The following is a 72089-nucleotide window of genomic DNA, read 5'->3' on the forward strand; positions in this document are numbered from 1 at the left end:
CCAGTGGTCCTGCTTCAATGGCATGCAGACAAGCTGGGTTCTACCTAAGCAGACTAAACACAGCCATATTTGTTCTTGACACTTAATTTACTAGGTGCATCATACAATGCTAATGTAATTCTAGTCAGATCAATCTACATCTGTTAAAGAGAAATGGTGAAATGTGCTCTGTGAATATGACAGGAAAACATGGTGAGGATTAATGAAAAAGAAATTGAATTATTTTGTTGATTTGGAGGTACTTTTAATTGAAAAAAAAAATTAGCATTGAATATATGATGATCATATGCACTACTGACCAGCAAGTTTTCTTACATGACTGATATGGTGATCTTGGGGATGAAAGCAGAGGGACAGCCATTCATACAGCTTCAGGGAATGGTGGGTGATAAGTATTGAATGATTACTTCTAATCTAGTTTTTGTTGAAGTCCAGCAGGCTTCAGAAGAAAATCCCACAACAAAATATTGGGTTTAGAACAGAGTTCTGTCATCTCTCCTTTCTTTCTTGACATTGTGTAGAAAGTATTTGAGTTTCAGCAGGTAGGAAACCCACACTTGTATTCTCCAGATGCAGCATTTATCTAAAGGCTGGTGGGTGATAGAGAAAACTGGTTTGCACAGAGTGTGGGTTGACCCTGGCAGGATTCCAGGTACCCATCAAAGCTGCTCTATCACTGCCTTCCACAAGAGGGCAAGGGGGAGAAAATATGACAAAAGATTCATAGGTTGAGGTAAGAACAGGGAGAGAACACTCATTGGTTCCTGTCACAGGCAAAACAGACTTGACTCGGGGAAATTAACTGAATTTATTACCAATTAAAATCAGAGCACGAAAATGAGAAATAAGACAAATCTTGAAAACTCACAGGTTGTTTCTGTCACCGCTGAGGGAGAGGAGTCCTTCCCTGGCTCTAGTGTGGAGTTCATCCCAGAGAAGACAGTCTTCCATGAACTTCTCCAGTGGGAGTCCTTCCCACGGGAAGCAGTTCTTCATGAACTGCTTCAATGTGTCTCCCTTTCCACAGGGTGCAGTCCTTCAAGGACAGGCAATGTGAGTTTCCCACATCCCATCAGCAAACCTGCTCCAGCGTGGGCTCCTCTCTCTGCAGATCACAGGTCCCTGCCAGGACTCTACTCCAGTGTGGGTGTCCCATGGGGTCACAGCCTCCTCTCAGGCATCCACCTGTTCTGGTGTGGGTCTTCTCTATGGGCTGCCGGTGGGTCTGTGCGTCTTTGTGGTCCTCCATGAAAGGGCACAGCTGCTACGCCAGGGTCTTTGCCATGGGCAACAGGGGAATCTCATTTCTGGCACCTGGAGCACCTCTGCCACCTCCTTCTCCACTGAACTTGGTGTCTGCAGAGGTGTTCTTCTCACATATGCTCAATCTTAGTGCAATTACATCTGTGCAATAATATTTTTTTCCTTATTAAATATATTATCACAGAGGTGTTACTACCGTCTCCGATGGGCTCGAGCCTGGACAGCAGCAGGTCCATCCTGGAGCTGGCTGGCATTGGCTCTGTCAGACATGGGAGAAGTTTCTAGAAACTTCTCACAGAAGCCGCCTCTAGTCTCTCCTGCTACCAAAACCCGGCCACGCAAATCAGATACACACGTATACCTATGCTGAGAATATCTCCAAAGCTTTTTCTATTTCAGCTAAAATAAACTGAGACTTCTATCTTTTTGGTACTTTGAAAAGGACAAGGGATGAATGAACCCAGTGCCAAAGTCCCATCTGGAAATGGAAGGTAATACTGATCTTATCTGGCTGCTTTTCTGTCTATTGTTAATATAAATGAGCTCAAAGACCAAGTGTTATGGTAAAGAAGCATTTAGATATCCTAGCTCTGATCTTCAAGACTATTTGGATTCCAGTTTACTGAGATTTTTCCAGCTTAAAAGTATAAATGATTTCATAAAAGCCTGTCAGTAAGTGAACCTTTTAAAACACACCTTTTTCTCTGTAGTGCCTATGTTTTTTAGTTCAAATTCAATAGAGCATCTCTGTGAAAAATGTGGCATCATTGTGCAGCATGTCACCAAAGAACAGGATATTTTATGATTTGTTAAATTGCCTGGCTAGGAGCTCAAATCCTGGTAGCTTTAAATAATTTTAATAAGATAAACTTTCTTTAAAATAACTCTTAAAATCAGGATGAATTTTTTAGCTCATTCTGTTATCTGAGGTAACTGCAGAATAGTTCAATTGAATCAAATTTAAAAAAACCCCAACTTTTCATTTTAACTGCACTGTCATTGTGGATTGTGAGAGTCTGAAGTCATATAAACCAGCAGAGCTAAAGAACAAACAAAAATGCTTTTGGTTCTTTTAAATGATAGGAAAAATTGTGACTTTGAGTAAGTTTTCTTAACAGCTATTCTTCAGACCTTGTTCTACTTGAAGATAATGGAGTATAAAATAATCTCCCATCGAGGACTGACCACATGAAACGGCAACAGATGAAAGTGACAGTTTTTAAAACCACTGAAGCACAGGTAGTAATGCAATTTGAGGACTGACATCGACAAATCACTTGAGGAAAAAGCAAAAGCAAGTTTAAGTTATTGCGTAATGGAAATTTGGAATAAAGAAGCTTGAGCGTTTCCTTTCAGTAAAAAAAATGGGACTACTTTAAAATGTATTTTTTTTTACCGCCCTGAGAAAAAAGCACTGACATGCTTGAGCCATGGAATAAATATGAATGTTGAGAAGTCAAGTGATGGTCCATAGTGTGCATTTTTGGAAATGGTGTCTTATAGTCTTTCTTCTCCCTGTGCTGTGGAACCACTAAGCTAAGGTTCCTATCTGCACCTTGTTCTTACCTCAGCTATATTTGAATTGCATTTGGATTTTAGCATCTTTCAGCCCTTTTAAACTTATCTTTCATCAAGAGATCTCAAAACTGATAGAAAATTTATTTCAAAGTAAATCTCTGAATTTTTTACATATATCACTGTAAAAAGATAGTTATTTCAGCTAAGCTAAAAAAACCCCAACCCCCAAAAAACTTATTCCTCATTCTAGAGTAAAGCAAACTCCCTTCTCCCACTCCATTTTAAACTACTTCATCATTATTGAGAAATATTATTAATTATATTCTTCCATGAGCTTCTTTTCCACCTGAAATCAAGCTTATGAATTCCTTACAGAAGCATAACTCGATATTAACACTATTTCTCGGGTAATTTCTAAGCTTCCTTTAGACTGTGGTACAGAATTCTGGACTAGAAATTGTATTTTTTGTTTAATAGATTTTGATACACTTTTTGCTCATGAATTCATCAAATTGATTTTTTAACCCATCTCAGCTGTTAACATGCACAATATTCTAAACCGTGCTACAATTTTAACTGCATGTTATGAAAATATATATATTTTTTGCTTTAAACTAATACCTGACTGTTACATTTGATGACCCTTTATTCATTCATTGTGGAAAATGGTGAATTCTTTAAACGAGTAAGTTTTTCTACTTTTTTCTCCATCTCATTAATTATTAAATAAAACTGTTTTGTCACCCACAAAATTTTCACATTGTAAAGCTTATAGTTGATTGATTTTGTCCTTGTGCAGAAGTTTAAAACCTTTGCTTACATTGTAGTTTTTCTTTATGTTTTTCCCTATTATACTCTGCCAGTTATCATCTTCAGAAAATAAAATGCTCAAGTTTGAAATATTTACCCAGTAGCCAAATTATGTTTTCTGCTTCTCCTTTTTTTTTCATCTCCTCTTCTAATAATTCTTGGTGGTTTTTTTCGATCAATGATGAACACTGAAATTTTGAAGAACCTATTCACCATATTTACTTCAGCTTTATTTTTGTCTAGATACAGTTACGTTTGTTTCACTCTGTGTATTATTTCACATTGAATTTTGTAGGATCATAGAATGCTAGAGGTTGGAAGGAACCCCAGAATTACCCAGTTTCACCCCCTTTACATGGGCAGGGACACTTTCCACCAGATCTGCTCAAACCCCATCCAACCTTGAACATCTCCAGGGATGAGGCAGCCACACCTCCTCTGGGCAACCTGTTACACTGCCTCACTGGACTCAATCCATCAGCTAGTCTTAGTCTTTTGTGAAATTCTCATGCAGCTCTTTTGAGACAGATTAAATTTTTCTATATCTGTAACATCAACAAACCTTGTAATTTCACTGTTCTCCCTGTTCACTGTATTATATTGAAATGCATTGAAGAGTACGAGTCCCCACACAAACCTCTGAACAACATTTACTTTCTCTGACCATGAGACAAAGTTTAGTAGTTATTTACATAGTTTATTAGTTAATTACATAGAAGTTAGCTAGTAAAATACATAGATAATTGAAACTTCCACGGTTTAATAAAGCTCATTTAAAAATCTTGACTAGCCATAATATTGCTGATCTATTGGTTTTTATTCTTTCAGTTTGTTTTAATCTCTGTTCTATACTTGGAAATATTTTCTCAAACTCATTTCTTTAAAAAGATCTGGCACAAGAACTTCCTAAGTCCCTCTATATAATAAACACAAGAACTTTCATCATGATAAACTGATATGTTTTGTGACATGTAGTATTTTATTTTCCCCTGACATATAGTAATGAATTTCTCATTGTCTGTTTGGTTTTAACTTCCAGCACTCTGCACTAATTTTATATAGAAGGTTCTAATGCATAACTTAATTTATGTTGGTTTGGAACTGGAGTGTTTTGAGCTAAAAATTGGTTTCAAGGCCATTTCCAAGAGGCACGTACTACCTAATATGATGACAATGTTACATATACTGAACTCTCTTCTCTCTGACCTCAGAACACTAACGTATTTTCATATGGGCAGCTAAATAACTTTCAGCTGGTAATGATTTTCAGCCATTAGTGACCTGGACTGAATCTGAACTTGTGACCTACATGTGTACACTGGATTCTTAATCATAACTGTGAAGTCCCTCAGATCAAGTCCTTCTCTCTTTCATTTTGCCATTCTTTTTTTTTAAAAGAGGATATTCTGCTTCCCTATTCTATGGTTACAATTCCATAGACCTAAGTCACAGTCTTATATGAGATATAATTTTAAAATTATTTTTTCTTACTTTTTCTGAGAATAGGCTATATCAGGAATCAAATAATAATAGAGGTCATGACTGAGGATGGGGCTGAATAATACTGAGCACTTACATAGCACTTTACATCCTCAAAGAGCTGCACAAACACTAAATAAAACTAATATATCTCATTAAGAAATCTGTTCACGTGTGTTCTGACGAGACAAACAAGCATGCAAAAATGCATGACAAATTACTTAAATATTTCTCTTTTGCAAAGGGAATTGTGCCTGAAATGTGGTTCATCTTTTCGCAATATAATATTTTTTTCTTTTTCATTAGTAGTGTAGAGTGAATAGACATCATTTAAGGTGTCTCTTCAGGGTGGGTGAATGTGTTTTGTAAAAAAATAACTTTGGATTTTATGACAAATTTTCTGCATGGCATTATTATTATGTGAATTAGCAAAGGAAACTTCAGCTTTAGCATTTAGCAGCGTGTGGTAAAGAATTTTAATTTCCTTATTTTAAAGGTTAAGTGTTCCTTCAAGCCTACTTGTTACCATTTCCAAACAGAATAAATAGGGAACTTCCTCTAAGAAAGCTATGAGTTCATTTTATAAATATTTTAATGGAAATATGTTGCTTTCACATTCTTATCCCTAAGTGAGCAGTCAAGAATTAATATAAACAACTTATTTTTATAAAAAAATGGAGATTTTTCAATTCTAAGCATTTTTTTAAAATTGAATGAAGCATTTGAGCAAACCTTGGGCATATATAATTCACTGGTCAAAATGTATGTGAGGATTGCTGAGGAATTTTTTACAACTAAATTATTTATTAGAGGTCCACACTCACCAGCTCTCTGAGACTGACGTAATGGTACTACTCATATACAATACAAAGCAAAAGGCAATATGTATATCCATGAGAAATTGAAGTAATCTTCAGAAATCAATGTTCTTATTCTTTTTATGTGATATTCCCTTCCTCTGGTGGGTAGGGCCACTCAGACTTTTGAGAAGTCAAGTTTATTTTGATAGATAAAATATTGTTGGGTGACATACTGCTATTAAAATTATGATAGAAGAGTGAGATCAATTTTTTTGCTAGTCTACTTCTCTGGATAATCATAGGCTCTCAATAAAGTTCGATGACTTGGGCAGAAGGACCATTGGAGCCCTTTCCCTAGCAGATTACCCTTGCTGAGCTTCCAAGCCTTCCCATCCATTCAGCCATTATACTTAAAAGTCCCTTTGTGCGTACTTGACCCCTTGCTTTCTCATCCAGGTCCTGTAATTTCCTTACTGGCAAAATACTTTGAAGTCTTTCTTCCTTCCTACTTTTACACTATTTCTTCCTAGAAGGTAACAGCTGTCTGCATAAACAGAATGGAAACACAGCCTTTGTATGCAGCTGGAAATACATAAGAAAGCAAAACACTACTTAGATCCTGGACATTTTGGACCACACGTCTTGGTATTGACAGTCACCCCTCACTCCACCCATTCTACTGCACAGTTTGTTACAAAACATTTCAGGTATTGTTGTGTGGAAGTGTGCCTTTGCACAGCGATGTTGGCTCATAGTGCAGAAGGAAACCCAGAGCACTATCTTCACTTGATCACACAGGTGAATATTTCTAGGACTTTGCTAAACACTGAGAATGCTAAAATACCCTGCAATGACTGTCCTTATTTCCCTCATCAAAAGCAGGCAAGTGAACATACAAATACAACATAATCCAAAAGAATTAATAAATAGAAGAGCTCAATCCAGCCAACGACTTATTCTGGTGAGCGATTTTTATTCCTTACCAGCTTGGAAATATCTTTGAGAAATACTTACCTGTTTAAAAATTGAACTGGCTGCACAAAGAGAATACAGAATACAGGTTCCATAGGTTTAGGTTTGTATTATATTTACACATTTTATGCAAAAATATGTACTCTTTATCCATAATTTAGGGAATGGGGTACAAAAAAACCCCACAATAACCCATTTTAAATATATTTTGCAATAAATTCCTTTCTTTAGTAACTTTTTAAGCTGAATTTTGGGTTTCTATTGTTTTATTATGCTTATGTTTCTCATATATGAGCACATGATTGCAGCAGCTATGTGTGACAACCCAGAGCTTTAATTTTCTATTAAAAATATAGACTACTCATCTTTTCAGTTTTTATACAATAGAGCTTTGGAAAACAGGCTTGAGATCTCAGATGACAGCTGAAGGGAAAACTTATGGGGTATGATCACACATAAAGGTTCAAACAATCTTCCTTTTGAACATAAGTGCTGTACTATGCAAGTAGGAGATGCTTTATAAATATGCCCTTTTATTTTTCAGTTCTAAACTATAATCTATGAATTGAAGGACAATTCATTTCAGGGGAAGTTAAAAATTCACTTATAGCAGTCACAACCTCATTGGAACAAAACAAATCTTAGCAGATAAGAAATCAAATAACTCAGTATGAAATAACAAATCCAAATCAGGGAGTGACACTCAGATCAAGAATAATATAGAAGTAAAACATTTCAGAAGCAGAACAGGTAACAGGTGAACAAATATAGTCTCAGGAAAGCTGCCAAGCATTGAAAAGGGAAATAAAAATTGACTAAATTTGAAGTAATTACAGAATTCAGGTTTTTTTTCAAATGAAAATTAATGTTGAAACTACCGGAAATAGTCCAAGTAAGAGTAGTAGGACTGTAAGGTAAAACTTGTAAAAGACTTCTTCTAGCAGTGCAATAAAGAGAAATCCATAACTTGTGTTCAGAAACTTCACACCAAACATAACTTCTTTACTGATCAGAATATGACTGTTTGAAAATAAAGGCAAATTTTGTTCCAGCACAGCTTTTTACTCTCTAAATTTCAACTTCATAAGCCCTCTGTTTTATCTGTCCTTATTGAACTTTCTAGTTCTCAGTAATTTTTCTAAGGCTGTATTTACTTATCTGATGCTTGTTTATTGACATGTTCGTTTGTGTTCTTAATCTTTTTCTTGTCACCTCTTAGTTTAATTTATTATTTCATAATTATTTTTCTGATTAACTATAGAATAGAATCACTGAGTGTTTTGGGTTGGAAGAGACATTAAAGATCATCTAGTTCTAACCTCCCTGCCATGGGCAGGGGCACCTTTCCTTGGACCAGGTTTCTCAGACCCTCATCCAACCTGGCCTTGAGCAATTAGAGGGATGGAGCATTCACAATTTCCCTGAGCAACCTGTTCCTGTGCCTCGCCACCTCCACAGTTAAGAATTTATTCCTAATATCTAATCCTAACCTACCCCTGTTCAACTTAAGGCCATTTCCCTTTGCTGTATCACTACAGGCTCTTGTAAAAAAATCCCTCTCCAGCTCTCTTGTAAACCCCTTTAGGTACCGGAAGGCTGCTCTAAGGTGTCCCCAGAGCCTTCTCTTCTCCAGGATGAACAGCTCCAGCTCTTTCTGCCTGTCTTCATAGGAGAACTGTTCCAGACCTCTGATCATCTTTGTGGCCTCCTCTGGACTCTGGACTCGCTCCAACAGTTCCATGTCCTCCTTATGCTGGGGGCCCCAGAGCTGGATGCAGCAGTCTAGGTGGAGTCTCACAAAAGCAAAGTAGAGGGACAGAATCACCTTCCTCGTCCTGTCGGCCATGATGCTTTTGGTGCAACCCAGGATATGGTTGGCTTTCTGCACTGCAAGCTCACATTGTCGGGTCATAAATTTCTCATCAATCAACACCCCCAAGTCCTTCTCCTCTGGGCTGCCTTTAATCTGTTCTCCACCCAGCCGGTGTTTGTGTTAAGGATTTCCCTGATCCACATGCAGGATCTTACACTTTGCCATGTTGAACTTCAAGAGGTTCACATGGCAAGGTCCATCTGGATGGAATCCTTTGCCTCCAGTATGTCCACCACATCACACAGTTTGGTGTCATGGACAAACTTGCTGAGGGTGCATGGAATCCCACTGTCCGTATCACTGAGGAAGATGTTAAACAAGATTACTTGTCTGGAAGTATAGCGTACCACATTCTGCTCTTTCTGGGCTGGATATTCAGTTTTCCCCCTCATTTTACAAGAGGGAGAACTGCACTGCTGAAAAATCTTGTCGGCATGACCATGAAGGATGTTTATGGCCTTCAGGTCAATCACTCATTAAAGCATTTCAGCTATTGAAGTGAGATTTTTGTTGGCACATATAAGACACCCAGTAGTTTATGCAAGAATCATTAGGCTTACTTACTGCATCATGTGAGGTTTAATGAATTGCTCTGTGCAGGACTTGTGCGATATCCAGGAACTTTGTGTACTGTAAGTAGAGTGATGTGTATTTCATATATATCACTCCTTATATAGAGATCAAAGGGTGGTATTCAACATTTATTTTTAGCGGGTATTAGGACAACTAAAGACTGATTAAAACTTTGTAAAAGTGCTTTCAGAGTCTCCTGTCTAAGAACAATACACCAAGAACAATGATGAAAAATTCTGTTTAAAAATATATTTTTTATTTTAATAACTTGTAATTGCTTCAGACAGTACTATATGTGACAGCGTCTTTAGAAACATATCTAAATTTGTGTTTGTGTTCTGAGGAGAAAAAGTAGACAAAATTATTTAATTGTGGATTAGCTTATATATGATGCAATCTTTTTTCCCACTGAATTCATTTTGTGGCAAGAAATTTCATTACATATGTCAGAATAATTTAAGTAAGGTCAGTCAGTCCTGAATCAGAACAGTTAAGAAACTTTTTTAAAATCTACCCACATAAAGTTCTTGAATTCGGGTAGGTGCATCACCAAAAGCATTGCATGAGATCTCAGACAAAATCTGGGAATGCCCTAGATTCTGATTCAGGTGCTGTGCGATGGGTTTGTGAGTTCAGATGTTCCAATATTAATTGAAATTTAATAACTTCTTCATAGTCAATCCATCTTCAAGCCATATAATTCTATTAGTCAATTCCTATAGTTTCCTTATATGTCCTTTAGACAAAAAGCAGATGTCTTTCAATCATTTCCAACTACAAATGAACCTTGATGACAAAACCCAACCTTAAAACAAAATAAACGCCACCACTCCTCAAAAAGAAAAACATTTAGAACACCTGCCACATGTATATTGTTGTTCTGTGGTTCTCCTAACCTTTAAATTAATATGACTCTTTTTAATTTTTGTAATACCATATATTTAGGAAGCTGAGATCTGTGGTGTTTTATAGGATTTTTTTTTGTGAGCTAGATTAAAATACAATTGGTTTGTCTTGACTCTCACACTATAGAACTATAAGACTTTCAAAAATGTAGTGCTCAAGCAGAATTATTATGCACTTCAGGAAATGGCTTGTCTCTTCTGAATTTCATAATATGAGAGGTATCTTGCTCTCTTTATATACAACTCCCCTTGGAATAGATGCTAATTTAATATTTTCCTGATATTCCCTTGCAACAGGTTCAGATAAGAGTAGATGTGATATGCAGTAACTAAATATTACTTTGCCCCTAAAGCAGTGCCTGTCATAAGAATACTTTTTACAAACATTCATTAAGTTCCTGGAACATAAAGATATTATAATAATTTTACCAGAAAGAGGAAAGAAGGTCAAACGGCAGTTCTTCTACTTCTGATGTTGTTCCCCATGTATATGTTCCCCTCCTGTTTCATTCTTCATATTTTTTTTAATTTATATTTTTTATTTTTTTCAGAGTAAGCATTGTTAATTAATATAATTTTGATCATATAAATGGTCCTATGATTTTCCTCTGGATTTGCTTAACTCTGAAGTCTCAGAACCTCAAAGTACTTGAAGAGCACTGTATATCCAGCTGGCCATTAGTGCTACTGAAAGCTATTTGCCAGCACATTTCTTTGGGATGTTTGGCCTTCTTATGTATTTTATTCTAGTTCTTTATTTTGTTCCATAATGCCTTGTACAAATCCCAGGATAGAATAAATTACTAAATCAGAAGCTGGGATATACTCATAACTGGGAGTATGTATTAGGAGAACTGCAGATAGAGATTAAAGTTTCTGTGAGATAAGTCTTCAGAAAGAGCTTCTCAAAACTGTGGATTAGCTAATATATAAGGGATATAAAGCATGATATTTCTTTGCTATGTCACTTCATGAGAGTTATATCTTTCCTATCAATAGTGAAATTTTTTCTGGGATCTGAATCAATGACTTACCCTGAAAAAATATTATACTAATAATTGAAAATTTCAATTACAAATACTCTTTTAATCCAAGGCCATATTAAAAGCAGACTGATATGCTGCCCATTGCCCAGTCATGCAGATTTCCCAGATAGTACTGGAAAATTCCATCTCTTTGAAAGACGTGATGTTCTACTCACATAAGAGAAACATATTTTCTTTTTGAAGGAAATAAATAACCTTTTCTTTTATAGAAGATGTTTTTCACACCTTCAATCAAGCAGTAGATATCCTCCAAATTAAAAAAAAAAACGTGTGTGCTTATGAAAGCATCGTGAATGTCCTCCACCTTTGCACTTTTATACCAGGAACAGAGATACAAGTGCCTGTCTGCTGATATAGAAACACAGAAGGAATGGTAGTCTTCAGGTAAGGGATGTCATCCAGAAGGATCTTGCCAGCCTGTAGAAGTGGGCCAGTATGAACCTCATAAAGTGCAACAAGGCCAAGTGGAAAGTCCTGGATATGAGCAGGAAATGTGAACTTGCATCTTAGAAAGGCAGTCACAACTTGGGCTCACCAAAATAATTGTGGCCAGCAGCAGATCAAGGGAGGTGATTTTTCCTCTCCACTCCACTCTCATGAGACTCCACGTAGAGTACTGTGCCCCACTCTGGACTCACCAGTACAAGCAAGACATAAGCCTCTTAGAGCAGGTCCAGAGGAAGGTCACAAAAATGGTCAGAAGGAGGGAACACATCTCCTGTGAAGAAGGGCTGAGGTTGCTGGGGCTGTTCAGCCTGGAGAGGAGAAGGTCCTGGGGAAACCATATTGAGGCCTTCCAACATACAAAAGAGTCTTGTAAGAAGGGTGGAGAGAGACTTTTTTTACCAAGGCCTGTAGCGACAAGACAAGGAGCAAAGGTTTTAAACTGGTAGAGGGATGAGTTAGATTGAACATAAGGAGGAAATATTGCATGATGACACTGAGAAGTTGTGGCTGTCACATCACTGCAACTGTTGAGGGTCGAATGGGGCTTTTAGCAGCCTGACCTAGTGACCTGTGTGGCTGTCCATGGCAAGGGACTTGGAGTAGATCTTTAAGGGTTTCTTCCAACCCAAAAATTTTAATGGTTCTATAAAAACGTGAGCAAATAAGTGAAAAGCAGATGTGGGAATCATGAAGTGAAACACAGTACACTCAAAACAGCAGGAGTTTCAGAAAATTTGAACACAGTGCTTCAAATGCATGTGCAAATGAAATTCCAATTAAGTGCATGCACATATGAGGATTTGGGTAGGAAATATCTTATACTATGTACTTTTGTAGGACAGTACCTAGCATGGTTAGGTCATGGTACAGACTTGAGTCTTTCAGCACTGAATGAACCTTGTTTACCGGAGTATCAGAGAAATGCCAGAACCTGTGGCTATGATGAAAGAATATTCCACCTGATAAGGAACATATGCACTGAGACCAAGGTACTGGTTCTGAAAAACAACTCTTTCCAGTAGTAGACAGGGAAATGATGATGTTTTTGTTGTTTCAGATTTTTTCCTCTATGGCTTTGTGTCTGCTTGGGGCCAGCTGAGTCTAAAGGCTCATCCAGCTGAACCAGATGGAGATATCATAAATCCAGTCTAAGGAACTACTGATCAAGGTTTTCAGGACACCCACTTGATCCTGAGATGCCTAAAGTCCACATGATTTTGACTAGAGTATTTAAATATTTATTAAGGGGAGTTGTTCATGTTTGTGTGTAGGGTTGGGGGTAGTGGTGTTATTTGTTGGTTTGTTTACTTTTAATTTAGATCTATTAGTCAAAGCCTGGCTCAGGACTGAGAATTTGTGAGTGTTTTCCAGCTCACTCTTTTTCTGTTTAAATGCCTCCGAGCCCAACACACAACAGTAGCATAGTAATCGCCAAGTTTTAAAAGGAGCACTGCTTTGGCTAGTTTCAAAATTGCTATTACAGCAAAGGGAGAGGTAGCTCAGTATCCCTTGCAGACCTTTTAAATCAACAGCTTGCATAGTATTACTTATATTACCAGGGATTTCTTCCTTTATGTTGGGTACAAAGACATTGTATACATTCAGCACTATGGAAATTATTTATAAGTGGCATTTTTTCAACAACAAAATTTTTGAAATGCGATACAATATTTTTTTATCTTTTAATTATTCTCCTACCCAAATACTTTCTGTATATTTACTGACTGCTATTTCAAGCAAGATCCACTGACACTCATTTAACTAGAGCTCGCACTGAAAACTATGCCTTTCATAGACACACCATGAAATCACCATTTTACCCTTAAGAGTATCACATTGGGATGCAGACTATTAAGTTTCCACAATCCTAGCGGGTTTTTTTTCAGTGTGACTACCCATCTAAATCAAAATATCAGAATAAAGTCTCAGGGAGTGATCTCAGGATATAGTCCAATGAAAGAACAAGTCAAGAGACCACCTTTTATATTTGAATTCTTTGAACAATTCTTCTGCTGTGAAGCACAACATCTAGAGCTGTCTCATCTCACTCTTAATTAGTAGTATGGAGTGGAGCATCAGTATGATAGCCTGTTATTCTTGTGTCATGAGCACAGTGCACTATCACAGTTCCAATCACATGGATTGACAAATATTCCCTTTTCTAGTGGCAGGTCTAGAAACCAGAAAATTCGTGTGTCTACAAATTAATTCTAAGACAGAATTCAAGCTATAATGCTCTATGTGTCTCTGTGTTTGCAACTCATAAGCTTCTTGTTTGATGTTTTTTGTAAGTCTGTTACAATTGTGATTTGTATGCAGAGTGACAATATTAACAGTTTAAATATTTTGGGGAGATAAAAGGAAGTTGATGAAAATTTTACACCTAGAAGGAATATTCAATATTTTTTCATTGCATCAATGTCAGAAGATTGATAAATCTTCTCTTGGCTCAGCCACTTTACTAAGTTTAAATTTACCTCAGGATATGTAAAGTGTGTAAAACATGCAAAACATATTCTACCCTTGAGAGATACTCTTTTTCTAAAGGAATGAACTGGAAATTACTTCTCTTTACAGTACAGAAAAATTGCAGAGGAAGGTTGATAGAATATACTTGGCTTATTCTGCTGAACTCTAAGCTTGGTATAATTATTAAATCTTTGAAAAATGCAAGATAAAGCATTCATTACTGACTCACATCACCAAAATATAGAGAAAAAGGATACCATTTCTGAAATTGGCCTCATATATCTGGATATTTTTTTTCTTGTGTTCTGGTCAGTGGCTGAATCTACCTGACAAGAGCTGGGGGAACATTGTGGAGGGAAACTAACGACTAGATTTGAGAAATTAATGTGGTTGTTTTAAGTAATTTTATTTTCCCAGTGGGTGCTATTGACTGTGTTTCTATTTTTACTTAATAGATGTGACAATTTGGCAACAAGGTCTACCTCTTCTCTACGTTCTGTAACATTGCTTTGAAAGTCTTTTTGCTCACATTCAATAATTTTAAAAATGCCTGGCTATTCTTGTGCTTTAACAATGTCTTTATTAGTGAATATGATTTCTCATTTGTGAATACAGAGCTTCCTTTTAGTGGCAATAATGCTGATTATTTCTAATTATTAATATACTAAAATGAGATAATTTTTTTCCAATAAAGCTGCTTAAAACTGCTTGTGGCTTTGTTTCCACAAATAATGATTCCTCTAAGGACTTTTCTTGTTCTTGAGTTTGTTTTATTAGAGACTCTTCTACTCCCATGCCATCGCCCAAGCCTTAAACACATATTGTCACAGAAAAAAACCCACAGAAATTCCTAGAGAATGTCCATTATTTTCAAGCCTTGTCCAGAAGAGTAAAAAGTGAGACAAACAAGAAGGAAATGAAAATGTCACCAAAATTTTAGTCTTCCTTCCTCTTATCTGTAGCAGTCAGTTGACAAATACTGCTGAAATAAGAGAGAATGTTACAGAGAATAAAAGTGCCAGAAACTCCTAAGCATGCTATAAAGAGAAGAAAACAAATAAAGCTGGTGAGGAATTTGCTTAAGTTTCATCAGGAAAGTCTGGAAAACAGTCTGCATTGTCTATGACCACACTATTATAAACCTGTGATTGTCTCACACATTATCTACACCAAAGAATGTTTCTATTTCATTCAGAAAATATATATAAGCTCAGAGTAATAAGGCAGGGGTGAATGTCATTGCCTATCAAGTAATTGAAGATTACAGAAAATACTGGTTCTGTGGTATGATTAATGAGAAAGGAAAAAAAGTAGCATGAGCATAGAATTCCAGTTTTCAAGATAATGTCTGGAAATGTAATGTGTTTGTTTGTTAGCTATTTGCAGGAGATACTTTGATTTGTTTCTGCTTTTGGATTTTTAAGATCACGCTTTCTATCACTGTGAATTCCTGCAACCCTTATTGTGATTGCACACAAAAAGTAAAGTATCTGCACTGGATTTATGACCGTGGGCAATAACACGTGCTTTTTTTGTCAGTAATATCTTCAAGAAAAGCAGCATTTTTTTCTATTATCATTATTTAAGGTTGCAGAATTCCTACGGAAGATCAAAGTGAGATTATTATGCAAGCCAGTATTAAAATGGTCCTTTTATTGTACTATTTCCCAGAGTTCATTCAAGAAAGAAGGAAAGGATGGCAGTGAAGGAACATCAATACAGGGATAAGAATATAATTGAACAACTGAGTAATTCAACTTACCTGTACTTAGAGGACCTGTAAACAGAAGTTTATTGCAATGCAGCATATAAGTAAGGAGTTTTTTTATCTTCAGCCTTTCTGAATTATTTGTATACAGATAGCAGCCTACTGAAGGATGCGTTAGAAAAATTTAAAAAAGCAAACTAAAGGGGACAGGGGATGAGAGGAAGAAAAGAAAACACAAGGTCATGGAAGACTTGCCTAGCTGGTATGAGATCAATATAATTTTGTAACTCATTATCCTGACCCCAAAAGATGGTATAAAAATCAACAATGTATTGAAGTAACTACGCTTTCCTCAGCAAGATTTATTAGGCAAAGGAGAAAGAGAAGAAGCTAGATCCTTTATCACCAAAGATATCAAATCCTCATTAATGCTGTGGAAACAAGATAATTTATATTTATTTTCAGTGAGATAGAAAAATCCAATAGATGCATAAACCCAGCAATATATGTTTGCTGTAACATTATGTACAACAGATAATTTTTAGGTTATATTTTCCCCCACCAGATATAATTAAGGCAGATTTAGGCACAGTGGTAGAACACCAATTTAAATTTCTTTCCTTTCTCCTTAATTTGTGCCTGAGTTTTACTCTTTTGTTTCAAAACTAGCTGCATCCAGAAGACCTGTGTTTTTGCAATATCTGTGAAAAGTGAACCACCACTCCAGAAAATAATAAAGGTGGGACAAGAGACAGAAAACCAATCAAAGGATATAGGCTGTAAGAAATATGTATATGTATATGCATATGTATATGTATATGTATATGCATATATAGATATAGATACAGATATAGATATAGATATATATGATAAGGCTGTTAAAAAAAAGTAGATTTAGGTTTATTATGAACAATGATCAGAAATATCATAAGGAAGTAATTACGGAAAAAATCTACTTCACGTATTTTGCAAAAAGATTATCAACATCTCTAAGAAAAACCTTTGCATTTGAAGATCCATGCTATACACATTTATATGGCCTAGTTATTCCTTTCCAGATACATCCAGAATTTACCTAAATTTTTATTCTTATATGAAATATTATTTCTGTATCATTCTTGAAGAAGTGACTCTGGAATAAGACCAGGATATGAGCCAAACACTATCTAAGCTTCCTTCAGTCATATAAAAATTATCTCCACTCATCTTGCCATTCACTTATGCTGTAAGTAGAAAGGAGAGCAGAACAGAAAGGTGATACAGAACATCCCATGAATTACCAGATCTAGATTTTATGAGATCAAGAAGGGGAGCCATTTTTATGATCAAGAAGATTTCAACTGTCTCCCATAAAACTCTATTTTTACCAAGAGGAAACTATGAGCTCAAGAAACAGGATTTTTTTTTCTCAGTTGCTGTAATATACTATTTTCAGCCTCTAAAATACTGAAATCTACAGTAGACCTTTATAAACTGTCTTCTGACATTATTTTCTCCTTTTCTGTAGACAATAGCTATATGTGTGATATAAAGGAAAGGCAAAAGTATTATTTTAGTGACATCGCATATAAAAGATATCTGCATATCTCTCTGTGTGGTCTGCATTTGATTTGAACTCTATGCATTCAGCAGCTGGTTAAAGCATTATGATTTTATGCATAGATCTCCAAAGGAATTCTTGCTAACTTTCAGTCTTGCAGATTTGTCTAATTCATCTTGTTGATTTATCTTACTGGAGAGGAATTTTCTGTTGCATAATTTTGACCTCACTTAACTCAAAGTGTATTTTTTAAGTGTAGACCAAAAAACCCCAGTGCAAGTTTTTCAAATGTACAGAATAATTATGCAAATTTGGAAGGTTTCAAAGACCCAGTACCAAACCCTATATACTCAGAATACTTTATTAGATGAGTCACATTAAACAAATTGTGAGCCACAATTCAAGGTCAAACAATTATATATATTTTTTCCCTGTTATATTTGTGAGTCCTGGTAATAAGAGGGAAGTGGTGGAGTCACCATCCCTGGAAGTGTTCAAAAAATAACTGGACATGGCATTTTTTGATATGGTTTAGTAGTATTAGATGGTCTTGGAGGACCTTTCCAACCTTAATGATTCTATGATTCTACGAACGTACCAATTAATTCACTGATTCACACAATGGCCTTTTCTACTTTATTTAATGGGTATATTTGAGCTCTGCATAACTAATGAAAAGACAGACTAGGATTCTGGCATGTGATGAAGCAGGATTATGTCTAGTCTAAACCCACAATTTTATCAACAATGGACAAAAATTTTGATAAGACTGTTACTTTTAAATCTGAAAGTATTTTTAAATTTACTTTTTAAAAAATATTTTAAAATCAGCTTTTTAGGCTTTTGATTACACCCTGTTGATGTGGTTACACACATTCTGAAAAGTAAGCATGCCAAGAAAATCTCAGATTTGGTATAGGGTGAAAACTCTGACATAAATTGCTGAGTTGTCATGCACCATAGGTGGAAGGGTTGGGGAAAGGAATGGAAAAAATATTTATTGTTTGGTGGCTTTCTCAAACACCAAATTAGCAATGTGTACGCGTGGTTCTATCCTCTCCTTTTCCTGTTGGGTGTTACTTTTCTCTCACCACAAACTGAAACCATCCTGTGTTCTGACCTAAAGCGGCTTGTATGTAAAATTCTTTTGGCTGAGGATCAGGAAAAAAGCAACAATTTTCCTAACCTTTCCACCCAAATATCTTCAGAAAGAGCAAAGAGGTTAACAGATGAAAGCCTTTTAGCACATAGTCATAGTTTAGTTATTGCTGAAGTAGTAAGTATAGGTAACCACAAGAGAAACTTCCTGTGTCTCTGCAAGCATGTGTTTGAGACACTTGAATACTATTTAGCTGTTAAAATAACAAACCACAGGTAATTCTTGTTTCTTTGTAGGTAGATATGATAGGAAAGCTTGGGTTCTAGCAAAAGGTAAATATTAAAGATTCTTTGATTGTAACATAACAAGTAGTCCACCTGGGTATCACATGCCAGCCAATTCCTGAATTTCAGATTAAATGAGCAAATTTTATTTCAAAGTTCCTAAATATTGTGGCAGCATGACTCACAAGCCAGGAGAGGAAACTAAGAACATTTGAATAGGTCTGTTGAATTTCAGTGCAGAGAAGCCCAAAAATTTTGAATTTTCATTTTTCATTACTGAACATCTTTGCCCTAATTCATTATGTATTTATCTATATTCCATTTTGACAGTTCCATTTTCTTTCTAACACTCTAAACCTTTCCACTACCTACTAAGGAAAAGAATGGACCCTGTTATCAGATTTTAATCCAGCATATCTTTAAGAGAAATTGATCCTCAAGTGGTAAGTATTCCTTATATTTTTAAAAGCAGCTTAATAATACTCTTCTGAAAAGCAGAATTTCTATTTTGGTTATAATGTGAGTAGGCACATTTTGAATTATTAGCTTTTCAGTGGAATAGTGTTAGCATTGATTTAAAATACCAATTTATTAGCTGTGGAGAAAATAATGCTGGGGAAATTAATGATGATTCAGGATTTATTTAGCTGGGGTTATAAAAACATAGCAAAAAAATTAATAGTTCTGATTGCTTTTTTGTATTGAAGCTCTCTGTGTGGGTTCTCAGTGGGATTCTGAGCAGTTGTTATGAGCTGCAGTGTTTAAGTGTTGGGATTTTATTAATAGACAAAGTGAACAGTGAAGTTCTCCTGTATGACAAGCAAAAGAATTGGGGTACAGAGAATTTAACTTGCAGGAAGGTAGCCAAGAATTATTCATGCATTATATGGTGCATTTTCCTTATTTGGTAAGAAGAGGAACACTTCCATTAAGTTCACTCTTAGATACAGTGGAATTTTTTAAATAAGAGATATATCGTAGTGAGCAGAAAATGGTTATTGTAACTTATACAAGCAAAGTCCTGTAATTCTTTGTGAGCTTCATTTTGCATTTCTTATTTACCAGACTCATATTTTAAAAAGAATCAATATATCTAAATAATTAAATTAATAGAAAAATAAAATATATGAAAAGTTAATTAAATTGTAATACCTTGAAGAATATACTGTAGTATCTTCTTATTTGAAGATATTAATTCAACATACTGGCATTTCATAGACCATCAGTCAGATCTGAGAAATACTTCCAAATGTAAAATATATTCAGTAAAGCTAGCCAGATTGTTACTGAGGTTCATATTTATCACCAACTGCAGCTTCTTTTCTAGTTAATGAATCATCCACAATCTGATTTTTTTTTTCTGGGAACATGTCAGTTTTTGGTATGCCCAGAATAGTTTCAACAAGAAATGTGGAAGTGTAATAATGTTTTGACTTTTAATGAAGGAGTGTAATATACACAGCTTAGAATGGCTTGTTCTCTTTTATTTTGGAGTGTTTTCTCATACATTTGGCCTGTGTCCTTTAGGGTACAAAATACATTAAATAACATGGACAATAAAATCATATTGAAAAACCTGAAGCTAGGTTTGATACATGAGTTTGACTTCTACTGTTCTCCTTTCAGGTTTGAGCCAATTTTTATGGGATCTTATGACTCTGACACTGATTTCTGAATCTGCATTATCTCAATACAGTGACACTAGTTACTGCTAAAAGTTTAGGTTAAACAGCTTTCAAAATGTGTCTTGTGAGAGATTACAACCACTATAGGCTGCACAATAGACAGTTTCCTCTGACTACTTATCTGTGAGTTCTGCTATCAATTGGTTGCCTTTAAATTATGATCCCCTAAGTTTTGAGCAATGGCAAAAGTGTTCTTTCTTTTTTTTTTTTCTTTCTTTCTTTCTTTTTCTTTCTTTCTTTCTTTCTTTCTTTCTTTCTTTCTTTCTTTCTTTCTTTCTTTCTTTCTTTCTCTCTTTCTTTCTTTCTTTCTTTCTTTCTTTCTTTCTTTCTTTCTTTCATTTCAGAGTAGGGAGAATTTTCTGTGTTTCATTTTTGACATTGCATCACTGTATTTCAAAATGCAATACTGGATTGAAGACCTGATGGCCCCAAGGTTTAATTGAAATCTCCTGAACTCATCTCAAATGACAAGTTGGCCTCTTTGCACAGAAGAATAAAATCAATATTTTAAAAAGAATGTACTGTACTTTATTCTGGAAAGTACATTCTGGAACTTTTTCCAAGTAAAGTTTATAAAAAATTAATGTTAGATAACCTTTTTGAGGAAAGGAGCCCAAGGGTATATGTATTAAACTCTCTTTTCTAAGTGTGTCACTTGACAGGCTGTGCTCTCTAGTTGGCTAAAAGGTGTTTTAATTAGAGAAGAAAAGAAGTTAGAATGGAAAGAAAAGATGTAAGGATGAAAAAGCTGAATGCATTTCATAGTTTATTTTGGGAAGTGTGCCCAGTTCAAGATGAATGCTGTGGTAAATTTAAGTAAGAGTGAGAAAATAGTAGTTTGAAATAGTTTTTGTGTATGAATAAAAATTTAAGCATTGTAGATTTCTTTTATCACACTTATGACCAGCATGTCCCAGTAAGAACTTCCTGTGCATCCTTGGAGAAATATAGGGACGCTAACCAGATCCTGGCAACCGTTCACTAGTGGGGTTCTGTAGAGCTCCACCTTAGGCCCTGTGCTCTTCAACAACTTCAGGTAGGACTTGAGTGCAGGACTTGAAGAGACACTAAACAAGTTTGCTGATGATACAAGATTGGGAGAAGCTGTTGACTCCTTTGAAGACCAACAGGCCTTGCAGAGAGACCTTGATAAATTGGAAGGGCTGGGAAATCACGAATTGTAGAAGCTTAACAAGGGCAAGTGCTGGATTCTGCATCTGGAAATGTACAACCCTGGATGTATGATAGACTTGGGAATGAGATACCGGAAAGCAGTGCTGTGGAAAGGGACCTCAGGATCCTGGTAGACAGAAAATTGAACATGGGCCAATAATGCCCTGGCAGCCAAGAGGGCCACCAGTGTCCTGGGGGGCATTGAGTACTGCATCACCAGCCAGGCAAGGGAGGGGATTGTCCCACTCTGCTCTGCTCTGATGGGGCCTCACGTCGTGTCTTGTGTGTAGTTTTGGGTGTCACAATATAAGAAAGATATAAAGCCATTAGAGTGTGTCCAAAGGAGGACAACAAAGATGGTGAAGGGCCTTGAGGAGAAGCCATACGAGGAGCAGCTGAGGTCACTTGGTCTGTTCAGCTTGGAGAAGAGGAGGCCGAGGGGAGGCCTCACTGCAGGCTACAGCTTCCTTGTGAGGGGGAGAGGAAGGGGACACTGATCTCTTTTCTCTAGTGACCACTGAGAGGAACAGAAGGAATGGCCTGAAGTTGTGTCAGCAGAGGTTTACGTTGAATATCAGGAAAAGATTCTTCACCCAGAGGGAAGAATAGGGTCCCCAAGGAAATGGTCATAACACCATCCTGACAGAGTTCAAGAAGTGTTTGAACAATACTCTCAGACACATGGTGTGATTCTTGTGCCTGTCTTGTGCAAGTCGAGGAGTTGGACACAGTGATCCTTGTGAGCCTTGTGCAACTTGGAATATTCTGTGATTCTGTATAGGGATGCGATCAGGAACACAGCTCACAGTTGGAGCTGAATTTGGTGAGGGATGTGAAGGGGATGTGAGGGATGTGAAGAATAATAAGAAGGGCCAGAAAAAGAAGATTGAAGAAAACTTTCACCCCCAGGTTGGAGCTGGTGGCAACCAACATGGAAAAGGTTGAGGTATTCAACAATTCTTTTTGCCTCAGTTTTCAGTGGTAATATCTCTTTCCACATTTAAAGCTCTGAACTTCAGCAAGCTTATGTCAATCTTTTCATCCATCTATACTCCCAAATCCTTCTTGGCAAGGCTGCTCACAATTCAATGAAATGGAAGTTCATCTTCCATTCAGTACTCATGTCTGGGATTGACCCATTTGAGATGCAGGACTTTCCATCTTGGTCTGGTTGAATTAATGAGGTTCCCACAGACTCACTTCTCAAGCTTGACCAGATCCCTCTGGATGGCATCCTGGCATCCTGTGCTTTCAGGCATGTCAGCTGCATCATTCAACTTTCTGTTATCTGCAGACTTGCTGAGGATGCACTCACTCTCACTGTATGTGTGGTTGAAAAAGACTTTAAGCAGTACTGATTCCAGTCCTGAAGGACACTACTTGTCACTGATCTCCCTTTGGACATTGGGCCTCCACCAAATCCTTTTCAAATACTTTTCTAAATTATTTGAAGCAGACACACTCCTTATGATTAACCTCTGATACGTCTCTGAACTTGCAACTCTCTCCCCTCCACTTTTTTAAAATGCTTTGTGATAGCTGAAGTGCTTACATTGGAAAAATTAAGAAAGAAGGAAAAAAAAACCCAGCCATTTTTGTAGAGATATCTGTAATCTTCAGTCATGTTTTAGATGGTTTGGCAGAAAGACAAGTAGTGTAATTCTGTGCACCTGTACCATTTGCATCTCTTCTGCTGAGTGAAGGGATACAGGATGAGACATGAAAGTCTATTTGGAGTATGACTGACAAAGACTTTACCACTTATCCGATTTAATCTGCTGATTGTTCTTATTACTGACATAACTCTTGGCATAATTTATTCCAGGTTTATATACTATATAAATTAAAAATATCCTGATGACTGACTGTCTTGGGGTGATTTTATGATGTGTATCCCATATCGCTGCTGCCTTATGCCCAGAAATTAATTCTTGTGCCTTTCTATGCCTCTAAACTGAGCCTGAGAAGAGGAAGGAAAAACTGAGCAAAACTTTTTCAAAGCAGTTTGCAGCTTGTTCAAGGTCACACAGAAATGGCGACTTTCCCCAGCTGTGGCGAGGGAGAGAGGAAGCACCTGGCTTGCGTTTTTTTTGTTCTCAGTCAGCTTTTGGCCAGTGGTTCAGTTTCTTTTTCTCTGGAGAGAGACTGAGAGTTGAATTCTTTTTCCTTCCCTGGAATTTTGGATTTTCTCCCTTTTCTGCTGGACTGCTTCAATATCAGAACACATCAGGAGGACTTTCCACCGGGCACAGAGGGCCTGGCCCTGGGCCAAGCCCCAGCTCCGAGGAGACCAAAGGGAGGACTTTGACACTTTCCCAGATTTTTTCTCCACAGTGAGAGATTTTATTATTTAGCATTATTATCCTTTTCCTGTGTGTTTGTTAAATAAATAGTTTTTATCTCTTTCACTTTCCTTCGAGGAAAATTTTTTTTTCCCGAACCTGGTGGGGGGAGGTGTGGTTGTGCCTTCTTTCAGAGGATATATTTCTAAATTTGACCAAACTGGAACACTGACTTAATGAAGTATGGTTTTTAAAAGAATAAAATTTATCTAATTTTAGCTAAACTTGAAATTAAACTTCACTATTACTTAACACATACAGGAAATGTTCCAGTTTTAGCCATTGTATTCAGAAAAATTAGCCATCATTGTTTGTAAAGCTTTACAAAGCTTCAAATTGGTCACCTTATATTAGAAATGTTTTTCGTTGAACTATTGGGCTCAAATGGAATCACTCTAGTACTTCCTCATTAAAAGCAGCCTTCTGTTCATCCAAACTTTTGTGAATAAGGAAGCAGCTTCTTTCACATTTCCCAGACAAGTCTTCCTTAATGTGCATGTCATATTAGTGTATGGCATTTCCTGGATATTTGACTTGTATACGTGAATATAAAAGGAGAAGAGGAAACATCACCACAGAAGAGGATAGGGCTTGGGGTACCATAGGCAAAATGAACTAGAACAGGAACAGAAGAAAATTAAAGGCGAGAGAAAGGAAACAAGAAAGAAAAACAAAAAAATAGTATCTGAGATATGAGAGACTGAAATGGAAGAAAGAGAAGAATTAAATCTAAGCACAAGAGGAGGGAAAGCACACCGCTGTGATGAAAAAGACAATAGCAAATATAACTTGAAAGGCAAGAAAAGAGCCATATACGTCTGGGAAAAGGAAAAACTACATGAAAGAAGATCAGGATTTCGGATTAGTATATTCAATATTTTTTATTCCAATCCCTGTATTTAGTTCTTTGGCAGATTTCCAATAATTGTGTTCACTCGGGAAAAAAAAGAGAATAGCTTTATGATACTTTAAGGAGTTGACTCATTACATTTTATGCCAAAATATAGTCCTTGGGAGTGTACTCGGTATACTTTCTTGGTGGTCCAACAGTAAAGTTTTTAGAACATTCAATAAAGTGACAATTCCTATGAATATATTTTTCTACTTTTACAAGAAATTAAGGGAGATTGTTTTTAGTGAGATCATTCTTTTCATTGAACAAAAAGGCAAGCCTTAAAGACTTTCATTGTTCCATTTTTTTATTAGTGTTCATGACATATTATACCAGAATTTTTAAATAAGTAGATTGTGCATACCTTAAAGAATCAAAAAGGTTTTTAGCAGGCATTTGTTTGCTGAAAGATAGTTTGAAAAAACATGAACTTTACCATCACCAGTTGCAGTTAGCCATTTAATTTAGACAAAGGAGTTCTGTCAGTGGAAAACAAAATTGTATTTACAGCTTTGTCACCTGGTAGTCACTTTTTTCTGAATGGAGGAAGTAATAAACAAGGAATTATTCTGTAGTAACATCTAAATAGCACCTGGATCTCTTATTGGATTTTCTAAATCGTGAATAGATTGATTTAGTTTAAAAGAAGATCAGCAGAGAAAAACAAAAATACTCAGAAAAAATGGCATAAGACAAATTGCCCTACTGCAAGCCACTGTAACATAAAAAAGTGAGAAAGATCAGAAAGATCTACACAAGGGTCAGCCTTACTTCCATCCCTGGAAGAAAGTGAAGTAACCTTCGTGAAAACCCTGTAAATCTTGGAACATACTTCTGCACATTTCAAGGAGACAAAGGTTATTGGAAGTAGTCAGTAAGGATTTTCCAAGGATAAATCATGCCTGCCCAACCATTTGCCTTTTATAATAAAATGAATGGATTTGTGGACAAGGGTAGTAGGTAGTAGGTGTCATTTATCTCAACTTTAGTAAGGTTTTTGACACCATCTCCCATAATATTCTTGAACTCAAGCCGAGATATAGCAGTATGGATGAATGGATAATGAATCTGTAAAACAGTTGCTTGGAAGACTGGGTACAGAGGGCCATGATTAATGGGTGGTACTCTGGCTGGAGGCCAGTGACAAGTACACTACTGCACAGGTCTGTCCTGTGACTTCTCTTGCTTAACATCACTACCAACAGCAACAGACGACATTCTCATCAAATTTGCATTTGTCCTTGTTGAATTTTAAAAGCTTCCTTTTTGTCCATTTTTCCCCTTTTGTGTAGGTCCCCCTGTGAGACAGCTCTGCTCTTGAACACATTGACTGGTGCCCCCACTGTCACATTATCTGCAAAGTCATGCTCCTTGAAAGGATTAGTCCTCCACAGAGATGCACACCGGGCACTTCCTGGCTGAGGAGAAGCTCTGGAGAAAGGAGCTGGGTGTTCTGATGAAAAGCAAGCTGAACCTGAACCAGACAGAGAGAGACAAGAGCATCCAGGGTTACTCCATCAGAAGATGGGAAAACTAGGAAAAATGGGAAAGATGGGAAAAATATCATCTCCTTTTAGCCAGCATTCATTAGATAACTTCTGTGCCTAGCTATGGACCCCCAGTACAGAAAGGACTGACAAATTTCATTGAGTTCAGCAGCAACCATCAGGATGGTTTGAGTCTGGAATGGCTGCTCCATGCAGAGAGACTGGGGGAACAGGTGTCTTTCAGGAAAGGTTGGAGGTGGCTTTGAGGACACATCACAGCCACCCCAGGTTATACAGGGAGATCATCAAGGAGATTTAACTAGGCTTTTCAAAGTGGTGCATGGTGAAAGGGGCCTAAATTGTAAAGACATTTCAGATTGGATAAAAGAGGACCTTTTTCCTCAGGAAAACAGTCATTGTAACAACTTGCCCAGACAGGTAGTCTTCATCCTTGGAGGTTTTGAGTAAAGCCCTGAGAAACATGTTTGGGCCAACAGTGCTATCTGGACTAGAGACCGCCTGGGTCCCTTCCAGAGTGAGTGATTCTTGGACTTTGACCTATGTGCACAGAGGTCCACCAAAGAAAGAGGGACAAACACCGATTCCCAGAGAACTCCTATTCCCTGCTTCCTTGTACATCAAGTCCTTATTTCACTAATGTCAAACCCTCTAGTTTCTTAAATAAATAGCCATGGGCCTAAAAATGCCATAAATTTTTAGGATGTGTCTCTGATTTATTCATACAGAGAGTGAAATATAGAGTATGATCAAGCAATATATAATTTTTTATTCAAAATATGTGTAGAAAGTGACTTTAAATAAATGTGTTAAATTTTAGACCTTTGATTACATTTTTTTTCTTTTTCAAAATCTTCATTACCAATCGATACATTTTAGTGTTCAGAGTACTAACAATTTTATATTATATTCACTCTAATTTCCAGGAAATTGTACACATTTCTGTGTCAGGAGTAGATATGTCAGCATTCCTTTAGGAGAGTGGTTCATTCACTTTGTCTCAGTTGAAACCCTTCTTTCTCCTTGATCATCCTGCCAATCTGGAAGTTCAATTTTCCTTATTGAGCTTCATAATGGTTCAGTTCTCTGTTTCTGATTTTGTTTCCCTTTGTGCTGCAACACTACAGCTGAACACGTTGTATGCAAAACTTATGCACTTTATTTATCAAACAAATATCTCTCTATAGAATACTCAGGAGTATTGAACTCTAAAAAAATTTATATGTAAAACACGTGAGACTCCACAAAACTTTCTCTTATGTTATTTTAACACTGTATGTGAGAACATTCAAAAGATGAAGCTTTCACTTATTTAAAAATAATTTCAGGACTATATAAATATAAACAGTATTAATTATTTTAATTTAAGGTTTCTCCTATGACCTCTTGTAACCTCTATCTGCAACAGGCAGTTGTCTCCAGAAAATGCCTGTTTAGTGGTGAGTAAAGTTTTATACTTTTGGGCTAACCTTTTTGACCACCTTATTGCAGATAAATTAAGTCTGAATAAACTGGTCTTATCATAAACACATTATAAGTAAGTTAAGCTAAAGCTTAAAGCCTTTTCTAATTCTCTGACTGACTTCAACCTCCTTTGCTATGTTTCAGACTTCTCTAAGAGAATACAACCAGCTGAGCCACCTCTGCTTCCACTCATCCATGTATAGATGATCCATCTTTTGTGTCAATACTATGATGTCATTGGTCCTTTTTAAATGTGGCATATTTAAAATCTTTGAAGGAAACACTCTCAAGGATGAATGCATGTATTTGTTGGCTTGCAAAATTTAATGGGCTTCATGACACTTCACTATCATGTCACTTCAAATGACCTAAGCATCATGAGGCTTCTCAATTTTAATTTTTGTTTTGGTTGTTGTTATTCTCAAAGGCATATCAAAAATAAATGTATTTTTTATATATGCATCTATATTGTATATTTGATACATTACCATATCAAAGATGTAATTTTTCTCCTCTGTTCCTGTGCAGATACAGAAAATATTTTGTATTCTAAACATGGAAAGCAAATTATGGTGTCAGATACCACTCTGTGGTAACCAAGCAGAAGCACTGCCCCTGCCGTGGTGTTGCCTAGTCCTCTCACATCCTTATCTCCCAGGTGGCACATGCAGACTCTAGTCCCACAGTATGGGATATGGAGTTTCTCATCTCACAGCTGATCTTCCCACACAGGGTTTTTAAGATTCTACTTTCTGGAAGCATGAAGTTGTCTTAAAAAAACCCCCAGAAACAAAAAAGCAAATGAACAAGCCAAAAACACCCACTAAAGTCCCAGAGTGGCTTACAGAGAAATACAGTTGTGGTTATAGCTGTAATCCATGATTTAAATCTGACAGCTTGCATTTTTGCTGCAATGTCCCTTAGGGCACCTTGTATGATCAGATTTTGTTTTTATTATCAATTGTCTTCCCATCACAAAGATTCATTGTCCTTAGTCTTTCACTAATTAATCTTGAAGTTTCCCCATGGTTTTTCTGTTTAGGTTCATTTCACTGGTCCTTGCCATACACTCATTTTTTCCCCCCTGGAGAGTGTTGTCCTTTATTTAAGGACAGGCCAAGTAAAGTATGAAGAGAATATGTTTAAGATTCATACTAATTGACAATAAATAGCCCCTGGGACTCAGAAGCCACAGCTGCCCCCCTATTAGATCACTATTCAGATTATCAAGTTAAAATAATCCTTTCTGAAAACTCCACTGTACTGGGATAAAAAGAAAAACATCAGACAGATCCTGAAAGCCTCCAGGGTGAATAATGTCCAGAATCTGCATTGAGAAATGGGCCAAATGACAGCCGACTTAGTATTGTCTGTTGATGGACCTAATATTCATTGCTTCTGTATTTTATGGGGAAGTGCAGCCGAATGTTTGCAGCTGACTGACTGTCAGCTTTAGTTCAGCAGGTCAGGGTCCATAGAGATGTGGAGCTCCCTATCATACCAATACTCTGTCTCCTGTGTATATTTTCTGAATTATGGGATATTAAAGTCAGGCATGCATGAATGTACAATATAGAGGCTAGAGACCTTAATGAGAGGGAGGGGCTTAGATAAAATATTTTATCAGGGTAGTCTCCTGAGAGCTGTTTAATGCTGATTTTTGAGCTAAGTGGTTTCAGGCTATGATTTGTGGAAGAGGAATATATGTTAGAAGAAAGTGCTTTGCTCCTTCCCTAGTCTAATTCTTAATATCTCTGGAGAACTTTATATTGCCATTAGGTAATTGGTGTGGAAGATGCTTAAGAAAATAGACTCTCTTCTGGTCTTTGGATGCTAGGATTCTGGCAGATAAACTATATGTGTTCTCACTCAGTTGTAGCTCTCCCCAGGTAGCTAGAACTAAATAACTAAATCTCAGTGTAATATCACAGTTTTAAATTTTGGTACTGCAACCCTTCAAAGACATTCAAACATTTAGTTCCTGATTTTGAATCTGGGCTCTCAGATATATTATCACTTTTTTTTCTCAAAGCACTGGTTTGAGAACAACACATTGGAAATTAGAATATCCATTTCTCACCTTGGAACTACATTTCTCATCCTGAGCAAACTTTTCATACAGACTTTTAGCTGTTCTATGGTATTTTTTATCATATCATACACTTGACTATTGTTTTAAAAATATTATTTCAAAGTCATTGAACTTCATGTCTAGGTCCAGGCACTTTTAAATTTATCTTTAGTGTGTTTAAGAAATTTTGGATGACGCCTGCTTTTCAAATTGGATGTGGAGTGCTCTTCCTAACCACAATAACCTGCCCATTCAGTCAAAAGATAGAAAGAGGCAGAAAGTTCTGGCTCTCACAGAGAACTTCACAAAAGTAGAATCAACTTCTATAATTCGTTTGTCTCATGCATTTTTAAATTAAGCTATAGCCTGTTATTAGTCCTTGCGCTTTTATGCAACACAGCCCTGAAGACACATGCAGATGGCTTTTTCCTTTCCCATTTCAAATTTTTAAGCCAAACTCCTCACCAGAGGTAGCCTAGTACTGTGGAAGTAGATACAGTTGCAGAATATGGAGAGTAATAAAGTCCAGAACCAATTTCTCTTGGCTACTGTTTCTAATGAGATGAATTGCCTGCATTTTTATGTCAACCTAACATGGAAATCACTTGCGTTTTATCACTTGGGTGATATATTAAACACTAATATTAGCTGGTTGTAGAAGCTCTTTTTACGATTTAATTGATCATGTCTAAACATTATCTGAACTGCTCAAATACCTGAAAGGGTAGAAAGCAAAAAAGCCCCAAAAAGATACGAACAGTAGAGGAGAAAACTACAAAATGGATTCCTGTATCATAAGTTTTCCCAGTAGATTTTTTCCCCTTGTATCTTGGACAACATACTGGTAGGAAAAAAACCAAAAACCATCACAAAGCTTTCCCACCGCACAAAAAAAAAAAAGAAAACAACAACAAAAAAACCCTACCAACACTAAACAAAACCAGAATTACTGGAAAATAAAACAATACAAGTTAATAGAAAGTATTACCCATTAAAGATCCCGTACAATTTCTAGAAGGTTTTTCTTATTTTTATTCATTTTACTAGCAATTTTAACATAATTTTCAAATATTTTGCAGCAAAAGAAACTGCTTACTTTCTGTTAAATTGCATTGGGAATATAAATAAATGTGCTTCAACTTTCTCCAGAATGCCTGAAGATGTGGATATTATAAAGAGAGTATCTTGAGATTTCACTGGGGAACCTTCAGTACTTGACGGTTGCTGATGCTGGATGAACATGGGAAACACTGAGGGAGCTCTTAAAATAGTTCTTTTTGTCCTTTAGAATAATTGTTTTCAGAAGCATCTAAGAATCATAGAATCATTAAGGTTGGAAAAGATGTCTAAGATCATTGTGTCCAGCCTTTGACCAAACACTGCCATACCAACTGAACCATAGCACTGAATGCCATGTCCAGTTTTTCTTGAATGCTTCCAGAGATGGTGACTCCACAACCTCCCTGGGCAGCCTGTTCCAATGCTTAACCCCCCTGCCAGTGGAGAAATTCCTCCTGATGTCCAGCTCGAGCTTGAGGCCATTTCCTCTTGGCCTGTTGCTGGTTGCCTTGGAGAAGAGACCTAACCCCGCTGGCTACAGCCTCCTTTCAGGTAGTTGTAGAGAGTGACAAGGTACTGCCTGAGCCTCCCTTTCTCCAGACTAAACAAACCCAGCTCGTGATAGAACTTGTGCTCCAGACATTTCCCCAGCTCAGTTGCCCTTCTCTGGACTCACTCCAGCACCTCAGTGTCTTTCTCGTAGTGAAGGGCCCAAAACTGAACACAGAATTCCAGGTGAGGCCTCACCAGTGCCGAGTACAGGGGGAAGATCACTGTCCTGGTCCTGCTGTCCTTGAATCCATTAACTTTATGATTTTAAAAACTTCAGAATGAGAAATTCTAAATGTATTAATCAGGACAGGGTGAAAAAGTTGTGGGAGAAAACAGCACTGAGAATACAATCAGAAAGCAACTTGTTGAGTTAGTGAGGGGTTTATGTGTGCTAGAGGAAGATTAAAAAGTTGGAGTAATAAGAGTAAATAATATTGTAATTTCAAAGTGCAAAAGGAGAAATATTTTCCTGTTACAATCAGATAAATGTAATATAGACATTTTAATTGTTGATTTTTACAAATTCCTTATTAAGACCAATAGCTATCTCTTAAATCATGCATTTCAATGTAAGATATTTGCAGTGTATGAGTAACAGCATGGTGATACTGGCTGTTATTTCAGGCTGCTTATGAGTAGTTACAATTATTATTTTTAATTAAAACATTTTACTTGCTAGCTGTTTTCTTGAGATCAGCCTAAAGCCTGCACAGAGCTGAAAATTCAGAAGTGGTACAGGCCACCCTCTGTAGAACAGAGCTTAAAACCAATTGATTTTTGTCTCTGCTCAGCATGACTTAGATGGTCCTGAATTTCACTGTTAAAATTAAATACACAAGTTGTCTGGGGTTGAAAATTCAGATTGTTCTTCTTTATCAGTTACAGCATGACATTTTTTAGCATCTCATGTAACCACTTGCTCTTTCCATTCGTTTCTTCGTTTAGGGAAAAAAACCACCTTTTTATTTTTAAAGAAAAACGCCAAATTTTATGCAGTTTCAAATATTTAGCTTATTAATTTACCTTACTTAATATATGACTCCTGTATGTAGATTTGCAGTTTGAAAAATAGTATCTGTGTCTAGACTTGCATTATATTATCTGTGACTCTCTAGAGACAGTTCCATTTCTGGAGCAGACACAGCTAGAAGTGATGTTTAGCAAAGTATAAAGCAGTCTAGCATGAAGAAAAGTATGCTTTTTCTTGTGAACTATATCTGACAAAAACACAACTCTGCATCAATTTATCTGAATATCCTATACCCTTTTCCATTATCTAAAATTGCAACTGCAGTATTCATTGCAGTGTTCATATATGTCATAGACTTCAGTTTTTCCTAAAGGAAAAAAAATGCTCTTCAGAGCTTGTTTGGTTTTTCTTAAATAAGAATAGAGTAACCCCATGTTGAACTATGAATAACCTCATAACTCCAGCTTTCTATAGGGTGCTGCTAGCACTTTGTGGGCAAAGACTTGAACTTTATCTTAGCTTATTAAAATATTTGTAGGCAACACAAAAATGCGCAGCTCAAAGTTTATTAATTTGGGGACCTTTTTTGAAAAGCATTCTATCTGTCCCATGCTGTAGAAATAGCTTATTTGGTTTTATGTAAAAGGTCATGAATTTTCAAGTGTACCATAGGGGAAAAGAGTTGCAGCCATTCTGGCACTATATTTGGAATTGGAAATAAATGTTATGTTTTACATGAATAAGATTATAAAGAGACTTGGCTACTCCAAGCCTGGAAAGTAGACAGTGGGACAGATAGACATGGTATTATAAATGTTAAGACATGACAGATTTTAAACAAGAGACTTCAAGAGTTTGGCAATTACTTAGATAGATGGAAGATTGGGTTCATATCATTGCATTATATCTATTGTTTTTATTGCTTCCTATCTGAACCACAGTGGATCTGAGTGAAGAATAATTTTGCTAAGAGTCATAGTTTAACCCCAGCCAGCAAACTAAACCTCAGCTGCTTTCTCTCTCCCCCTGTAGTGGAGGAAGTGTAAAAGTGAGAAAACTCTTGGGTTGATATAGACAGTTTAATAGATAAAGTAAAAGTTACACACACAAGAAGAGCAAAACAAGGAATTTATTCACCACTTCCCATGGCCAGGCAGGTGTTCGGCCATCTCCAGCAAGCCAGTCTCCATCACATGTAACAGTGACTTGAGAAGAGAAATGCTATCACTCTAAAAGTCATCCCCTTCCCTCTTCTTCCCCCAGTTCTATATGATGAGCATAATGACGGTAAGAGATGGTATCTGGTCAGTTCGGATCAGATGTCCTGGCCGTCCCCTCTCCCGACTCCTTATGCATCCCCAGCTTGCTCAGTAGCATAGCAGTGGGAAAAGCAGAAAAGGCCTTGACTGTGTTCACACGCTGCTCAGCTAAAGCATGCTTGTATTATCGACACTGTTTCCATCACAAATCCAAAGCTCAGCCCCACACCAGCTACTGTGAAGAAAATTAACTCTATCTCAGCCAAAACCAGCATACTAAGTAATTGTAAATAATATTGCGTTATACCTTATCATTATTAATCTGTCAAAAATATGTCAGTTAGTAAATTTAAAGCTCTGCAGCTCACCTTTCTGAAATTGAAAGACCCTAAAATAAAAACAAGAAAATCAGTACATGAAATGTTACAGAAATTTTCTTCACAGGCCTTTTTCTAGAGAAAATTTATTCTATCTTTGTCACATATCTACCTTTGTCAGTCTGCTGATAAATGCAGGAAATAAAATCATGCTAGGTTGATAGAAAGCCTGTTCAATAAAATTGAACTAAATAGTGTCTTGGAGAGCTGCATTTCTGAAATCACTTTCCTGTTTTAGGTTTGATATTTGTTGCTAATGCTTGTCAACACAGGATGTTTTTGGTCCTTTAATGATTTCTGTATAGAAAATTATTGACCACATTTGTTTTAAGGTTAGGTTTTCAGAAAAGAGAAACTTTCTCAATCTCAGGGGCACTGAAGCATTACATTGTCCTGTTATATTCAAATCTGGCAGGACAATTCTTTCCAAGCTTAAATAAATTCAACTTATTTCTGAATCTATCAAAGTATATTTAGCAGGAAATTTGATTTCTCTGCATCTCTGTTTGTATTTTATACTGCAGAGTAACACATCCATACACAAGAAAATGAATAAGTCTTGATGATTGGAATGACACCTGAAGTGTTTTCATGTCTCACAGAGATTTCAGGAATAGGTGAAATCCTTTAATGTATGTACTAAAAATCAAGTTTAAAATTTCTTTGAAAGCTTAGTGAAAACATTTGAAAACATATTTCATATTCTTGCCTAAATGTAATGAAAAATGTTTTTGTCTTCTTCAGGAAAAAAAAATGTACAATTATTTAAAAATAAAAATCCAAATATGAAGTTCTGTAAATGATTTCAGAAGCCCAAGCTGGAAGCATTTGGAAACATCCCGGCTAAACAGTTCTAAGCACTTATTTGCCTTTCGTATTCAGTTGCATTAAGACCCCTAATTTTACTTTCATCCTGTGAAAGCAAGCTATTTAAGGAAAATAAACTCAAAGACAGAATACCAGGTCATAAGTTGAGATTTCATGCAACTTTAATGAGCTATGGTAGTTAATGGTTATTAATGGTTTATTATGACGATTACACTGATTATGCTTGGCTTGAGTATGACAGTGTGAAATACTTTGCTGTGTTATCATACTGTGCTCTGTATGCACCACAAATGCAGGACTGGTTCTTTTATTTCTAAAAGACTTCAACAATGTTGAGTTGTAAAGAAATCTGATAGATACATACATTTGTGTTGTGTACAAAACACAGTAATAAAGAAGGTTCTTATCTTTTTTTGTTGTTTCGAGAGGTTTAGAGAAAACCTTATTTCTCAAAATCTCCTGAGGAAACTCTGAGAAAAAGGAAAAAGTAAAAAAAAAACCGCAATAAAAACAAAACTACAAAAAAATTGTATTATAGTAAGAATAAAAAAACCCAAAAATTTTTATAGACACATCTGATTTCTTAGTTATTAGTGACAATTCTATTCAAAGGCCTTTTATCAGTAAAGATATTTTGGTATATTTTTCCTCCCATCACTATCATAAATATGTATAATTCATCAGATAATGATGAGGAATCTGAACCATGGTGTATAAATCGTGTTTCTGATAATTTTCCTTCTTGCTTACTGGTTGTGATTTTTTAATTACATTGCTTATTCTGAACAAAGTGACCGAGAACGGAAGAGACAAAAAAGAAAAACAAAATAAAGACTTTAAATAGACACTCTTCTTTCTTACAGATAACCTTAAATGATAAATATGAAAATAAGCAAGTGCCTTTTTAAAAATTATTTGTTGCGGGAGTTCTAAAACAAAACAAGCCATATTAATAATTTGATTTATGAGTGAATAAATAAATAAAAAATAATATGTAGAAAATATAAATAAGCAATATAAATATAAATAAGCAACAATTAATTGTCTGTTTCATGTACTAGAACAGAGTGAGCCTTAACAAATTGGCTTATGTTTAAATCTGGATGTATATTTAAGTATTCCATGCAGTATTTAAGATTTGGTTTTGGGAAAGTATCTTAGACCACTTTATGACTGCATCTCATCTGAAGGACTAAAGGTGTTTCCACATATGATAAGACCAGTTGTCTGCCTTGAACCCTCCCCAACTCCATATTACAAGACTGAAGCCCACTTTTTAAATATCACTTAGCTTGGTTTCATGGAAAAATATCTTGTAACTTTTCCATGACATGCTTAAAACAGGTCCTTAATCATGATGATCAGGGAACCCACATCCTGGGATGGGTGCATCACTCGTGTACACATCAGTTCAGGCCAGGTCTGTATATATAGAGTAAAATAAATCATATTTTCAGATTCCAGATGTCAAATATTAATTACAGGGAAAATTGGCAGGGAGGATGAACAGTCCAAAACCAAAGTAGTGGATACAAATGAAATACACATTTTTACATTATCTGCTCAGTATTTCATCATTTTGCAAACTCAGAAGAAAAGACACAGTGGAATTTATTTCCATGAAAGTATGTCTATAGAATAAAGCCATTTCTTTCCAAGTTAAAGAGAAGGCCAAGGAAATGTAGAATAAGATTTAGGAGAAATAATTAACCCCCATTAAGGTCACACCTCGCAACATGAGGATATATATGCCTTTTTTGTTTGTTTCTGTGTTAATAAGCTACTCTAATATTTGAGAGGAAATGGTACAATCATAATTAAGAAAGTTATTTGATCATGAAAAGTATTATGAGTTTAAGCTGTAGTTTGGTTTTCTGGGAAACCTAGACTCAGTGACTGTTACTGAACATAATGTTCCCTTACTTGTCATCAAAAAGGATTTTAATTTGGTTTCCTAAGAACATGAGTTTATGCAAAGGCCCTGTTTTTCTGCTTACCTGTCAGTTCTCACGTGAAAACCAAATCCATCCTCACTACTGTGTGACAGAAGGGTAAAATACAGGAAAATAATAAACTGGACAAACCAAATTAAAACTTAAAATTTCATGAAAATTCAGGGCTTGGTAGCAGACAGAGCCTCAAATTAGAGAAGCTGGTGTAGAAAAATCTTGAGTCTGAGCCTCTGACTTTTCTGTTCTCATAGATCTGCTGTCTTTTCTGGTCTGGTGGGGCCACAAAAAGAGTTCAAGTTATAGCAAATGTAACAGAAAACTTGTCTTCCTACTAAATAGCTTTAGAGAATAGACTAATTAAGGCAGAATTTAAAGCTGCCCCAAATATAACAGGAAACCTTTTATTTGTTGTTTATGATTTAAAAACAATAGCAAGCCTTATCATTCTCCTGCCATGACAATACAAAATTAGTAAGAAATGAAAATTTGTTCACCTACAGTGTTTCTGTTATTCAAAGTATATGAAAACCAAAGATATTTTAAATATAGAAACATTCCACATATATTTATATCTTGCATAATGTAGATGATTGACATGTATATGTAAGTATAAAATTTGTATTATATTGTATTAGTTCTTAGTTATATATGTTTATTAATTGTTTTACTGTAATGAAATAAACACATAGAATGAAGGAACCAATGATACACCAATTTATTGAACCAGAATGGATATCTATTTAAATAAGATCTGCTTCTTGCTCAAGTTTGTTGAAAGCAATTCAGTTCAGTGGGACTAGGTTTTTTTTCCAAGAATATGTTATCTTGATCTTAATTATAAAATATTTAACCAGTTTATTTATAATCCTTGGTTTCTGTGAGATGCTTTCACAAGAAATTCACATAACATCACCAGCCCTGCATAACCCAATGTAGAGCATTGCAATCTTTGGATGATAAAAAAGGTGTGTCATAGTTTCTGAGACTTAAATTGTTGAATGAGTATATTGAAAACAAAGGTCTACTGTAAAGCATTTAAAGAGGTCACATTAATATTCATTAAATGAATTTATTATTGTAAATTAAGTATGGTAATCTGTTACAACATATCATTAAGAGTGCCATAAAAAATCCCTACAATGGTATGCTAAAATGAGATGGGTTATACATCATTAAAGCTGTGTAGTACTTGCTTTATATTTGGATACAATTACTGCAAGAAGATAATGACTATTTAAGTATAGCAGAAGTATAAGTCTTCCCATATGGTACTACAAGATTTTGAACTATGGAAATGGAAGTATCTCCTTTAAGGCTGAAGTTAAACATTATTCAAGTGAAGATGAGAAAAGTATTTCTAAAAATTCTGGGGAGAGACTAAAAATTTATTCCAGTTTATTGTAAACAAGACAAGATAGTGGTCCTCACAATGAAAAATGTTGATAACTTTGATTACCTTGGTAAAATGGTGAACTTTGGATTATTCTTATTAGACTACATGTTTATTAAGAAAGAAGATAATAAGGTCCTAATTCTGCAATGATTCAAGTATATCTATAATTGATAATCTATTTTCTCAGATTGAGTGTATATGACTAAATTTAGCACATACACAGAAACCTGAAATAGATTTTTCAAATCATTGAAAATTTATTTTAGAAGGCTTTTGAAACCAAGCATTACTCAAAAGCATTTTAATATCACAAAACCCCACTATCTGGTTACAGCACAGTCTTGGACTATTCCTGTAAGGACAGAAATCAAAAGTGACCCTCTGTTGTCATTGCCTGGCTCACATAACTTAAATTATAAGTTTGTTTTTTTTTTTTCTTTTAAATTTAGTGAATAGGGATGGTGAGGGAGGTGAATTAATCCTGGTCACTGGATTAAAAATAATAATATTATTATTTATTATTTTAAGTGAGATCTTCAATTGTTGCCTTTGCGCTTCCAAAAACTTCTGTAGCGTATCACCACAACCATTTCAGTAAGCAGAAGTGTCTCATAACATGCAAGCAGTCTAATATTTTCTATGAGATTTATGTCAAGCCACCAAAGCTTCCATACAAAATATCAGCTTATTTTAGGAAATGCTGTAGGGATGTTAACAGGATAGTTACTGGAAAATGAAACTTGTTATAGTGTGATTTCATATTTGAAGGCTTCACAGGAAATAAACTGGAACTTTGAATTAATGGGATAGATCAAGAAGCACAAATAGACAGTTAAGTATTCATATCTCATATACTTTAACTCTTTGGGGAAAAACAGGAAAAGAAGAAGAAGTTAATGCTGGAACTAAGCACATGGAGTTTTAAGTAAACTAAAACTTTTTCAGTTCAATTAACAGGGTTATAATGTCCTTCAATCCTGGTTTAAGCAGCAAAAATTGCTGGAATGGAGGAGAAAACTGTCAGATACCACAGTGATGGAAAATTTGTCTTCTGAAAAATCTTTGATTCTTTCAGTACAAACTGAGTTTTTAAAACACTCAGTTGTGTGTTTTAAATATTGCTACAATTTCAATTTACTTAGGCTCTTCATTTTCTAGAGAAATAAAAAAAACAACTCTAAACAGATTCTAGTTTCAGAGACATAGGTAAAGATCAGAATAAGACAGAAATAATTACAGGAAGGGATATGAAGGTGCCCAGGTTGAAGGAGAAAGACATAGTCGTTTGGAAATAATAAACAAACTTAATCTGGTTCACTTCTCTTGGAATTCAACAGAGAGACTCCTTTGTGTTCAGTTTTCAGATCTGATCCTCATAAAAACAAGTATATAAGATCACCTTAAGTTTTATGGTAGGAAATCTTTTGAAATACAAAGACTAAAAAATAAATTGTGTCTTTACTCTGTACAATTTTATAGCTGTAATAGAATATTATATAATACTGTAATAGATGACAGTATCATACTATTTAAAAGCTGTAGTTTTGGAATATGTGTGTTAAAAGATACAATTTTATGCCATCTAGCCTTTTAGTATTTGCAGAAGTGCTGTATTGTTTAGATTTGTATTTTTTGAAAGTCTTTTTTGGGGGGGAAATAAAAGCAAATACTGATGATTCTAATGTTTGAATCCTATTAAAAGTGTTAATTTGCTGCAGTAATAATTTAGGATTTTAATTATAAGCTCCAAAAGCAGATTTAGAAGCATAGTTGGCACAACTGTAATGTTAATTTGTCCTTTAACGTTTATTGAAAGCAATATGTCCAATATAATTACAGTGTGTGTCAAATAACCCACCACTTTATTTTTTTAATGCTTGATCCATTAATTTACTTGATTAAGATGACTTGCCATCTGCTAAGGAATTTTTCTGTGGTTCCGTCATTACTTCTAAATGCTAAGAAAAGATATGAAGCTTTTCCTTCGATTTTGTTTAATCTCCATTTACTTTCTGTTATTCTGTTAAGCTCTTACTATGGTGTTCATCATAAATTTCTTCCTGGCTCCTACAAGGGCTATATAGTAACTATTTCACTAAGAAGGACAAGTGAATTACAGAATCACATGAGTGCAGCTGTATTAGACATGAAATCAATGTCAAATACTCAGTACTGTATTACCTTGTGAGGGTATTCAAATATTTATTTTCCTAAAAGTATGGCTATTGTCTTATAATTAAAATTATATTCAATTAAAACTAGAGAGTTTATTAACTCACTTCTTCCATTTCCTTAATTACCAAACCATAGAGTTTTACAAATATTGCCAAAGCAATGTGTAGTCAATTTAAACCTAATGAGATTACATTCTTAGTGGCTTTGGCTGGGTATAATAGAGGAACAGTAAGTATGATTATGCATTTACATGCTCCCTTTGTAATCCATAAATCTCACATGTACTTTTTTGCCAGCATTGAAAGTTCCTCTGTCCAGACCTTTTTGGCAGTGTGTCTTCATAGTCCACAAAACTGAGAGTGTTAATTCTGAAACCCTTTGATTACGCTGAGAATATAATTATTTTTATAAATAGGCAGTAAATGTAGAGAAAAAAGTGACCTCAGTAAAGAAAATGTCCAGTTTTCTCTTTTTCATGGCTTTCTTAGGAAAGAATTTTGTCTTGCTCTACCTAAATTTTTAGGTTTATGTGATTATCATCTCTGCTTGCAAGAAAGACTTTTGCAGATCTTAACTAAGGAATTATTCAAAGATTTTTTTAAAAAATCAAAGCTTGAGTTGAAATTTCAAACACACATCTCTCTTTCAACTAGTATTGATTAGGTATTCACTTCTGATTTTCACTATCTACTGATGTATGTACCAGCAATTCATGCTAACAAAAGGGAGACACCTCAAAAATTACTGACTATGGGCAACCGCATACTCTGGAAATTGATGCCTAAAAAAAATGATGAATTTTATTATGTCTTCTCTGGATGAGATAGACAGTTGCCTTCACGACATATTCTCCTTTTCCCCCAAGACTGCTGATACCACTTGATAAATATGAAAGCCAAGTCAGAGATGGGGTGCCTAGAGGCAGAGCAAAGAAAATTCAAGTCATTCTTCCACCAGGACCGTCAAACTGACAAGGAGGTAATAATGCAGCCCAGGGCTGCAGTGGTTCTGCTCCATGAGGACTTGAAGAATTATTATAAGACCGCCCCACTCAGTCCAGACTAGCCCTGCCCAGGGAATCCCTGATAAAGTGCTTACATAGATCTGAGTTGCAGGGCCTATGGAAAAAGAAGTCAGCAGAGCAAAGCAATTATGCATACTTAGTGTTTCTTCACTGAAATTGGATGAATATTTTATCCTTGAACATTCACCTTTGAGGAAATCTGAATTTTCTCTGCTTTGGGCCATTTTCATCAAAAGGATTTGCCTCAAATGAAAAAAGAATATGTTTCAATTCTCTGCATCACTTTGTAGAACCGTTTTCGTTTCAGTGCCTTAGAAGTAAGGCTGAAGAAATAAAGTTAAGTCTTACACAACTGACTGTAGTGACTCTCTATTTAGCATCTCAGCTGTGAAAACTTGCCAGTGATATAGAGAACATGATCCTATATCTGAAAATCCTTCTACCTAGAACACTTATTCTGCAGCAGGTTGAATGAACAACTATCCATTAGCACAAAAAAGGAAAAGAGGTGGGGTTTTTTGGGTGGAAATTTGCTTAGTATTCTTCCTGTGCAAATTATTTTAATATCAGAGCAGGTATTGGAATCACCCTGAAAGTGACTGTCATAAACATTAAGATGTAGAGTAATAGTCTCATTGATCTAAAAAGTACTTAAAAAAATTACATGAAGAAGAGCTCTGTTTGCAAGAGATGCTAAGGAGCTGATACCAAATTTATTATATTCCTGTGGTTAAAGCTCTCACTGGGGATGGGCAAGAGCTAAGTTTAGATATGTTCTTTGCTGGTTTCAGAGTAAGAAGGCAACTGTACGTCCAAAGTAGCAGACCATGTCATTATTTACATTTCTTAACACACAGTGGTATAATACTTACATTTGAGACTGAAAGAGCATGATCACAAAACATCCTCTAGCAGGCTGACCGGATTCTTCTCTTAGAAGATGAGATGGATTACTTATCCTGTGAGACAGAGGAAGAAACTGGTCCTAGATCTCCAGATCTAAGTATTGGGTTAATGAAAATACATCAACTTTTTGTTTACTACTGGAATTACTATCCATATTTTTTCAGGTAGTATGTTCAAATATCCACATTTCAATGTTGCTATATCCTATTTTTAAAACATACTGTTTCTCACTGTATATTTTTTGGTTTTAAGTGATAACACCAGTTCCTTAAGCCTTTGCCTTCTATATTTATACAAAATTGGTAACATCTTTGGAAATTGCACTTAACAGACTTTAATTGCAAGACTTTGTGTTAGCACCTGACTATGCCTTTAATCAGGTTCATAAGAACAAAATTATCTTATGCTTTCCATACTTCCCAAGACTGTACACTACAGCACAATTTAAAAGGTGAAGTTCTGGGGAAGAAAGGTCTACAAAATTTCATGTGAGGTAACATGTATATCCTGTGGAATTCATATATAAAAAAACCCTCACAAATAAATCTCCAAACATTTACTAGGCAAAGATAGTATTTTTGGCTTCTTTCCCTTATATATCTCTTCAAACAAAAATGGTATTTGCCACACATAATTTTATGGGGAAGAAGGCCTTTAAAAAGAAAAAAAAAAGTGCCTAAGAAATTTTAACTGAATGTCTCAAACAATTGCAATGGAGTCTAATGAAACCCTACCACAGTGCCACTACTACCAGCAACAGCCCTGCTAATTAAGAATGTTTCCTAGGCTGAGGCAACTTGTGATGGCCAACCACCTCAGATCAGATGACAAATGGTTGACAGTAACGTCAGAGGTCTCACTTACATGTTGATTTCAGCTGTAGACCTGGAGGTGCTTTTATATTGATGGCCAGCTAGGAAGACAACAGAAAAAAAGAAAAAATAATGGCAGCAAATAATTTGAATAAATTTAAATTAAATATGCCTTTATTCTTTTCCAAAAAATGGTCAAAAATAATATTCATATTTTTGAGTTTGAGTTTTTATGAATCTTCTAAATTTGTTTTTGAGAAGTGAGAATTCTTTTCTGTCTTTGTGAAATGTAGTAGGAAGGGGAAAAGGGAAACAGAAGGAAACTCCCCATCAAGGTAGAATAAAACTGTTGGTTTTTTAAAATTTATTTGTCCATCATATATACTTTTTTCATTATATCAAGTATGGATTTATTTTTGTGGTGAGTTGACCCTGGCTGGATACCAGTTGCCCACCAGAGCCACTCTATCTCCTCAAGGGAGAGAAAATAGGGTTCCATTTCAGCAGAGAATTGCAAGGGAAACATAGAGATGGAAGTAATCTGTTTGCCTACTTCTATGCAAAGTTGGATAAAAAATGATGAAGTAGAAACATTTACGATTATATGAGAGATATGACATAACAGGCATCTCAGAAACAGGATCAGAGTCAGCAAAATACTGAAATAGCAGGACACAAATGGTACTGAAATGAGAGTAAAGGTGTTATATGGAGCCATGACATTGCACATTAAAGAGGTGAAATAAGGTAAATACTTTGAGTTCAAACACCAGAGTATTCCCATAACTGAAGTGAAGGTTTGACTAGGCAAAGTTTTAATAGTACCAGACTATCAACTACTCAATCAAGTAGGTTGCAAGTGAAATGTTAATGTAAAATCTAACAGCTCAAAGCAAAAGTATAGCTACAAAGAGAGAATCCAGTTACCTCCATGTAAACTGGATAATATCCTGTAAGGAACAATGCAGGGAATCAGCAATTAGATAACATGCATACCTGCTTATTGTCATTCCTAATTTAAAAGTTCACAAGAAAAGAAACATCTCTTAATTTAGGCCTGAGCTGTTCATTCAGCCACATTGAGAAAAGCCTGTTTGTAATAGAAAATTACATAAATTTTAATATTCTTGAAAGATTAAAATGTCCCTTCAGAATCTTTCACAGTAATATTTAATTTTAAGAAAGAAAACTGCATCAAAGCAAGAATAGTTATTAAAAGCAGCAGCTAAAATTTCAGTGTCCTGGAGGCAGCAACTCTGGAACAGGGAGATCTATGTTATATAGTTTCCAAAGGCTTTCAACAATACCCTTCACCAGAAGGATAAGACAGAAAATCATCTGTCATGAGATAATGGGGAAGGTCTTCCTGTGGATAAATAACTGGATAAACACTGGAAACAAAATGGGAGTAAACAGTGCTTTTGCAATGAGGTCAAACACTGTAGTGCCACAGTGATCCATGCTGCAGCCTGTGCTGTTTGACAAGCTTGTAACTGACCTGGAGAGAGGGTCAATAGCAAAGGACACAGTTCCCTGATGATACTGAGTTATTAACAGTAGCAAAGATGAAAGTTGATTGAAGAATGGCAAAGGACGGTACAGTACTGTGTGACTGGACACTATAAAAGAAAGAGAAATTCAGTGCTGGCAAATGTAATATGGTCCACACTGTGGAAAAAAAGAATCCTAATTTTAAAGAGAAAGGATTGATCTGAGTTGGCTATTGCCACTCATTTATGGAAACTTTAATGGAAAATAGAATTAGTATTTTATTTACCAGGGTTTTCTGCTGTTAAACATATTCATAAGTTATTGGAAAACAGAATAAATAATGAGATGTCAAGCTTTGTTAGTAATAAAAATATATTCACATAGTTAAAACTAAAATTGACTGCAAAATACTATAGATGACTCTCATGACAATAAAATGGTAAATGAAATTCATTGTTGATAAATACAAAATAATTTTCAAGGGGGAAAAATACCAAATGCATTCTAATTATACACACAAAGTGATTGGCTCTAAATTAGCTTTCAGTATTCCACAAGGAAATTGTGTACAGTTTTCTAAATGTCAGCCTGGTGCTGAATAGCAATTTAAAGAACAAATAGAATGTTGAAATTATCAGAAAGACAATAAAGAACAAGATGAGAGACGTGACTCTGCCATTGTATAAACCTCTGGAACAGTCACAGCGTAAATGCGGCACTCTCTTTCACTGATAAAAGGGTAGAGCGGGACCCAAAAGGGTTGTGAGGTCAGTCAGAACAGCAGGACAGCTACCAAGGAGAAGCTAAAAAAGAAGATAGGACTGAGGTCTATAAAATCACCAATGGAATGAAGAAGCTTACATTTTTTCACGGCATTATGTGGAAGACATAAGGCAAAAGCAAGGCAGTAAGAGAGGGCCTGAAAGAAAGTCCTGTTGTGGAGTTCTTATAATTGTAGCCTCAAGTTCAGGATATACTTGTAACATTAACTCCCAGGAACCAGGAAGGTACAGATGGAAAGTGTATTCTCTCTGTTTTAGATAACCTTTTCCTTTGAAGCTACCCTTGACTACTATCAGAGACAAAGCACTGGGCTAAATAGGTTTTTGGTCTAATCTGGGACGCCAGTCATAAAGTAAATTCGGGATTGAAGCATCATTACAGAGACACATACATATAAGAAATTTCTTGCATCTAACTTTGGACAAATCATTCAGAATGATGAAACTTCTCATGTGGAAGGTCTGTCTTTAGAGGAGTTAACCTACATGCTTCTCTTGAAGATTATGTTTGAATACTTTATATATATATGCACGTAAGAATAGCATAGGTACAGGCATTTATTACCTGTTAACACTAGTTTTTGGCTTCCTTTCTGAATTGTTCTATGTTCTTACAAAATGACAAGTTTTCAGTTTTCTGAAGTTAGGGCAGATAAATCTGAATCCAGATATTGCATTGAGGTTTTGGTGATACTTGGATTTGTGCTTCAAGACTCTAACTAGGTCAGGCTCAGAACATACTTGATTCATTTAATGAACCTGTATTTTTATTTCTTAAATTGTTTAATTTATTTTTCAATCTCACTTGTTATCTATTTATTGTTTCCATTAAAATAATTTGTATCATTTTACATCTCAAAACACCATAATGTAAGAGTTGTAATAAATTAAATTAAACAAGCAGTTTAAAACAATTTGACCCTCCGACGATTACTCAAAATTCAGTGTAATAGGCCTTAATTCAATTTTTGGCATGACTGATACTGAAGGATGATGCATAAATTCCACTATGAGATTTTTATTCTCCTTCTAGTCAATTGCAGGTTCACTGAGATAGTTGTAAGTGCCAAAATACAGAATTAGAAATCATGATTATTCCCATGCAGCTGTTTTTTTCCTCACATTCTAATATTTAAATAGTTGACATCCATTTAGGTGTATTTAAGTGGAGTATTAGCAAGATTTCAGGGGAGTATTAGCAAGATTTGTATTGAAATTAAGCAATCCCTGGTAACTTGCTGCTTTTATTGACATTTAGGGACAGCAAAGAGTAATATCCATCAAATTTCTCATGGTGTAGGAAGGACATTCCTTCATGTGTAGAATATGTTCACATAATGCTGCATTTTTAAACCTCACTTCATCCAAGAGAAGGAAATATTGCTGCAGTAGGTGAAGGCCACTTCATTGCTGACCTAAAAGATCAACAGAATTTTCACTCTCTCAGCCATAAAAGCAGAGTGGGCATCTTGTCATGCATTGAAAAACCATATACTGTCAAGTCAAGGGAGTTAATTGAAAAGGTATTTTGAATAATTCTTTTGAAGTAAGATGAGAAAGAAAAGAATAAAAGAAAAAAGAAAGTCAAATGAATAAAAAGGCTTAGAGGCATATTAACACTTGAAGTAACGTTCTAAAGGACCTGTTCTCTGGAGCTCATCAATGCAGAACTTATGCAAGCTTGAACAAGATAAAATGTTATTTACAAAGGTGAGTTCCAGTTCTAACTCTGCTTTCTTTCCAACAGTTGGATTTTCTGGGCCTAATTCCTCATTTAGCTAAGTCAATATAAATGGAAAATTACTCCAGAAGAGAAGACAAGACTGTGTTTAAAGGTCACCTCAAAGCCACCTGCTACAGTCTTTGGAAATAAACTTCTACAATTATTTTACAGCTATTAGAAAGTGTTTCATAGTTCATTGTTGGAACCCTGAGTTCAGAGAATTTCAGTCTTTCAGTGTTGACAGGCAATGATCCTCAAAAGCGCACTACATTTGACCTGAGGCCTTGGGAAAAGCTTCCCAAATTGTGTGATAACACTGAGGTTGTTGCTGTGTAATTAAAGTTATATCACTGGGTGGAATATGTAGAGATGTAGAAAATTTAGGTTTATGGGATATAGTAACAATATGGAGGATTTTGGGTGTGGATTAGTTGTTGTTCTTTCCTCCTTCTTCTTCACAAATCTGGGTGTTCAGGTATTTTTCTGGTATTGGTTCAAAAAACCCGCAGTGCAGAATGTGAATGTTTAGTTACTAGATTATAAGTAAAAATAAATTAGTTGGAATACCATATTTGGATAGGTTGGACTTTAAAAGGCCTTGGAAAGTAGAACTCTGGGCCATTTTCACCTTGTTAACTCAGAGGCACATTCTGTGCAGCTATATTACAGATAAGAAATAATAAACATTTGAGTCTGAAGATAAACCCCATGTCTCCTGCATTTCAACCCATACTCTGAGTAAAAGAACTCACGAAACAGAGGCAAAGAAGAAAAGAAACGAAATGGAGAAAATTAATAGTTCATGAGGTATAAAAATAGCCAGCAGCAATGACAATCTATAAAAAGGATGAAAAATGGACTAAATTAGTCTAAAACCAAAAGAATGCCAAGATAATATCATGAAATAAAATTGTGAGTCCTAAATAAATGGGAGATCCAATCAGAAGTCAATGGACCAAAACTGATATTTCAACAACAGACTATTCAACAAACAGAATAAAGAAAGAGATTATGCAATATTATTCTCTCTTTTTCCTTCAGTGCACTCTCTGAACATAGTGAGGCATCTGCTCACATTTGCACTGATGCTAAGGAATCTATAGCCACTAACAGTTTTCATATGTTGAACTTATCTTCTTACCAGGAGACTTTAAAATTGTCTCAAATTTGGAGGCAATAGAGCTAGTGTGTCAAAAGATAATTTAGCAGAAAGGTAATTCAGCAGGTTGCAATCAGTCCTTGCAATAAGTCCTTCACTTGACATTCTGATCTTGTTACAGAAATTCAATAATTGCAACACCTAAACTAGCATATATATGCCTGGGAGAATGCTACATTAATGAATATTGGATGACTTAGAAAAATGGGCTATTGCTTTGCCTTCCCTACTCTTTTGATTTTTCTTCTACCAACATGATGTCCCCATACATGTTTTTCTATCTGCTTCTTTTCATCCACCTTAAGAGAAATTGTGCTGGCCAAGAGCAGAAGAAGCATCTAGAGGAGACAGAACTCAAAAAGAAAACCAAAGAACTCTTAATCAATCAGAAAATTGACTTTGTCCATAGCAAAAGCAAGCCAGAATTCACAGCAGCCACTGATACATGTTTACCAATTGATAACATAAATCCATGAGGGACAACTTATTCTACATCTATTGACAAAATCCTATTTTTTCTCATATTTTCTTCATGTTTCCCATTGTTTTCCTTCTTTCTACACCTGTTCTGGCAAATGCAGGAAATAACTAGTATTTGTATTGAGCTACTGAAATCTTATAGAAAGAACATTTTCTTCATGTCTGAAAAATTTCACTTGTTGAAGGGAATGGTAGAGAAATTTTGGTGGGCACCAGGCATCCACACAGGGTCAACTGACCACAAGGCATAAAACATGCTTGTGGCTTCCAGAGTGATGTCGTTGTTGAAAAAAATTGGAAATCGTAGTTTTCTATTCAGTGGTTACATCTCTGATTAGTCCTTCTTTATGTACCTTTGTCTTTATTGAAGCTCTGGATTTTAAAAGCATCCAAAATGAATGACAGGCTCATAAATTTCAGTAGAATTAGGCTAAGATCTTTATTCTCTCTTTTCTTCACCTGCAGAATAGGACTGTATGTTCTTCCACGTGGGAAGAATGCTTTGAGTCGTCATAGATGCATTAGAGAACAATCAAGTCCATTTAGAAAAAACAGAATTATTAATATAAAGCACTCTTCTTTCAAAGGACTGTGGTCTTGTTCATATATTTAGGCAGTGTCCAGAAATTTGAAACAATTTTATATAGAACAACTGGTCTTTGTTCCTCTTGACATTATTTTCATCAGGCGGACATTTTCCTCTCTTCTTTATTAAAACTGTTTTTTCCTCACCATGTGATGGTAATTTTCCAAAACGGTCAAGAAGGCTTTTCAGGGAAAAATATGAGGTGATTTGTGCTCAAAATACAGCAAAATAAAGAAGATACGTAAGTCAGAATTATGGGGGGGGAGAAAAAAGTTGTTTTAGCTCTTTTTCCTCTAATTCTTCTGCTGTTAGTAATGATGGGTTACAGAAGGCTAAACAAAAATAAATAAAAGAGAGACTTTTGTTGTAGGGCAGTGGTCTCTTTAAACACAGAAACTAGTGATAAGCTTTCTTTTTTAAAAAAAGTGCTCTTATTTGTTGCATGTGTTCACCTTTTCAATGTCTTTGGATGAACCGCAATCCCAAATCAAATATTGTCATGCATTATTAAATTAAGTCAATTATATGCCAAACAGATGACGTTATGCATTAAATTTGTGCTGATAGAGACTGCATTTTTAGAGGGCAGTCAACATATTAAATTCTAAAAAGAGGCAATATATATTTTTTTCTTGCAGGTCCCTTTGTAATTCACTAGGATACATTATATAGGAGCTCCCTCACGCCAAATGCAACCCTAATAATTTACTGGGAAATGTAGTGGTACTGGAGGAAATACAAATCCATTATCAACTTTAGACATCAGGCTGTGTTGGCAGTTTTTAATTCTTCTAAAGTTTATTCCACTTCTGTTTTTAATTTACCTTCAGTTTTTACTGCCTCACATGACATCCATATGTTATTGCTATTAAAAAAAAAGGCCAAGAGAGCCCAGTAGCTCTTCTCTCTAAACTCTATACTCTCTCTAAACTCTCTAAACCTGTTTAGTATCTTGTGCATGCTTACCAGGTGCTTATTCTTAACTTTGAGAGGGTATCTAAGTGGCAGCTTTTCTGATTCTCACCTTATGCTGCATCTGACCATCTGTGTAGAGATTGTTTGGAATGTCCCTGATTTCTCAACCCACCAAACCCCACACTCAAAGTTAGGTTTACAAAAAATATCTTCAAGTTGCCTGGATTATTGATTAAAAGGAAAAAGAAAAAGTAAAAGGTCAAACTTGCAGCCATATGGTAAATTCTTGACTAATAGTGTAATGAAAATAGTCTTTTTGAAGGGTAAACTAACCTTTCACAGGTTGTAATTACTGTGCAAGACACAGAAAATTCCCTTGTATATGTTATGGAAATGGGCTTCTTCCAGATAAATAATGTAAAAGTTTGCTTGGAAAAGTAGGGAGATCCACAACTCTGTTCTCCTGGGCTTGTTGCAGACGAGCTGTAACTTCGTTCACAGCTAAGGTTTTCTTTCTAAAATATTCTGTCAATTACTTATTTGTATTGTTTAATATTTGTTTGATATTTTCCAAGGGAATATATCTTCATGTAAAGCTTCTCCTTCCGCTTCCTCTTCTCCTTCCCCTTCCACTTGTAAAAAAAATTCTGTTTAAAATAAATATGTCGCAAATTCAGTTCCTATTTACACACACTTGAATATAAAAACAAAACACACTGATGATGTCAAATTCATAGGAGTAGAACTGATGACAGAATCTGATCCAAAATAACTGAAAATAGTGGTATCTGCTAGTATCACACAGGGGGTTAAGTACATCTAAGGCTTATGGAGTCCTGGATAAAGGTAAGTGCATTAGCTTTGCTTTGGTCTTTTGGGAATAGAAACAGATTGGCCAGATGACTTTTGCAAGTTCTTTCAGTAAGTCATAAACAGTTGTGGAAAATACAGTACAGGGCCAGCCAGCTTTTAAGTTTAAGGCCAGACAACACATACTCCTTATCTTAGCTGACAGCTGATTTTCAAAGACACACTGGAAATGTTAACCCTTCCCTCAAGGCTCATATACCTTTTCTGAAATAAAATTTTTTCCTAAGTACTGAAATTTAAGTGTTTTTTTTTTTTTTTTTACATTTTATTTGTCGTTATTTTCAGCATACACTACTAGCAAGGTTATTGCCAGCTGTCTCTGAACAGCTAAGCTGGCAATATGCTCACTTTTGGTTTGAACTCCAAGCTGAAAGACATGCTGCACCTCAAGTATGCTTCCTGATTTCCTAGGAAGACAGCTGGACTTGTAAACTGAAATTATTCCTTTACTATTTCTGGTCAGAAATTATGCAGAATGTGCCACTAAAGAATCTGCCTTTGGTTTAATCCCCAAAATCAGCAATCCAACATTAAACTGATTTTTGGGAGAAAAATCAGTAGTAGAACTACTTCTACTGAAGGTTCAGGAGGAAAAAAAAAATTCCCACAACAATTTAGAAATCATAAGGGTAAAAGAGAATATGTGAAATATTTCAAAATTATTTCATGAGGAATTGCAGAGTTACGACAGGAAAACACTCCTGTTTGACTGAAGACAATGCACTTGTTTCTTCCTTTTTTTTTCCCGCTCTCTGACTTGAAGCTAGAAACCAAATGCCAAATATATTACTGAGGCTTTCAGATGTGGTTGACAGACAGTATCTTGCCACTTGCAGAAAATGACTGCTATTGCCTAAGGGAAACTAAAGTGCTGTCCAGATACAGACAGGAAAATTAAGCAATTTACAAACAGTGGTCTAGATACTGGTTTTGGATCAAATTCATTTTATGTAATGAATTCTATTCAAAGCCAGCAGAAAAGATTTAATCTTATTAGTACAATTTCTTGATAAATTGCACAGTTTTAAATTGCAAATGGTGGTGTTAAAATGAGGAGTGCCTTCCAGCAATGTAGTGAAAAACTGTTGGCAAAATGAAAACTCAGTAAATGGCTCCATTCTCTGCTGTCACAGTTCTATAAGGACAAAATGGATTTATAGTAGGAGGCTTTTTCTGTTTCTTTCCTTGTATAGATTTAGCGATCAGAAAGATTGTTTAGGAATGAAATAAATTTATTATATTTTAATTTGGTGAGAATTTTTATTTTTCTCTTTAGAGAATGACTTCTTATCTCTTTCCACCTTTGTTTTTCTTTTTTTTTTTTTAATTTATTTTGGAGGGGTAAACCAAGATAAGTAAAACTCATTCCTGTCATCATGCATGCATTGAGATGTGTTCAATGCTCTTCATATTCACTACTACTTTCTTCTTTCTAAAAGCCAAAAAGGTTCAATTTTACAAGACCGTCATCTGTTAGTCTTTTCAGGTTTTGATGCTAGAGAATGGGCTTAAAAATAACAAAGTCACTAATCTTTGAACAAAACAATTGAAGTTGTCTTAGCAGGCCATGACCTGCTAAGTGGTGACTAATTTAATTGCTGTCTTACACTAAGTAGAAACTCCGTGTGCATGTGTGAAAGCAAGTGTGTGTGTGTGTTGAAGAACTAATCCTAAAAAGCAATTAAATATTTAATGGAACTCCCCGTTGCATGTATTTCTATCTTTGACTTATGATTCTATGATATTTCAAAATGTTAATCGTTATCTTCCTTATTCAGTTTGTAATTGTACTCTTATTACGTTGTATGCACTTTATTTTTAGAATGACCTTTATGCTCTGAAGGAGCAGACAAGTTAGTTTCTTCCCCAGAACCACAAGAATGAATAGTGCTTTAAATAAATGATCCAATCTAGATCAGCTGCAGATGCAAATGGAGATCCTGTATCACTAACTGGTATTTAAGTAGTCACATGAAATCTTTATCTCTCTAAAGACCCTTTACTGAGCTACTGCTTTTCAAAAGTTCTTTTGTCTACTTACTTACAGGCTTCTCATTTTTTTTTTAGTCATTGTCTCCAGGATACATCTTGTCCAGAACCATGCATTTTGACCTATTACATCTAACTTTGAAGGGCAAATGCACATAAACTGGCAAAACTCAGGGAAAATGTGAAAATCAGAGACATGCCTCTTACACTGACGATGTACTCCAGATTTTCTGTAATACTTTCTGAATGAATTGCCCTTCTTCCCACTCTCTGCCACCTAAAATGCTTCCCTCAAGTTCCTCAATAAAATGTTCCACTTTAAATTGTAGTTTCTCTGCCTTGTAGAACATTATTTAGCATAGCTCAGTAGAGGGACAAGTTGCTGTAACATATGGCACTACTGTGCTTTGGCAAAAGTGTGCTGACATGCTTCTGCTTCCTCAGCAATGATTCAGGTTTGGAGCCATTCGCTCCTGTCTCCACCCACTGATTGGCTTAAGAGCTATCTGGCACAGTGGAAGATTTGTAGAATCATTCCTTGGTATATACAATTGGTGTGTGTTTGTGTGTGTCTGTATTGTAATACAAGAATTAGTTCAGTCAAGCTTTTGTGTATCTTTTTGTTTTTGTTAGGTTTTCCTTTTTTGTTAGGTTTTATTTTTTGCTTTAAGTTCAATTCTTTTTTGTCCTTTAAATTCTTCATTACACAAGCAAATATTTTTCAGCAAAAATACAAAAGCATTTTCTAGTTCACAGACTGTAATTTTAAAATAAGTTTGTTAATGAAAAAGTCTAGTGCCTTCCTTCCCCCACCCCTTCAATCTAATTCAAACATATGTCTGGACTTTGCTCAGATTTTCCAATGTCATTTTGACTTGGGCAGAAACCAAGTAAAAAATATTCCTTACCAAAAGAAAATGTGTAATAGTTGGTTATAAGTAAAACCAGGAGGTTACAATGAAACCTGAGCTGAGTGAACTGCTACTGCAAAACCTCAGATGGTGGAGACCAAGCCTCAATTTTTGCACCAAAATATCAAAGCAGCTGGGTTTCACTTCAAGAGTTTTGAATCCTTTTGGCAAAACTTCTTGTATTCTCTATATTGGATCCTATATGTGCTCATATATATATTCCATTTCTGAGCAATAAACACATTCTTTTCCTCTGTACAGAACAACTTTAAACCCCAAGGCTGCAGATTCTGAATCCTGACATTTTGATATTTTATCTCTGTGGCAGACAGCATGATTGGTGAACTCCAAACCATGGATTCATATATGCCCTATCCTATCTTCAGAAAGGCTTGAGAGTTGAACATGCGCCAGTCGCCTGCTTTCATCTAAGCTCAGCACACTCCTATCTGGTCCTCATGATTGCTCTTCCTTTTCTGTGCAGCTAAAACTCAGCATTCAGATGTAGCCCCATGGAAGGAAAAGTTAGGATGTGTATAGAAAGGCCACTGCTGGGGCCTCTCATGTTCAGGGATGTACCTGATGTGTTGTCCCCAGGGAGCAGTGTTCTCTGAAAACTGTTCTGCCACACAATCTTCAGCCACAAAGGCCTGATTTTGATAAATAGTAGCTTAATCTTCCATTTAAATATTATGTTCTGTCAGAGCAGAGTCCCTCAAATTTAGGTTTGATTTGATGGCCCTTTTTGTGATTCTCAGGGTAAATCTTAAACATTATTGATTTTCAAAACTATGTGAATGGCCATTTGATGTTCAGAAAAAAATTCTATGTTGAATAGACATCTGCACTAATAATTGCAAAAGACCTCTAGGTATTAAGATGTAGAGATGGATTTACAGCCTGTTAAGTCCTGCCTGAATTTTTATAGCAATAGTTAGTCCCATTACTTATTCTAAGTAATGAAATATTTTTATTATTTTACTGGTATATTTTCACAATCTTTAAAAATTTCACAGTCAGAAAGATTTTCGTGATGGTTAATGATAAATTTTCCTTTCCCCTCTTATTCTTCATCTCTCTTTAGCTCCTCTAGTCCTTTTATCAACTGCTTTATTTTTCAGTTGTTTTTCTCCTACATTTTTCCCTAAAATGTATTTCTTCACAAAAAACCTTTTTACGTAAGAGTAACTAGCTGGAGAAAGTTTTGTTTGGTTGGTTAATTTGGTTTATTTTGTGGTTTTAGTAATGGTTACAAAGGGAGAAAAGAGAGATATTTTCTTTGCAAAACCTTTAACTAAGTTTCAGTATTTTTCTTCTTGTCTGTGTCCTAAACATATGCTTATAATTTCAAATGTCAAAAATATTAAAATTTTATCTGACCTTAAATTTCTAAGGGAGATTGAAACATTATAAAACCAGAGGTCAAACAGAACTACTGATGTTGATTGTGATGACAGCACTGTTTATTCTAATACATTAAATGACACCTTGAATGACAAGGGCCAGGCCTGAGAGTAATGTGGAGCAAAACAACTTCAGAAAGAATAAGAAGGAGGACTTACAGTATGATGAGAATAGCCATGAATCCTCATTCACTGCAGGAAATCAAATCATTTTTTGTTCAAAATTCTGGTCTTGCCTAACAGCAGGAAGTTCACAGAGGTAAATACATTCAAAATTTGGGACATTTTTATATGGTTGCAGACTACATTTGCACTATCCCACCAACAAGTGGAAAAAAGGTATGAGAAAGGCAGATATCCCTCTCTTCAGAATAGTTTAGGTGTAAGTTTTCTTTCCTAGAAAGTCTTGTAAACTCTCAGAGAAGAGGTGAGAATTTGAAAGTTTAGAAACAGATGCAAACTTCAGAGCCATTGGTAATCTCCATACATCAGACTGGGTGTGTAGGAACAGAGTGATAAAACCATTTCTCCTTTTTTCTCCATTGGGTGTGAGTCAAAGCGATCCAGAAGTTAAACCAGATTCACGCTGTGAATACGGCACGTTGTCGAGCTGTGAACTGGTATAGAACCTTTACTATTGGCTTCCCATAGACCAAGAAACATCCTTTTGAAGAGCATTACAGAATCAGCGAATCAATTAGGCTGGAAAAGACCTCTGAGATCATCAAGTCCAACCTATGACCAAACCACCATGTCAGATACACCATGGCACTGAGTGCCACGTCCAGTCTGTCCTTAAACACCTCCAGGGAGAGTGATTGCACCACCTCCATGGACAGCCCATTCTAATGTTTAATCACCTTTTCTCTCAAGAAATTCCTTCTTATTTCCCATCCTAACCTACCTTGGTGCTCTTGTCCTGTCCTAGTTGTCTGGGAGAAGAGGTTGACTCCCACCTGGCTATAACCTTCTTTCAGGTATTTGCACACTTATTTCAAAACTGGGGAAAAGAAGTCTTCAGAACTGGGAAGACCCAAAATTACACCCATCAAAAATACTTTGGACTTTTCAAAAACCAATAATCCTAGCTTTCTATTCAGCAAGAAATATTAATTTATGTTTCTTTGCCAGTGGAAAAGTACTGTAACCAGAGATTTTTCTAAAATGCAACCAGGAATGCTTTGAAACAACGACTTTTCCTAACATAAAAACTGAATAAAAGTATTCTTATAGAACCTCTGGAAAGAGTCTTATCTATAAGACTCCATTCTGAAAATCATGCTCATGTCTGTAAGGTGCAAGTGATAAAAAGTAAAAATGTAAGATTGTCTCTTTGTTCCTCTTGCTCCACTACACAGCAGCACCACAGATCATGATAGCTACAGACAAAAATAATTTTTTAATTCAGATGGTACCTCCCACTTTCCAGGAAGTTTACCACATTCTTTCCATTCAGCCTTTGAGATGAATTTTGCATATACATTTTGATATAAAGGCTTGTTTTTTGCATTAAAAATGGCTGTGCACTTAAGGCTACCTACCTATTAAGCTGAAGGGTAGGGAAGAAAAAGCGGGGAACTGGTGGAAAAGATTACCCAAAGGTATGTGAATCTCGCTGTGGAATAACGGGTAAATTAGATTCTGTTTGTTAAGCCTTAGTATAAATTGTTTGAGGATTATATGAGAAATCTGCACCAAAACCAATACTCCATAGCATTATTATAATAAAATTAAGCATACATAAATCTTCTATCTATAATACTATCATCATGCCATTTATCATGAAAAGCAAGTTCAGCTTAAATTAAAACAGTCTATTCATTGTGAGTGTCAGGTGACTGTTACATACTTTGTACAATATACTGTCCACTGAAATAGTGGATTTAAGGTAATTCTTTCCCCCCAAATATATACTATGAACCACATTAATCAAATTAATTCCCACATGTAATGTTCTCGGGTTTTTTTAATTTTAAGCGATTGTTTTGTGTTTTTACCTTTAAAATGTACTGCACAACAGGCATTAGTTTTTCATGCTTGTTTGTACAATTTCAAATCTTAAGTGGAAAGAGAAGTAGAGGCCTACCACAGAACCCAAATCCCGATCTGAGTTTCATTTGGACTGAACCCTTAGAGAACTTGTTAGGAGGTGTATGGGTAGAAAATAGTGATTTGTGTGCTTTGTTATGAAGTCAATTGCTAGAAGAAAGCATTTCAGTATCTTGTTACCAAGAGGTAAAATCCAAGGGTCACTATAAACATTTTGTAGGATATAAATTTTAAAATCAAACAGGCCTTCATATTTTTTGGGCAATGATAGAGCACTAGATGAACCCCGCAGCTGGCAGAAAAAAGGAAGGATAAGGGCAAGTCACTCAAAGTGCAACAGAACTGTGGACTACAGCAACTTACTGAAAATATAACTTTTGCCTTGTAGAATGTGTAGGACAGGCAAAAAAGAAACTAAATGCAGGTATATGTAAAATATTAAACTTTAAATAATTAGTGGTGTTAGGAATTTATGCCACTAGTTATAGTTTGTTTCTTGCATCCATCTTAAAAGACTTAAATTATCCTTTGAATAAATAGGTCAGATTGGTCACACATCCGACTCTGTTTGCTATCCATAAATTGCAAATTAAAAGGTTAAAATAAATTAATTTAAAATTATAATAATTATAGTACATAAAAGCAGAACACCTAACATTGTAAAAAGTTTTGAGTAAGGCAGTAAGACTAATGAAAATGAAATAATTTGTTTATAATAAACTGAATAATTCAGTGATGATTGAAAAAACTACTGATCACATTTAGATACTGGGAGGATGAGTTGACTTGTGTCCCTATTCCAAATATGAAAATGTGTCCCTTAGAAGAGTACTTCCCTCTATGTAGTTCCCTGTTTACTGCATGAGGGCACTTAGAAATGCAATAGAATAGATAATTTGTCTTTGTAAAGGTTGATACCAAAGTCTAGCATATATTAACTAGCATGAGAAATAAAGAAACTGATGAAATAGTAAGACATCAGCATGGCTTTTCCTGTCCTATTTTCTTTCTCTTCCATGTGGAGTCTTTGAGATGTGAAAGTCATCTAGGATTTTTTAATTTCTTACTCAATAGGAAACACCATATCGGATGGGAATCCTTCTGATATTACATTCTGGACTGTTTAAACCCATGTGGAAACAAAACATAACAGGCAAAAAATCCCCCACATTTAAAAGTAACATTGGAGCCCAAATGAAGTAATAGAGAGTACCAGACACTAACCAGGATCACTATATTACATGGATTCAAAGGCCTTTAAAACCTTTGAGGAGACCACTTCATCTTTCCCCAGGTTTGCTTCCTCCACATCAGTGTTAAGGAAACACATTCTTGCCGTTAGTCTGTCTGCTGAGTTTCCAATGTTAAATTTTCTTAGTGACCTCTACCCTTTGATTTAATTTCAACACTAAACTTGTGCTAAGATTAAAAGAAGAAAGTATAGGTACAGTGCCCTCTCCACGCTCCCCTAATATGTCAAATATATATATACTGAAATGTTAAAGTTACATTGAAAATTCAGAAGAATCTACACTACTATATGATGGATCTCCTTGTGATACCATAAAACCTCAATGATTTCAAAGGAATTCTAAAATTTTCTCCCTGGAGGGTAAGTACTGCGGGATAAGGAGCATTTTTTACCATGAAAATATTGTTTATTTTCTGTTAAGCAGTGGCAACATCGAATACTAAAGACTGAAATACCAAAATACAGGAGACATGAGAAAACTCCCCTGCTCTCAGAAATTAACTAGAAAATATTTTTGAAGAAATTTTTAAGAGGGATGAATATAATACCTACATAATTATCTACCCCTAAATGTCTCCTTTATTAATTGAACATATTGCAGGAGAATTTTAAATTTTGTTTTTTCAGGCAGTAGACAGTAGCATGTATTAAACACCTACTCCTTCTCTGAATGATAACCAGGATCTTCTAAGTAAAAATATATATGAAATTTTAAGACTTTAATTCCTTTTACATGGCTAAATATCGAAATAAATATTGGCATATAACATTATGTGAAGACGTAAGCTTATGTCAATACTTTTTCATAGTTCGTATTTCCTGTATGAAATAAAATGTGAATCTTTGTTGATGGCAGTTATTTGTAACAACTGATTGCAATATCAGAAAAGAAGGAAAAAAGAACATAATTTTGAGTCTCCCACACATCTGCTGACTAGATAAATATTTAATTGGAAAGGACCCTAAGATATCAGCTATTATGCATTCCATCACATACATAATCATAATGACAGTTTAATTTTTGATAGATGTTAAGCTATACTTAGCTCCCTAGCCCATGTAATGGTCAGCAGATCTCTTGAAATGTTTGCTTGAATATGTTAGCAAATGTAATGTGGGTTTTTATAAGAGAAACACAGAAAATTTGAGTTTCGATCAGTTATTTAGTCTTCAGGTTTTCCAGTACTGTGTCAGAACTTGAAAAGTATTCCAGAAAATATCATCTCACCCTTATGATATTGCTATTATACTCAGCTGGGCAATTTGCATAGTAAGTTATTTATTATCTGTGAGTAGGAATATCAGTATTAATCATTTAACTACATTTGAAAAATATAGGCTTCCTTCTTGCTACTATTCTGGTAGAGGCAAATAATTTCCTTTGGATGATTAAGGAAGTGATTGTGCCTGCAAAGCAGATGCCTAAAACTCTACCAGGTATTAATTATATGATGGGAGAAGTTCATGATGGTAGCATTTTCTCTTTCTAAACTCTCACTTAAATACAGGATTTGTTCAATATGTTTTGCTCTTCAAAAATAATATTCTTAGAAAACTCTTTAAACTTCCTCTTTGTAAAGTGCTCTCCTGCTACTTGTGATATCAGATTATCATTTTGTCTTTGTGACACTGTCACTGTACAGAAGACTGTGATGTCACCAGAATAAGTGTTTCTGTAAGAGGCGCTGGACGGCTGTGGGACTATCTATGGCTTTCATTGACCTGGATTCAGTTCTGTGTGCTGTGCCTCTGGGATGACTTCACCACAGTCAACAGTTCTGGCATTATGTGCATTCACATCACTAGATACTGTGTTGTTTTATTCCCCGGTGTGGAGGCGCTTTGTGCAGCAATGTACATCTGTGAAAAATGAGCAAATATAAAGTTTTACACATAAAAGGTGTATTCACATTTTACCACATAAAAATTTTATGACTTAGCACTTACAGCAGATTTCACCTTGTTTGACTTTGGTCATGTGAAAATTCAACATCTATTTTAATCTGGTGATAGGGCAATGTATTCCAGACTAAAATGATTTTCTTATGGGGCTAAAATGGACAACTCCCTGAGAGATTTGTCTCTCACTCCACTATACACAGCATTATGATGGCAAATTAAAAGCGTGGTCTTTAATCTTGCTTAAATTTAAAGGCTGAAAGTTGGATGGCTTGTCATCACCCTAGGCTCAGTGCACAAGGGCTGAATATGGATAACTGTCTTTCAGGAGTTTGAGTTAAAAATATAATGTTTAAACTTTCATCCTGTAATATACAACAGGTGCAATTGATTAAAGGAGCAGTTGAGCCACCAACACACCTGAGTTTTTTGAACCTTGTTTTAAGAAAGCTGATAATCAAAATGTCTCTGGAAATTGGAAGCCACTGTTCACATTGAGAAGTATAAAAAATCAGACACTAATGTGTCACTGAATTTGTTTTAAGCACAGAATCTTTATTATGCCAGACTAAAAAGTTGTTGCTGAGTCATAAGCAATGAAATATTTCTTACATTTTTTAAAGAAAAGAGAAAATTTCCTGAACTTGTTTTTATTTTCCAAAATAAATGCAAAATAACATAGATACTCTGAACAGGGTAAGCCTTCCAGAAACAGGAAGATCTGCTAAAGTCATACTTGGAGATCTTTTTTTCCCTCTCTGCCTTCCTAACTGGAGCTCCCTGGCCTTTGTAGCACGGTAACACTAGGGAGCACACTTTCATCAGGAATTATGCCGTCTGCAGCATCTACCGAGGCTGGGAGATAGTCAGTTCTGCACATCAGCAGTTGGGCAGCGGGCCAACCCTTGCCCTGCTGCACAGAATGACAAGGCAAGTGAAGATGACAGAGCTAATGGTAAACAATGACAGATCTGTCGAGAGTCTGATGGGATGCATCTCTTGTTTGTTCACGTACAGTACAGGAATCAGAGCTATTTTGTTCAGGGTGTGCTTAGATGCCTGCTTGAACTCTTCACCCCGCCTTTTACAAATCAGACTTAACAGCGCAATGAAGAGGGGTTTTTTTGTGAGTATGAGAGGCTTACAGTAAGCTCAAAACTAGGACAAGCAATTCTTAGAGAAGGGAGAAAATATACTTTCTCTTCAATTTTGTTTATTTTAAAAATTCCCTCATTCATATTACCAGTTAATAAAACCTTTTTGTGTAATTATTACTTCTAATAATGAAAATATTTGTTTATAGAATTAAAAATGCAGAAGAACAGAAAAGAATTCTTTATTTGGAGTAGCTTTAGACTCGATTTTAATAATATAAGAACGAGTTACAATTTAAAATGCACTAAATTATTCCTTTCTTCAATAATTTCCAAGAAGATTTATTTTCTTATTAAATCAGTTTATCTGCTGATTTATATTTTGATATAAGCCAAATGTGTTTATCTTGTATATTGTACCATTGCTTTTAGGGAGCTTAAAGTCTTTATTTAAAGTCTACATTACACATTTTATACTTTTGATACACTACTTTTTATTTTGTTATGGTGATCAAGTTTGATTTTTGCTAGGGTGTGGAGTTATGAACAGGTTAATTTTAACCTGTGTAACTTTGATATGATCACACAAAAAAGATGTTTGGCAATCCTCACCATTGATACTGTAGAAAATTTTTCTTATCAGAAAAAGATATGTTGGACAAGACAGTGCTAGAAATAAATAATAATAATAATAATAATAACAACCCCAGCAAAACAACAACAAAAACAAACACTGCAAAACCTTTCCCAGGTCTTCAGCAGAATAGCTACTCTGAATCAGATCTGTGGTTCGTACAGTCCACTTTTAGGTCCTTTTCATTATCTTCATGGAAAAATTTAAACTAACATGCAAAGAACAGCTGACAGGCAATCAGCATAAATTCAAAACAATATTTCAAGTGTTTCAGGTGTTTCAGGCTATTGATTTTCTTTACATTTCTCTGTTCTTCTCCATTTATGTAAGCTTGCCTGTCACCTTCTGTGTGCTGAGGTATGGTAAAACAGAACCTTACTGATTTGGTTTGTGTATTAAGAAGGTTGAAATATGTAGAGCAATATATCAGTCCTTGAGATCCTCTTGTCTTAGGGGGACTTAAGCAAGGGCAAGTATTTTTATTCTCTGGTAGAGAGCAACCCCCTCCCAAAGTATTAAAGTAGACTACTCAAAAAGATTTTGTGTATGAAGCAGAACCTACTGCTAAATAAAGAACTACAGAGCTACCACATTCAATTAAAAAATTCCAGTTGAGAAATTCTGGTCTTCAGGGGGGTAATAGGGTATGTGATCATAGAATAATTAATTTCCATTAGGAGAATTGTATTAAATCAAATTATGTAGCTATTACTTTGAGTAGAACTTGCCTGAAATGAAACTTAAAAAGTGTTACCCCACATAAGAATGAGTTTGGGCTGCAATTCTAGAAGCTCGACACCTGATTCAAAATACAATCAAGTGAAAATCTCAGACTATAGAGCAAATAAATGTAAACTATTGATAACATGGCTGCACGATCAGTTTTTAAGCAGAAGTTCCCATTGATTTCAGTGTTTAAAAATCAATTCATTCTCTGCACAGATATACATTCAGATTAACAGTGATTATTTATCATATTGACTTTATCTGAGGATATCTCCCATTTCATATATGCTTAGTATTCTTGTTTAATACCCTGTCTGTTGTGATATTCCTACTATTCTGTGAAGAAACCATTATCTGCCTTTACGAAGTTTCTGTTGTTTTTATGCAAAGCTATAAGGAACTTCTTGGGAGACTTGTAATCTGCATGGAAGAACTCCAGCCTGTGATGTTGCAGCTCTTGTTTCCCATCTGCACAACGACACCAGCCGGAGGTCACAGCTACACAATGGGGGTCCACCACACAAGGATCTACTTGCACACTCTATTAAAGCTGGATGCTGATCTAGAAGGCTTTACAGCCTAAAAAGACTGAAGAGTTAAAAGACAAAAAAAGTTGAGATAGCTCAGCTTCCTTGAGAAATGTCAATGACAGAGATGGATGCAACAACTGGAAGTGTAAAACCCTTCTTTAAATTCAGTAAACTGTGCAGAATATAAACTGTGCAGTGTTACCACTTCCTCTTGAAAATTTTTATTCAACTTCAAAACCCTAAGGTCTGATTATTTAAGATATTTTTGATAAACATAGAAGATTAAATTAAAAAGGGCAAAATGCTTTGCTAGGTAGTCTGCTTATTTCAGAACTGTGCCAGATTTTACCACTTTAAAGATTTCCATGCCTTAAGAGTAAAACCCTTAAATATTTATCATATGAACAATTCTGCTAACTGGTAGGACTATATATGCAAATCTGGAATTATGTATTTCCAAAATGCTCTAGTCACTGTATACCTGATCCCATATGTAATGAAAATTAAGTTCACTGTCAAAATTTTTCTGAGAGTGGGAAATATAAAATTAATTTAAATACTGTTTAATTTTCCCTCCTGTTTCCAGAAGAAATCATCTAAAGATATGCTAACCCAAGTGTATAACTTTTGGCTTGTAAATGGTGTGTGTTTTGGAAGCTGAAGAGATATGCCTGTTTAATAAGGGTCATAAAGAAGATTTAAATGCCTCTCACAAGTGAAAGGTTCTACTGCCACAAGTTTAGCCCACGTACAAACTTTTCATTCACACAAAACAGGGAAAATTCCCAGCGTAATTCTGAGTGAAATGAAATAACTGCAGAAAGTAAGTCTAGTGTAAGGTTGTGAGGAAAGACTGCATATTTTATGAAAAAAATAATAAAAGGTTAAATTCTAACAGCCCATCATTGGTCAGTGGAAAATGGAAGTTAATAGTTCATTCCCAGGCTTCTATGTTATTCCTTGGCTTCAGGAACAAAAAACCAACCAACCAACCAACCAATCCCACCATATTTTCAAAAGCTATTGTAATCACAAAATCAAATATACCATCAGGAAAAAAGGATGTATTTCACCTGTCATTTTAAAAAATCATTACTAAATATAGAAACCTTCCATCTGATCTATTTTTTACTTTTTCACTGTAGAAAAAAACTAATAGAACTCTATATGGGTTATTCTGTTATACACAAATATTTTCTGTCATAAAAAAGTTACAGTGACTTTTATTGTTCGTGTCTTCTCCAGAAATCACTTAGCATTTTCTTTGCTGTGGAAACTTGTAATAAAATGGTTATAAGAGGAAAAGCAAGTCACCTAGCAGTATAACCCACAGAAAAAATGAACAGTTCAGCACTTATTTTTTATGGGCTAGTTAACCTCTTTGGATTTATATAACTGCCAAAGCCTGACCTCCATTACTGCTGATCAGAGCCAAAATTTACTTCTATAACATATTATACTGGCCACTTTAGAGAAATGAGGGAAAACACAATAGGTACAGAACCTACTTACTCTTATTATTGGATGTACTTTTCCCTATCTCTGAGGCTTACCATTAACAGCTACACTGGATAAACTGGAAAGCAAGTCTGTGTTCATGCACTAAAACCTGTCAGTAATGACCTATCAGTTTCCAAATGCGTAAGCGACTACCTAATAAATAAGAAAGGGCAAGCCCCTCAATATAGCAAAATCTAAAATGTGACCTACTGCCAAGTGTTAGGAGCTGAATTTCATTGGCTCCGAGTTCTGGTTTTGTAATACTACATGCATTTATACTAGGACCTTATTTTGACAGTTTGCCAGCAATCATCTCTCACTATCTGATTATCAGAAATAGGCTTTGTCTGTCTTTTGTTCTCTTTATGTTGATTTTTTCATGATGTCTTAGTTATTCCACAAATATATTCTGCATATTCAAAATGTTTGGGTAATTAAAATCCTATGTATAAAGTACTGTTATAATAGTGTAATTAAATTGAAATAGCCTGGTAGTTATGCATCATAATAATGAAAAATAATTTAAAACAATTAATTAATATTATCTCCTTTTCCTTAGAGTAACCCTGTGTACTTGATTATCTTGAGCCATGAGTAAGGTAAATGAAATGTGTGAAAACTCAAAGTGCTGTTCTAAACTTTGGTTGACTAATATGTCTGGGTGGCTTCACCTTATAGTTATTTCTCAGAAATTCTGAATAAGAATTTCTGAAAAGCTAAGTACATGTAGGTTTCTAGATGTATTATTTAGGAAATGTGGTCTTAAAATTTATGTTTATTTTACTGTAGGAGTGAAATATAATTTAAATATAGTGATATTATCTGTTAGGACTGACATTTTTGAGATCAGTGTAATAATATAGAAGAAAGAAGGAATTAAATCTATTATCTGACTTTAAATTATTTAGATTGACTTGTTATTTATAATTTTACATCTTCTCTTTTCTTACTTTGTCTTATCTAGCTTTCTGACTTACAAATTTTGCTTTTCCCACTTTCCAACTTTATTTTTTTTTCTTTATTTATCTTGCACTATTTTTATTCTTTGAACTCCTTTATTTTTTTAACAGAAAGAAAACAGACAAGACGGTATTATTGCACATTTGCTGGAGACACTGTAAACAGAAAAATCAGACTCTGGCAATAAATGCTAATTTTATTTATAAGAAGGAAGGCAGCATTTTACCACAAACCTTCAAGAATCATAAGTCAAGACATGGGAATTGAGACTAGCTTGAAAATCACAATTTGGGAGAGGAGAGTGACATCCTCTGTGTTGCCTTTTGTGCTGCGTACTCATTCAGATATGCTCTAAAAGTTTTCTAACTACAACAGTGATTAGAGGCATACTAATTTGGAAATTACTCTAGTGTAATACAAAAATGTCAGTAGCTGGGCTGAAGAACAAACTGATGCCTTGAGATACTTCTTAAAAGCTGCAATAACTGCCAACTGAGTGGCAAGGAGACAGCTGTTCTGAAGTCTTTTGCTGTGGGTGTGAAATGTACATTTGGCTACTGACATCATTGACCACAACTAACCAAAATATACAAACATGTGAACTTTAGGTACATGTGAATTTTTTTCAATTTGATAATAAGCTCAGCTAATCATATGGTTGAAGGTGGAAGGAGGCCTTTTGAAAAGCAGTCAAACATCTCAAAGAGGTTTTTTGAGGATACATGTGTCAAATCATATTTCTAATGGTGATCTATGGGCAACCTCTTCAGGGTACCTTATGCTGTTATTGGTGGTAATCTAGGTCTCCATTAAATTTTTGAAATCAGTGTTTTTAAAGACATTACAGTAAATGTATCAAGAACTAGTCGTATAAACCCTTATAGTAAATATTTAATTCAGAAATGCCTGGAGCATTTCTTCAAAATTTCTTCACTTTTGAATTGAAACACAACCTAAGAGGCTAAGTCTCGAAGAAAAGGACTTGAAAAGGTAGATTTACATTAGAGTGATAGTATAGGGGTATTAGAATTGATTTTGAAAATTTAATTTTCACCCCCACTGCTAGCTGCAATGATGCTAGTAGATGTTATATGAGTATGCTTGTTACTAAAGATTAGAGCTTGGATCCTTTTTACTGGAAGTTTGAAGATTGCAAGCAGTCAGTGCAGCTGGAAAGAAAAAAAAAATAATAATGATTCTTTCTGTATTTATGTATTAAAATCACCTTTGACTTTGTAGGGGATCTGCAGATTCTCACTCATTTAATGGATGAAATAATATAAAAAGAATTTTATAGATAAAAATCCCCCTTAAATGACCCTTCTGAGAACTCTCTGTCTTTTCTGAATGTAGGATCTTTACAGCTAAGCTCCAAGTGCACCAATTTTTCTGTCATCTTAAGCGGAGTCAAAAACGACCTCAGTGTTCAGTAAGTATTTACGTTTCTCTCTTTTCCCTCCTGAGACTACAGCAGGACTTGAACCATATCAAACCAATTAAAACTCACACACCAGCATCTGCATCAACCATTCAAATCTGCAGTATTACTTGGGCAAGGATCATATGAGGAAAATGGGTAAAATGTAAATTGTGCTGGAAAGAAAGCTTATTTTATAAGTTGTTTATATTAAAATTTTGTGTAAGACAGTGCACTACTAGATTGTACTGTTTTTTCTGTTCTTTCCTAGGAAAGTAAATTAAGACCTTAGTTTCCTGGATAATTTAATTTATTTCCTGGATAATAAAAGCTCTTTCTGAGCTTTTATTTTTATTTTATTATTCATTAGCTGTAAACCACAATTAGGTCAATGAGGTGAAACAGGCCACTCAAGCAGACCTTCTTGGGAAGGACTATGCAAAAAATTCCTGTGCTCTAAGTAAAAAGTTGATCTTAAATACCTCTTCTCTCCACATGAAAGTACAGAAGTACAGTGGAAGTTCATTTCTATATTCTTCTGTTTTGCTTTGTTTTAACTTCCTCCATTTGATAGCATCAAAAAAGGTCTCCAGATTCTCTTTTAGATAACCACTGTACACTTAGAAATAGGTTTCAGAAATGAGATTAGTTCTTCCAGAATGATGATGCTGAACTATTGACCTGCGGGGAGAGAGATGATGATGTTGACTTTCACTCTGCCAGGTTCTCTATCTCTAGTAATTTTTCCTCTAAAATTCAGTAGCGGTAGGTTACAAAGCAGGGGTCGAGGCAAATTACGTGGTAGCCAACGCACTGCATTACTCTATACCTGTGATCTGTCTTAGTCTCTTGGTGGTTCAAATGCAGGTGATGGTTTCAGTGCTGAAATAGTGAGGTGAAATGTAACTTGATTTAACATTTTAACCAGAAGGGACTGCTCTCTTCCTCTACTGCCTTGATGTAAGGCCTTTGATGATAGCCAATGGTGATGGCAAAGTATATAATGAATGAAGGCACTGGGTGCTAGTACTACTCATAATAAAGAGCTTGGAGGTAGTTAAATCTGTGGGTTTAAATTTAGAATAGGCATGCAATTTGTAATGAATTATTTATTGGGTTAAATTTCACCAACTTTTTTTCTGTTCGCCAGTTGTCCACAAACATATGGCAAAATTTGTGGATTTATTCATTACCTAGAAAATATTCATTTATTTCCTCAGTGAATAAATTCTTGGCCTGCAGATTGCTCATGAGCAGTTCATAGGGAATATTCAGAAGATGCACTGTGTGTGTTAGTTTCCACGTCTGCTTCGATATGCTGTAAATTAGCACTATTATTATGACTAAAAGATCACACAAGCAGATGCTGTGCTGACAGCAATATTTCAGCTAGCCCTTTATTTAATTCTCATCAGAACATAACGTAGTACTCTAACATTACGCTTCTGGATTTACCTGCAGCATATTATAGCTCCTATTAAATGAAGAATTATTTTCAGTCTGGGTTAATTTACCAGCCCTATTTACATCAAGACCCCAGCATTGTGTTGGCACAGATGAGAGGACAGAGAATTGAAGTTCAGTCAGGAATGAATATTTAACAGCAGGATGTTATTGCCCCAATATTATCAGCAAAATCTATCTGGTTAAAGCCTTGCATAAAAGAAAAGTGCATATTCATATATTTTATTTACCTTACGGTGCATGCACTTAGCAAAGAGAGAGCTCTTAATTTTTTACTCTGGCTGAGGGGTTTGCTTTGTTTGTTTGTTTTTTTCAAATGTTAGCAATGCAGAAGCATGCATATTTTAAAAAGGATATTTTGGGGATGCAAAAATAGGTCAGTAAAATTAACAAGAATTAATTGGAATATCCCCTGTTTGGAGAGGTGACAACATTTGCATGATGTCAATAGTGTATGTTCCCCAGATGTTAAGGATCACTTGTGCCCCAGTGGAGATGGTCGGGTTTGAGGGAATGATAAAGAAGTGATAACCATTTTAATAGGGTTCTTTGTAGAAGCCATTTTCATGCCCATCCTTTCCTTTTACCTACAAAGAAAATCCTTCAACTTCTCCCTGTACATATTGTCTACAGACCGCCACAGTACTTCTCTGTAAATCTCACTCAAGCAGAGGAACTTTTTCACTAATTTTGTCACAGCAGAGCATGAAAAATAACATTTGGGGACAGCACTCTAGAGGTATCTTCTCAGTTCCCCCAGAGAATTAGGAGAAATGGAGAAAACTTGTAATTTCAAGGGTCGTTGAATTTGTCTAATGTTCAGAGACACATCCACTCTCTGGGTGTTCACTTAGTAGGTATGACTCGGTTTGAATGTTTCTTACATTCTACTCTCCACAATCCAGTGAGGCAACTGGATCTATAAATCGGAGATGTGATGGACCTTTGCAAATAGGCAAATCTGAAAAAGAAGAAAAAATCTCATTTTATAATTTTTGGCAACTCAGCCCATGATAAAGTATTAGTTGAAAAGCATATGATATCAAAATGAAAGATGATACTCTTAAAATGTTATTTAATGTAATATAATGCTTTAGAATAAAACAAAACTGAAATATTCACTAAAGGAATACTGAAAAAAAGCATTATTTTAATTTTACCACAATGGTAGTGATTACAATTATTATTCCTCGAGGGGAAGAACTGGGTTTGGTGTTGTTCTTGGTTGAAATTGAGGTTAAAGACCTACAGCAAGCTGCAAAACTCAGGAAGAAGGACTCTTCATTGCTCCAACTGGAGCTGCATTTCTATGCAGTCCTTAACACAAGATTTATGAAAGGGGAATAAACAAACAGGCTTTTTTCCTAGTGGTTAATATCTGTACATCAGAAATATGAAGTGTGAATTTGAAATTCATGAAACTAATTATGTTCTTGAACTGAAGTTTCCTGCTGCATTCACTGAGTGTAACAAAAGTCATTGCAAATGGTTGGTGTGGTATAAGGAACAAGTGTGGAAGAAATTGTTTTAATCTCAGAAACTTGGTGAGACATAAGCACTTAAAGCAGAAAAGAGAAATGAAGTTTCATTATTTTGGGGGTTTGGTGCTCATATTGCCTGGTTTAAGTATTTTTTGTCACAGTTCTTGTCCCATTATGAAGTGCCAGTTTTTCTCTTTCATTGTACATGGAATGTGGGAATGTAAGAAATCCCTGAATTACACACCTGGGCTCACTGCCTAACACAGAATTGCTGCAATGCTTTGTGCCAGGAAGCCTAATCCCATTCGGGATCTGACCCAAATGATTCAATCCTATTACACTCAAAGGCATTGTGATGGCTTTTATAGGAGATTTCTGATATTTTTGAAATAAATATAGGTAATATGTGTACTTCAGGAGAGTAAATGCTGATTAAAAAAATCCTTCAAATTACTATTATATTTCCATTCTGAAATTATACCTGCCAGTGTAGCAGTGAGAAAACTGTTTGTCCATTAGAAATACCTATTCACATATATCATAAATAGAAATAACTATTTCAACTTCACAAAGAACAATATATTTATTTGGTCTTATCGGAACTCTTTTCAGATGTAAGAAAATGAGAATATTTTTATCTCAAGATTGAAACACCTGTAAAATGAGGACTGTAGACTCAAAGATAATGGAAATATTTTTTAGCTATTTTTTTCACTTTATTTTAGAAATCATATTACTAAAAATTAAATTTGTAATAGAATTATCTGATTTTTTTTGCATTAACATCAGTTTGTCATTTACTTCCACCGAAATGCAAGTTCTCAGAAATCTTCATTGTATTTGAAATGATAAGAAGATATAAAACTTCAGATAGTTTGAAAATAGTCACTTTAAAATAATTTACCTGTAGCATTTTAACAGGTTCTAATTTTTAAAAATTGCTGAATTTTTATGCATGATTTAATTATTCATTAGTTGATATCACTAAAATAGATACTGTATCATAAAAAAGATAATGAAATAACTTAGGAAAAATGATAGTTCAAAAATATGTTTGATTATAGACCTCTTGCCAGCATATAGAAATAAATATTGGGGCCTTTAATGGAAAGATTATGAGCATGGAAGGACCTCTGACATCATCTGAGTTGAAGGTGAAATATTTCCCCTACAGCAATAAAAATGAATAGGCAAAATTTTTTTATAACCCACCCAGTGCCCAAGATCTTCTGTAACCTCTGTTTGACTTGTCACTTGGAAGACAAATTTGTTCATAGATCGTGACTGTCAGAGTTCCTTTTCTGCAACAGTATCAGTAATTAGCTACGCCTTTTTAGTGCTCAGGGCAAGTACATCTGTCACATTGAAATAAAGGGTTAGATTTTTCACAATTTTAGATAACATTTTAGCCTTCTGGCTTTGTAGCACCAACAAAAAATCCAAACTATTGACAAGACTGTCAATGGCTTTCTTAAATGTCTATGTGGTATTAATGTGTTAAAAAACCTAAAAAACCAGTTGTAACTCTACATTTTAAAATATTTTTTTA

This window comes from Corvus hawaiiensis, chromosome 2, assembly GCF_020740725.1.
Source record: "Corvus hawaiiensis isolate bCorHaw1 chromosome 2, bCorHaw1.pri.cur, whole genome shotgun sequence".
Lineage (NCBI taxonomy): Eukaryota > Metazoa > Chordata > Aves > Passeriformes > Corvidae > Corvus > Corvus hawaiiensis.